Here is a 72089-nt window from a genome sequence, read left to right as displayed (position 1 = left end):
ACTAACACTACTCAAAGTGACCTATCACTGAAATGCACCTTTATCTCTCTTGCACATTAAAATCCACACAGCACATTGTAATATAGTGTTTATCTGCGATACTGTACTTTTATTTTATTTTATTGTTGTTCATATTTTGTATTTTATATTTTATCTTATTTTTAATACTTTTGATTGTTTTGTACCGCTGCTACGATGACCTCATTTCCCCTCGGGGGATAAATAAAGTTATCTATCTATCTATCTGTCTGTCTGTCTGTCTGTCTGTCTGTCTGTCTACCTATCTATCTATCTATCTATCTATCTATCTATCTATCGTATATGTTCACTCTCTTTCCCTCACCATGCTTACAAGCTGCCGTCACTGCCATCACTTCCTCTCGCTGAGCTGACGGTTTTTTCTTTCACTTCTCTTGTACTTAGTGTCTCAAACTTTCCCTGATCTTTGATAACCACTGCCCATGCTGCGCTTAGTCCTGCATTATCTTTTCTGAAACAGCAGCCGTATACATACAAGTCAATGTCTGGTCGATCCTGTGATTTTGCATGCAAGTCGGGTCTCACTATAATGGCTTGCGTTGTCAGTGGAATGCAGTCATGTGGGTTTTCGTCATCTGGAACTGCTAAACAGCTCGCTGCATTAACTCCTTTGTGTGTGTACATTATATTTGCATCGAGAGCCTGATAGAGTAAAAACGGATGAAGAGATTAACGTTATTACACTATGCCTGGTCAAAATTTTGAGTGGATGCCTGGATTACATTTTTCTCTAATTCTGATTGTGAGGTGATGTGATGAGTGATCTTGTACACCTGTCCTTCTTTAGAGTATGTGACTGCCGGGATTGTGGTTTGTTCCCAGTCCTGTAACTGAGATGTTGTTTTTGCCATGGGCCCTAAATCTTTAGCTTGACTTCCTGCTCCTAATGCTAAGCTAATATGGGGTGTTGCAGTGTCACCCATGTTGTACCACTCTGCCTGCTCTACAGTGAGCAGGACTTGTGCTACTACTCCTTTCTTTGATACATACTGTATGTACTATGAACTATGGTCACTTCTGTTTTTGCACTATTTGGTCTTATTTACTCATATTTATTCACTCCATATTATATTATTACAAAACAAACAAAACAAGAACAACTGCACCATGTCATGTGAATATGTATATATGTCTATTTCTATTTCTTACCTTTTTAAAATTTAACTTTATTGCTTATTTTTGCTATTTTTTATCTTATTTTGTAATATTCTGTTGGTGCTGTGACAAAAGAATTTCCTCCTCTGCGGGACATTAAAGGTTTTCTGATTCTGATTCTGATATATATATATATATATATATATATATACAGTCCAAAGTCAGTGTCCAAGGGGAACCCTCTACTTCCCTAACTCTTTCCTCATACACTTCTTCAGTTTGGGTACGGTCATAGAGAAGAGTACAGTGGGGAACGTCAGGGACCGGTTCATATGGGTGCACTGAGTGAATCCACGGTGTCCATTGTTGATACAGTTTCAAAACATTGGTAATTGGCGGGTCTGGGTCCTCTTTCAATTGAGTCCAGTAAACGTTGGCCGACTGTTGCTGCTGATCAGGATCTTCCCCTAGGATCCATTGTCCAATGTTACATCTTGAAGTAATTGTCTCTGAACAGTCTATTTTTACCCTATTAGGGAAATGAACTTGCACCCCCTGTGGGCCACATAGGATATGTGTGTATATACATAGCTTTGATGAAACTGGTAACCAGCTATTTTAGTGGTGAGGGGTTCTGTGAAAGGGAGTGGCATTGGCTGTCCTCCAAATCCCACAAGGTCTATGGAATATTTGGAGAGCTGTTGACCGAACTGAGGTTGTATCAGAGTTGAATGTGTTGCGCCTGTATCGACTAAAAAGTTCACTTTTCGTTCGTTCACTTCTCCCGTAGCAAGGAGTCAGCCTCTCCCCTTGCCCTTGACCCTGGGCACCCCTAGTATTGGTCTGGATACCCGGTGCCTTGGGGCGACTGGTTACCTGGGGCCAGTTGTGGTTGTGATGGCACCTGCTGTTGTTGCCGCTGTGGCAGGGGTCCCCCTCTTGGTAGACCTCTCTGGTTTTGTGGACAGTCTCGTGCCCAATGTCCATGACCTCCACACACGAAACACCCATTGTCCCTAGCCCCCGGTGATCCGCCCCTGCCCCTTCCATAACCTCCTCGAGCATTAAAGCCTCGTCCTCTTCCTCCTCTATAATTTGATTGTGGTGGGCCCCATGGTCCTGGCGGGTTCCATGGTCCCTGGGGAGGGGGTCCTGTATAAAATTGGCCTGCAACTGGGGCAACTGGAACTGGGGATTCCCATTGGTGCTGGCTCCTCCTGTTGTTGGCTCATTTGTGCTTGTGTCTCTAACTGTAATTTGGTCAGTTGTATTTTCAAATTATCTATCTCTGTTTTGCTCACAGCCTTTCTTTCATCTGCTCTACGCATGTGATGTTGAAGTGTCCTCATCCATATGTGTAATGGATCTGTGTCTGCTCTGGGGTCATCCTCCATCTTTGCCTGCACTTCCTTATCTGTTCCTTTCATAACTGCAGCTTTAAACATTGATCCCTGCAGTGGATCTGACCCTGGGTTTGTTCCTGACCTTTCCTGCCAGTCTTTCCTGCATCCAAATCTAATTGGTCTGTTGTCCCTAATCCGTATTTCTGTCCAAATAATTATTAGTTCTGTAGGAAATGCTGCTACATTTTTAACACTGTTATCACTTATCGCTCTTTACCACTTATTTAGTTTGTACTTATTTTATTTCATATGCTGCTAAACTGCACAGTGCGTATTGTTGTTTATTGTATATATCTACGTTTAACCACTATGTCAGTGCACTTTGTCACATTTAGTTATTGTTTGATTTATTTTACGTTAGCTTTATTTTATTTGATTATGTTTCTATGCTTGTTGTTACTCTGATCTTTTCCCACCTTTGTATTGAAACTGTTGCAAAATAATTTCCCTCGGGATAAATAAAATAATAAATAAAGCTTCTTGAATCTTGAATCTTAATCCTCTCACATCACCTATAATGGGATACCGTGACTCTACTAAGGAGCTTTTCATAAAATCTAATATTTTAAATTTACAGATATAGTCAAGCTAAAAATACTTGAAATCTTATTCAGAGCTGTAAAAAATCTTCCTACAGGTATTCAATCTTTATTTAAATTAAGAAACAATTGCTATAATTTAAGAGGACTGCTTCGATTTGAAACAAGAAAAGCAAGAACTAACATTAGACAAAGATGCGTGTGCGTGTGCGTGTCCGCGTCCGTTATTGGTGTAAAAATGTGGAATGACCTTAATGATAAACTGAAAGTAATTACAACACGACCGATATTTAAAAGACCTTGAAATTTGAAAATAATTAATGCATATGTATAAATGTTATAATTGGAAAAGAGCAAAATAAATAAATGAATAAGAAAAGGGAAATGTTATTCATTTTAATACATGGAATTGAGAAAAAAGTAAACCTTATTCAAGCAAATATGAATTTTGATTTTGCAGATTTTGATTTTTGTTTTGTGAGTATGTGTATGTATGTTTACATGTATAATATGTTTAAATGTATATAAGGTAAGTAAATTATTTCATTTATTTAGGTATAAATAAATATACTTTTAATCAAATATATGTTTAATCATAAGTAAATACGTTGTGTTTAAACAGTCAGAACTGTGATGTTAGGGTGGGCTAATAAAAGCAATCCTTTTTTGGTTGAAATTGTCAAAATATTATGTCATTTTATTTAACATCTGATGTAGAACCAAAAATAAAATTCATTCATTCATTCATGGTGAGCTCTGTGCCTACGGTTAGACCAGCTAATTTCTGTAACCATATTCCAGCTCCGTCACTAAGTGGTGGTAGTTGTGCATTCATGTGTTCCTTGTCTGCTAAACTAAATTGTTTATATATATCGGTGGTCCTGTCCCTAGTCTTAGTTCCTGGTCCTCTGCTTCCGCATTCTGACCATCGTATCTCCTCTTCCTCCCCCTCTGAGCCAGAACTCATCATACTGATTTTTTAGATTTACGTGTTTGTTTTTAAATCCCTCTCTCTTTCTCCCGTGTTTGTCGCTTTTCTGGCTTCTACAGTCATAGTCAGAGTGGTCTGAGTCAGTTAAGTCAGTCTCAGGTTTGAGTTTTCCTGCTTTGTGTCGCTGTCGTGTGTGTTGCTGCTCCCTCTATTTCTCCCTCTAACTCTTCTCCTAGTATTCCTGACTTCCCATGTTCCCTTTCATACTTTTTTTTTTCTCATACTGTCTCTCCGAAAGCCCCTCCTTTCTGTTGTGCCCTCTCATGCAATCTCTCTTCCTCACATTGCGCTCCTCTCTGACGCTGTCTCTCCTCCTCCCACTGTCTCTCCTCTTCTGTCTGAAGTCTCACCCTCTCAGAATCACCTGTTATTATACTATAGTCTTTCTTCCCTCTTTTTCGTATCCTCATAATCTGCGTTTCTTCTCATTCTTACCTTCATACTTCCTTCTGCCTCAATCGTAGGTAACTGTAAAGACAAATCTGGATAAATTCTACTTGCTGAAGGGGCTGATGGTGACGGGGGTGGGTGTGGATAGGGTGGGGGTACTGTTTCTGCCTCCTTCTCTTCTGCCCTATTTCTCAGCTGTCTCTACACTCTCAGCTGCCAGTCCGGCCATATGCAAATCTGCTCTTCGCTCCTCCCTCTTCTCCTATTCCTTCTCCTCCTTCTTTCTCTTATGCCACAACCTACTCAGACCATTATTTCTGTTTCCCACTACTTCTTCACGTGCTCTGTCCTCCTCTAACTCCTCCTCTAACTGAACCATATATTATACATACATATTTTACCATATTCTCTGGCTCGCTTCACCCGTCCTACTACTCGCTGCCAGTATTCATCCCAACCTAATCCTGGGCCTGTAAATTACCTTTAATATAGCACATCATATTCCCAAAATGTGTAGTTGCATTTTCATGAGAAATCTCTTACAATTTGTTTATTTTTACCGTTACTTCCTGTTTTTAGGCTTGTGCTTTTATTTTGATAGAGTGTAACCGGAAACGGAAAAAAAAGAACAACTTTACAGAAAGTTAAGTATTGCAAACGGGTCTATCAAAAGTGCAAAAACTCAAGGAAATGTAAACCGACAAGTTTGTTAAGCAGCTGGTGGATAAAGGCACAAGGTTTGTCATCATTTTGTTTCATGTGGTGCTTAATGCGTTATCAAAACGGGATGTCCTTGTGTTGCTTTGCATCGTTTTATACAAGTCTATTTTAAGCTTTTAATTTAATCAGTAACGCTGTTTTGGAGCGATTCAGAGCATCTGTCTCTCTGAAGGAGACAATTATTTCATTACACTGCTTGCTAGTTTTTAATAAATACAGCATTATTTTTGTGTGCATTAACAATCTTTGGAAGTTAAAGCTGCAAACTGATATAATAACTGTTATAATATCATTTTTTATAGTTAGATATGTTTGTTTATTGCACTCTATTCTGAGTTTGTAATTAAGATAAAATAGGTTTAAAGTATATTTCATGATTGTAAATGACAATTCATTTTCTGTAAAAGGTTAAAAACACACTATTTTGATATTGTTGAACATGATATTATATAGATGGTATTATTTATTTATTTATTACATTTTATTTTTGTTTCATTCCATAGCTCTTACTCTTATTGTTCACGTTGTGTTCACGGTGTGTTCAGAGTCTTCAATGTGTCAAAAGATTTAATGGAGCAACGGTATCATCTATTTTGCCCAAAAATAAACACTTGTGAACCATCAGTTAAAGAGTCCGACCATCAATCAGCCGGGACTCTACAGGGCCTGTCATAGTTATTTCAGCTGTTAAAGTACTATTCACAGGTATTTATTTATTCTTTATTCACACACACTCGTTATCCGGTCAGTGGATCTAGTCCCCAGTGATCCTCCCCTCACTCAAGCTTCTACTCTACCGTGATAGAGCGGAGTGAGACGATATAAATCACTACTTTTAATGACCAAAAGCCGAGTGTCACAGCCCCGTTATTTATGTACCCCCAGATAAGAGAAGACCAGTGGTGAGTTTAATCGTCAGGCTTTTCTGTGATGTCTGCAACAAGCTTCTACTGACAGTGTTTCACCATCAGCGGCTACAGACTGGGTGTATCCACCACCACAGAAACCTACTCACACTTTTATCTGTTTGTATTCTCTATTATCCTTGAAACTTCCCACACAACAATCCCACAAATAAACACAGTTTTTAAGTATTTCTTATACTTTGGTTCCCAGAACCTTTAGGTCCCAGACCTACATTTTTTTCTTTGGTTCCCAGAACCTTTAGGTCCCAGACCTATGGTGGCTTTCTAGGCTCACCTAGGGGCTATCCCCCTGTGGCGCTTTTAGTCCTTAATGCCTAATGTATATTCGAGGGTCTCTACAGCCTCCGGCCTTTCTGCGTTCCCTGAACGTCTTACTGAGCACCGTTTATGCGCCTAGGACCTGTCAGGATTTATGATCCCAACACTCCTTTACCTTTTACTTATACTGATTCCAAATCAGTTTAACAGGCCTTTTTTCAATCGTCAGTCCCCCGGCTAAATTTGGATCAAATTAACCTCTAGGAAACATACTGACATTCTCCACCAATTTAGATTATAGGCCGAATCACAGTCTTCACTTCTTAAGAAGAATAGGTGACTGCTTACCTTTTGTCAGTGATGGGCCCTTGTGGAGAAGTTCAGTCGGCCCCAGGAGGTTCCCAGTGACTCCGCGTGGTCACCGGTCCAACCTCTACAGCTCCTTTTGCCCGAGCCTCCTTGTCAGAATCACGTCCGGGGTCACCAAGTTTCTCTGTAGGAATTTTACACAATACTTTTCAGAATTTCACACCAATCAAAAGGACCTAGCAGAGTATATATTGCGTAATTCAAATTCTACAGGAGGCGTCCTGGAGTCAGCAGAGTCGTTGGTAGTTTAGTGCGCCAGCAGGCATTTATTAGCAGAAGAACATCGGATTCTACAGACGTCTGGAGAAATGTTCTATTCTCTATCTAGAGTAACTGTGAGCACACAGTACCCGTGATCAGAGTCAAGAAGTTCTGATATCTATTCTAAAAACTCCAGCATATAAACTTGTTACAAAGGCGTGGTTATGTGTGCGCTTGTGCGTGCATATGTGTATTTTAGAAGTAGCAGTTGCTCCAGCCTCCATCTTCCTCCCTGTGCGTAGGAGTAGCCTCTGTAGAGCAGGAGTCTTCTTCTTTATCTGTGAAGAAAGCACAACACGTACAGCAACTTCCCTAATCTCAACTAACTTTGCCAGGTGCATATTTGCAACATGGCTAGTTCATTGTCTTTGTGACCTTGACCGACTTACTGTTCCTGTGCTTTTGGAGAAAGCAGAAAAAGATTGAGTCAAAAGTTTGTGTGCTTTTGGAAACAGAAAAGTTTGAGCTTGGACTAATAATATCTATTATCTAACTATCACACTTTAAATGATCATACCTAATAATCACACTTATCACATTCTTATTAATCATTACTAATAAACTCGCTAACATATGATTATTAATTCTTCAATCATTGATTATCACACTCTTATTAATCATTACTAGTACACATGCTGACACATGATTATTAATTGAATTATTACTAATACACACACTAACACATTGATTTTTAATTCTTCAGACTCCAGACTCAACACCTCAGTGCCCTCATCATCATGTCGGGAGACTTTAACCACGTCACCTTGGATAGAGTTCTGCTGACCTTCCAACAGTGTGTTAGCTGACCTACCAGAGAGGAGAGGACTCTGGGCCTGATGTATGCTAACATTAAGGATGCATACATCTCCTATTCAGTTGGAGGCCCGTGTGGACCAGGCCAATGAACTAGCCCTATTTTTCGATAGGTTTGATACTGCGGCCCATCCCCCATATGACTCTGCTGCTGCCAACCCCATAACTACTGCTACTTTACCTCCCCTTCCTCCTCCTCCTTACAGACCCCTTGTCTGCCCCTCACCACCTCACTTCACACTTACCTATTCCACCCCTCCCCCCTGCTCTACATCATGTCCTCCACAACCTGATGACCTCAGCCCTCCCCCAACAGACCCCTCTACAGTGTCCTTCATGCCTGAGCTGCTGAGAAGACAGCTGATGAGACTCCACTCTGGCAAAGCTGCTGGCCCCAATGGCGTATTTCCCAGGGTGCTTAAAGCCTGTGCCCCCCAGCTGTGTGGAGCACTGAGTCAAGTCTTCAGCCTGAGCCTGCACCTCTAGAGAGTCTCTGTGTTGTGGAAGACGTCCTGCCTCGTGCCTGTGCCAAAGACGCCCAGTCCCAGTGGCCCTCAGAACTACAGACCGGTGGCCCTGACATCCCACATCATGAAGACTATGGAGAGACTAGGAGTTGAGGACTGCCTAGGAGTTGAGGACTGCATCACCTACCTGCTGAACAGAGTCTACAGTCATCTGGACAAGCCTGCGAGCACTGTGAGAGTCATGTTCTTTGACTTCTCCAGTACAACCCCATCCTTTCGGCTCTACAAAGTGAGAAGATGGCTGCGATGCAGGTGGAGGCCCCCATCGTGTCCTGGATTGTGGATTACCTGATGGGCATACCACAGTATGTACGCCCTCAGAACTGTGTGTCTGACAGGGTGGTCAGCAACAATGGGGCCCCCCAGGGGACTGTCCTCTCTCCCTTTCTCGTCACCATCTTCACCTCAGACTTCAACTATTGCCACCTTCAGAAGTTTTATGATGACTCAGCAATAGTTGGCTGCATTGGAAAGGGGGATGAAAGTGAATACAGGACTGTTGTGGGCAACTTTGTCACTTGGAGTGAGCTGAATCATCTGCAGCTCAACAAAGGAGCTCGTAGTGGATCTGAGGAGAGTGAAAACACCTGTGACACTGTGTTTACTTTAATAATAAGTTGAACTGGACTAAAAACGCTAAGGCTGTCTACAAAAAGGGCGACTCTTCTTCCTGAGGAGGCTGAGGTCCTTTAACATGTGCCGGACGATGCTGAGGATGCTTTATGAGTCTGTTGTGGCTGAACAAACTGATCAGGAGGACTGGGGATGTCGTGGGGGAGGAGCTGGACACCCTGATGACCGTGGCAGAGAGGAGGATGCTGTCCAGGCTCCGGTTTATCCTGAAAAATGTCTCCCACCCTCTCTACGACATACTGACCCAGCAGAGGAGCACCTTCAGCAGAAGACTCCTCGCACCCAGATGCATCACAGAGCGCCACAGGAAATCTTTCCTGTCTGTGGTCATTAAACACATCCCTTTGAGGGCCTGTCACCTCCTATCTGTAATTCAGACTCAACCACAGACAATCTTTGATCTTGTATATATTTCACTGCTGTAAATATTAATTTCTATAAATTTCAATTTTTGGAGTTCTTTCTGATATATATTTAGTCTGTATAATATTTGTTGTTTGTGGATTTGGATTTTTGGTTTTGTAACAAAAATAATTTCCCCCTGGGATTATTAAAGTATTTCTGATTCTGATTCTGAATTGCAAAACATTGAAACCCCATATTGAATTGAAAATAGCACAAAGATAATTATTAATATTACTATTAATTAGGGAGATCGTGGATAGTGAAGGCAGATAAACTGCATATTGGTGCAAGACAAACTAGAAAATCACCTGACTACACTTGTTTCAGTTTGTTTACCTCCACTAAGTGATCAAAATATTATTAAAAAACTCCTTGAACTGATATCTCAGATCACTCACGAATCTATTTAAAACTATATCGAGACAGTAGACCAAAGAAAACTACTTTGAGACTGAATACAAGCCTGCTTAATAACAAAACAGTCATACAAAATGTAATGATTAAGACCTTTCTTGAGTTTAATGACAATAGGGAGGTGAACCCAAACATATTATGGGATACCTTAAAGGCAATTGTCAGGGGTAAATTGATATCCCTCAGCACTGCAATCAAGAAAGCATAAGAAAAGATAGATTAAAACAGCTGGAAGACAGTTTAAAAGAACTGAAAGAAGAACACTGTGGGAACCAAGACTCCCAATTTACGTCTAACATTAAAGAAATTAAAGATCAGATATCAGACATCTATCAAGAGGAACTCGAGAAAAAACAGAAGTTTCTAAAACAGTCATAGTACAAAGTGGGCCCTAAGGCGACAAAACTACTAGCAAGGAAAATACGTAAAAAACGAATTTCCCAATAAATATACAAAATATCGGACACTAAAACCGGGCAAATATACCATAATTTAGAGGAGATTGATGATGCTTTTCAAGCATTTAATAAGAACCTCTACTCTCAACCAATGCAAGAAAGTAAAGAAGAAATAGTAACCTTTCTAGACTCCCTAGATCTATCTACAATTGGAGATCATCAAAATAAATGTTTGACATCGCAGATCACAGAAAAATAAATGGAAACGGCATTGAATAAACTTAATTATAAAATGGCAGGAAGCGACGGACTACCAGCTAAATGATACAAGATCTTTAAGCAAGAGCTGATTTGATACCTCTAAACTTTTTTAATTGGACATTGGCGATCATTTCTGTTATCCCAAAAGAGGGAAAAAATAGAATGTTATGCAGCAGATATAGGCCAACCTCAATTCTAAACCAGTACTATAAACTGTATGCATCAATCATATCCCGAAAACTAGAGTCATTCATGCCAGAATAATTCGTGACCAAACTGGTTTTATCAGTGGGTGTCAAACACATATCAGACGCTCTCTTCATATAATACAGAAGATTAAAAACACAAAAACAAGTGCTGTGTTGGCAAGTCTAGATGCGGAAAAAGCTTTTGATCGTGTTAGTTGGGAGTACTTATTTTTAGTTTTGGAAAAATTTGGTTTCAATGAAAAAGCAATTACCAATTTTACAACATCTGCCCCTACGGCCAGAATTAGGACAAACAGGAGCCTCACGGACCACATAAAACTGGAAAGGTCCACACGTCAAGGATGCTTTATCACTGACCCTTTTTGCACTGTTCTTGGAACCTTTGGCATAGGCAGTGAGACAAAACAGTAGCATACAGGGAATTTTGATTGATAATATGGAAAACAAAATGGCGATGTTCGCAGGTGATGTCTTGCTATATATTAACCCTGAACAATTCCTTCCTATCCTTTTAGATCTCCTTGATGTATTTGGCACATATTCAGGTTACAAGCTCAAAATACAAAAAACCCATATATTAGCCCCAAAAATATATATTGGTCTCAAAAAGCAATTAAATATTTCTGAGTTTGGCTGACACACTGTCCTAGTGATTTGTACAACAAAAAAAACTATGACACTGTAAACAAGAAAATTACAGAAGATTTTACTAACTGGGCTTCACTACTAAGTTTCAGCGCAAGAATTGACATTATAAAAATGTCTATTTTGCCTAAACTATTATATCTATTTTAGGGGTGACCCTGAATAATCGACTATTCGACAATTCACTCTGAGGAGCCTGATTCTACTGTCAATCTCATCGTTGCAAAATGTGCAAAATATGATTTTGAAACAATGAATTATTCCATTCTGGCTCTGGGGGTGCTGAATGTCTGATTTTACATATAGATGCTTGGTTTCTCTCAATAAACCTTCACTGCCACCAGTGCAGCAGCGCACCCAACCCCAGCGGTTCCTCCTGTGATTGGTGGGCCCACAGGATGGAGAGGGGGGAGGTGGTAAATGGTAAATTCTAAAAGACTCATTTTTCTAGTCTTCTGACTACTCAAGGCTTTCATACTACTTGTCACATTCACCCATTCACACAGACATTCACATTGATGGCAGTGGACATCTACTTACCATCTAATCTAATCTAACCATTCACACCCCCATGCACAGCATGAGGAGCAATTCGGGGTTCAGTGTCTTGCCCAAGGACACTTCGACATGCGGACCGGGGGAGCCAATCTCGCGAATGGAGGACGACCCACTCACGTCCGCTGCCACGTAACCTTTTCTGGCTGTGCCTGCCCGGGCTCCGTGGTAAACCTGGCCACCAGGCACTCACCAGCGAGCCCTCCATCTGGGCCGGGCTCCAGACGGGGGCCCCGGGCTTCCTCCGGGCAGGGTCTCTCTTCCTCTCTCGTTTGTCCATGGAGTCTATTTGAACCATTCTTAGTCCGGCCCCTTGCCTGAGACCACTTTGCCATGGGAGACCCTACCAGGAGCACCAGGCTCCAGACAACACAGCCCTCAGGTTCACAGGTTCACAGGTTCACAGAGACACACCAACCTCTCCACCACGATAACAGAGTAATAATAATTACCATTATTCCAAATTGTAGACTATACCTTTAAATATCAAATTTAAAATGTTGGTTGCAAAATGGATGCAAATCTCTCAATAAATAATAACCATTAAGTATTACGCCGTATAGCCTGAATAGTATTTTATATTTGAAAATGTATCAAATGAAATATTTGAATAGGCTTGATGCAGCTGGTACAGGAGCAGACTTTGCACAATATTACTAGTTATTTTATTTTCTTCTTTCTACATTCCGACATCTTACACATGATAACAGGTGAGATCCAGCCCTTTCCAACGAACTTTAACCAGACCAAACAAAAGGCCCTTAGAAGGACCAGTCATAGGGTTAGGGGGGTAAAACAATGGGAGGTGGTTGGCAAACCAAATCCTTCGTAGGGCCCTCAAAGGTCCGAGGCTGCCAATAATCCAATATATCAACTCATCCAAGGACAAAGAATACATTTATTTTATAACGAACATAATTTGCAGTGAAGATGGATGTTGTTGGACTATGGTGTGTGCATGTGTGTGTGTATGTGTGTGTGTGTGTGTGGGGGGGGGGGGGTCATATAAGAAATAAGAATGTGTACCATTAGAAAGTTGTTCAATCCCGAGAGAAAGGAGGGGTTATGATACTCACAGCACACAGCTGGTAAAGCCACACAGACGAAGAGAACAGTCACTGGTGAGAAACGCTCTGGACACATTTTCCACCTGGTCCTGTGCAGGAGAGCGTCACAAAGACACGCATTCAAGACGGAGTGCATGCAAGAGGATACCTGCAAGAAAAAGCACCAGTCCGCTCCACTGTGACTGATCAACGTGTTAATGGTTACCTTTTTATGGTAGACCCGCCCTGTGTACAGCACCATCTGTAAAACCTAAATGAGCATGCATCGTAGTCTAAACTTAAGTTACCTCAGTTTGCAATGTCCTCACAAACTCATTGCGTTATTTCTGTCTGCTAAGATTGAAATCTGACAAAAACGGAAAATAAATCTTACACAAACATCGTTCAAGGGATGCGTGCATGTGATATCCGGATGAAATTAGAATCCAAAGTGTAGGTTACAGCGGTGTCTTTAGGACTTTCATGTCACATGCGAGAGAACTGTGGGCGGAGTCAACACTCGTCTACCATAGACCCTGTGGAGATACTGTTGAGAGAGAGGGAGGGAGGGAGGGGGTGAGAGCGAGAGAGAGAGAGAGAGAGAGAGAGAGAGAGAGGGAGAGAGGGAGAGAGGGTGGGGGTGAGAGAGACAGAGGCAGAGAGAGAGTGAGAGAGAGAGAAAGAGAGACAGAGAGAGAGCAATAAGCCAAGCACATATGGACATGTATTTACAAAAATGAGATGTAGCCTAAACTCACAGATTCTGCACACCAAACCAAACACTCTCACACACCTGGGCACTTATCTTATCTTTTATGCAATAGCTTTATCTACCACTTAAGTGCAATAATTTAATCTTACTGCTCATTGTTGTCATATACAGTCATACATATTTTATCTTATACATTTCCTCTACATGTAACTTATCTGATTTAACTTTCTGTGAATTTTATTTGACCTGTATTCTTACATCTACTTCATATATATTTGACTAAGAGTTTATTGTTTATTTTTATTTTTTTACACTTTCTTTATTTATTTAGCTAAGAGTTTATTGGTTATCCTATACTGTATTTGTACCTCCCTTGTGTTTTTGTAAGCTGCTGTAAACTCTATTTCCTTGCGGGAGTCATCCCAAAGGATCAATAAAGAAAAGTCTAAGTCTAAGTGTCAGCTCCACAGAAACAGCATGATGAGTGCCTGTCACAGCCCGACACATAAAATCTGATTATTTATGACCACTCTTGCAGGGCTGGACCCCAGTCATATTTATTATTCATAGTTGTTGTTTATGTTTTTAATGTTGTGGTGTCATGTCTTCATGTATAATTGTATAATTGTTGGAGCTTGTGATGCAGGAAAAATTTCTGTGCAAACGGACAATAGAGTGTTATCTTATCTTATTGTCTCCTCACAGTTCCCACTGCTGTGTCATTAACTGCTCTACTGCTCTTTTTAACCTAAACAAATGAGTCACCTACCAGACTACAGGTTCTTGCTCTTTATACGGTATATACATACATATAAACAGTATATCACAGAGTTAGAAATAACCTATTAGCCTATGCATGTATACCAAATTGATGTGCTTGCCTTTTTTTCCAAATTTTTTATTGAATTTTGCAGAAAATTAAACAAGAGCAAGTATAACAGTTGTACAGTGTATCAACATGTCTGATTTAAAATAAAAAAACAGGAACAAAAACAAAAACCCCTACATAAATCCCACTATCCCTCCCAACAACCCATGTCAGACGTAGTCACAGTAAACAACTAAGTAATTAAATAACATATAACATAAGTAGATAAATAAAGTACAATGAACCCAAATAGAGTGAAATCTATTGGTAATAGCAAAAATAAATAAAGTAGTTCAAGAAAAAGAAAAGCGTCCTGTCCAGGATGTACTCCACCTCACGCCCGATGTCATCTGGGATCGGCTCCGGCTCCAGCACCCCCAAGCCCGCGCCCCCCCGCGACAAGAGGAAGGATTGATGGATGGATGGATGGAAGAAAAAGAAAAGGACAAGGGGGGGGGGGTCCTCAGCATCGTCAGGAATAACAGTGAAACTGTTCCTAATGAGAGCCAGCATCTGGTCCCAAATTTTGTGGAATGCTGTCAAAGATCCCCTCTGTAAAAAAAAACTTAACCTCTCCAACCGTAAAATTTCATGTATCCAACTATTGTCCAGCCCCAAATCCTTTTACCATGCATTTTTAGGTGAGGCAGTGGGGGCTGGGCTCAGAAGAGCAATCTTATTATAAATGACAGATATCAGTCTGTGTTGTACGTTGACAGACAGGAATTGCTCCATCTCAGTTTCAGGGAGGCTGTTCGGCAAATGTGGGAATTGCTTTTTTATAAAATGTCTCATTTGAAGGTACCAAAAAAAGTGGCTATTAGGCAGGATGTATTTGTCCGACATATGCAAGGGACGCAAAAACACCTTTGTCATTGTTGTGTTCATTTCAAGGAAAGGAGTACTTCTCCAATTTTCTCAAAAAAGTTTATTATAAAGAACAACAGTGTTAACCTCCCAAATTCAAAGTAAATAAAGAATTAAATTCATGTTGATAAAGAATAAGAGATAAATAAAATCAGTAGAGGCTTTGTTTGCCTCATCCAAAAGTCAAAAGTCTCAAAGTCTTTCTCTGTGTATGATTCATACAGAGTTTTGGGAGATCTCCAGACAAAAATAAATAAAAACAATAGAAATACAAATAAAATAAAATAGGACCATGGCCTGCTTAACATAAAAAACATTTCCCTTCTTTTTACCCGTTTTTCTTTTCTTTTTTTAAATAAATGTAGAATTTGCTGGATGCAATCAAAACCAAATTCATGACACTCTGGAGTAAATTAATGACGCTTCAATTTCGAAGCTAGTCGCATGTTATGGTTCTCTTTTTTCAACATAATTTCCATCTCTTTGACAATAACTGCAGCATGTTCTCAACACAAAAGGATAAATCCTGTAACATATATCTAAACATACCTAAAACATTAAAAAATTAAAGCAACACATAATTATGAGTCAGGGTTGAAAAAGAAATACTAAAACAAGGCATAGATTTCCCACCCTGTTACTCTTTGCTGGAATTTTGGTTAGGGTTTCGATCAGCTCAGTTTATCACCGTTTTGTTATTTCTCTCTTGCAAGCAAATGACATTTCACATTGACCGACCTTTTTTATGAGCGGGAAGACTCTCCAGAGCTTGCCCTTTTCATCTCTAACTTAAAAAAGATTTTGTCTTAGCAATAACAATTTCAAAAATAAGAATTCACTTTCTATACCTCTAAAATATAACTCACTACAAGCTCATAATCTGTTTGGTTCTTATTGAGTAATTCTTCTTTTCACTTTTAAATGATAAATGTTCCTAAGTATATGTGTGTATGTATGTATGTATTGAACTTAAATATATTGTGCATTCTATGTCAAAGGTGTCATAATATAGTAGAGATGTTTAGTACTACCTTCTGTCAAAATGTGATGACGTCACATAAATTTAATCATGAAAAAATAATACCTAAAAAATACATAACTCCCGCCCCTTTTGGGGGGGCTCCTTTCAAAATGTGCTGACATTTTGTGGTGGTTACTGGGAGCGGAGCATTGCCAAAGCATACTATGTATGAGTGGTTTGGTAATGTGGTCTGAGGTGAAAAAAGCGGGAGAAGTGGGGGTTACTGTGAGCGATGCTCTCATTGTCCGTTGTAGAGTGACAGGGTTGGAAAATGCAGAGAAAGCAATACTATGTGTGGTTTGGTAATGCATTAGGACATCTGCGGTCTGAAAAAAAAAAACTGGAAAAACTTTATGTCAAAACTCAGCTGTTAAAAATAAATGTTACCTAAGGCACAAAGGAGCATTCGGGGTCATACATAGGTGGGAGTGGTTTCCAGTGGTTTAGTTTGTATAAGTATAGGAGATGTGTGTGCATGTAAGTGTGTGAGTGTGTCTGTGTAAGGGGCAAGAGTTGGAGAGATGGAGAAACTGATGTTCCGTAGAAGGACTGTAGAACTGAATGGAGGCCGGGGGGTCATTGTCGAGTTTAGAAATGGAGTTGGGGTTCCATATGTTGACCTTTACAGTCATGAACCAGGAGTGAATTCTGTGTCACAGCTGAGAATCTATTCGACTGAATTTCAAAAGCTGAAGGAGAGTATTCAGAGTTTCATGACTAACATGTGGGTGTTGAAGGAGCAGGGCTATGTAGTTGAAATAATGCAGCAGATTGCATGTGGGAGACCCGCTAGCCCGCCTGCTGAACGGTTCTTTTATGGTGGACTGTTCAAGATCCCACATCTGGCTGCTGGTGAGATACCAGCATGGAGTGCATAACGGCAAGAGACCCCGGACTGTGATGGAGAAAGAACGTTTTTTTCCAATCCAACTGGCATTCAAAGTGTCGGACTTTCCCCAGTTAGAAAACCTGTTGAAAACAATCAAGTTGTTTTTCACTCAAGAGAAAAGGAGACAGGAGTTGTTAGAAAAACGGCTTACCATATGTGGTGAAAATTTTGCAGGGGGTAGCGTGGGTACAGCAGCGAGGCATGTCAGTATGGCTTGTCATTTTGCTGGGATGTATACAGACAATGACGTGGTGGACGGATTGGAGACAGATTCCATCCACTAGCCCCCGCCTAGTGGGCGTGACCCTGTTTTAGACCCTCCTTCGGGGCGGTAGCTTATAGTATCCGTGTTATATATTCAGAATTGCAGTATTTAGAATAGAATGTCGCAATGGACAACGCCATGCACAGCCCCATGCACAACGCCATGGACAACGCCATGGACAACGCCATGGACAACCCCCTGGACACCCCCGTGGACAACCCCCTGGACCACCCACTGACCCAGGATGCTGACTCAAGCTCTTTTCCAGCATGGGAAAACGAGGACGACGTGGGAGGAGCAAAGACATACCCCCCCTTAATTCACTACTGGAAACGGAAAACACGGCAAGGGACGGCCTCCCTACACCTGACTGTGTGGCGTGCCCTATTGGTCGGGATGGGGGGGTGGAGCAGCAGGATCTGCCACGTGGACCTCCTCCATACTGCTCTTACTGGGGTCATTATCCAACCTTCAATGACCTAGAGCCAAATAGAGTCTACACGGCCTCCATGCTCCTCACCCCGCCTGACTCACCTCAACCTCAGTCAAGAGTGGTAGAGACTGCTGATTTTCTAGATACCGTAAGAGCCTGTGTTGCCAGCGCCCTGCATACGGTGGTGGTGAAGCAGATAAAGAAGGACTGTTTCGGCTGTCAAATCGATCATCCTAGTCAACGCCACCACCCCTGTCTCAACCCTCCAGAGCCAGGGTATTTAAGGGCGTGATCACACTGTCCTTTTGGCCGCAGCCAAAACCGTTTTTTCAGCTAAAGCCTAGTACCTTTAAGCCATGTGAGTGCACCCGCTCCGCGCTCAACTGCGGCCAGCGGACCGTCCACGGCCCGCTTGAAAGAGGTGGGCTTTAGCGGAGCCGTTTGCACATGTACGAGCACGAGCGTGCGCACGTGTACGAGCACGAGCCCTACGGCAGTAGCGTTATGTCCGCCTGTTCGGACATGTAAATAGAAGGACGGACCATGCACGGACATTTAACAACAACAACAATGGCGGTGAAAGGTTCACGTTGGTGTGGTGCGGAGGTGGAGTGTTTATTGCAGATTTGGTCGGATCAAAATATTCAAAAACAGTCGACAAGACGCACAAAAACTCCGAGGTCTATGGAAAGATTTGTAAACAAAGCCACACACACGCGATCAATGCGTGTGACGTGTTACGGCTTGATGGCGTATGGACAGCAAGAAGCATTGGCCGAGGCCCAGGCAGTGTGAGTACAAACGGGGCTGGGGCGCGGGGGGAGAGGGAGGGGGGACAAGTACCCTAAAGTCCGGGTCGTGGTCCGGGAGGACAGTGTGAGCAGACCCTAAGAAGAAACTTTGAAGGGTTAATGGTCAACCTGCAGTCCTGGGAATTTCTTCCAGCCCTCAAATATGGCCTGGAAATAGCGGGGTTAGACATCGCTGAAGCCAGAATTGAATGAGCAGCGGATGCTTTTCTACATGATCTGAAGCCCGAAGAAAACATTCTGGAGAAGGTCGAAGAGATTACAGAGGCCTACAGCGCGGGGGATAAAGCAAAGGAAGATTTGCTGATGGAATTCCTGCGCTTCTGGAACAGTACTTAGTACTTAATAGAAAATGTAATGTATCAAATATAATATGTATGTCTTTGTGTATGCCCAAAAAAGACATTTTTTCTAAAGAAATTCCTATGTACGAGGTTAATTATCCTCTTTTTTACGTATGGGTTTGTAGTGATTGTGTTCAATAAAAACACTATGCATAAAACATTGTGGAATGGTCTTCTCTGCTCACTAGCAAACATGACTTCAGCCAAGACAGAACGTTTACTGAAGACTGTATATTACAACCCGGGTGGAAACGGTTCCTATGGTGGTGTACAAAGACTTCAAAAAGCTATAGAAGAGAAAAGCGGGGTAAAGGTTGACAGCGATCGAGTCAGAGAGTGGTTGTCAGCCCAGGTTGCGTACACCTTACACAAACCAGCTAGAAAAACGTATGCTAGAAATCGTGTTTTTGCCCCCCGTCCTCTCTACCAATTTCAAGCCGACCTTTGTGATATGACAGCTCTGTCTAAAGACAATAAACAGTTTAAATTCCTTCTCACAGTAATAGATGTATTCCCCAAGAAAGCTTATGCACGAGCACTGAAAAATAAGTCAGCAGCAGAAGTGGCAAAGGCTTTTGCTTCAGTTTTAGACGAGAGTGGGAAAGCGGCTAAAATTCAAACCGATGCAGGAAAGTAATTTTTTAATCGCGTCTTTGAAAAACTGATGAAGAAACACAACATTGTACACTTTGCAACAGGAAGTGAGCTGAAAGCTTCAGTTGTTGAACGTTTCAACCGCTCCTTGAAGACCAAAATGTGGCGCTATTTCACAGCGAAAAACACCCGCAGGTATATAGATGTCCTTAATGATTTGCTCAAAAGCTATAACAACAGCTATCATAGCAGTATAAAGATGAAACCATCGGAGGTGACCCCTAGTAAGACAGGTCAAGTGTTTGAAAATTTATTTTGGACACTGCCTGTAACTGCTAAAGCTGATGTTTTTAAATTCAAAGAGGGGGACACAGTACAGGTTTCAAAGTTCCGTGGAAAGTTTGAAAAAATGTATGAACAATCATTTACCGATGAGTATTTTATAGTGAACGAATGCATCCCTAGAACCCCACCTGTTTATAAATGAAGAGATATTAGGGGTGAAATTCTGAGTGGAACATTCTATGAGGCTGCACTACAAAAAGTGAGAATCACACCAGACAGTGTTTTCCGCATAGAAAAAATTTTAGACAGGAAAATTCAAAATGGTCAGAAGATGGTTTTAGTCCACTGGCGGGGCTGGCCTAGTCAGTTTGACTCTTGGCTGCCTGCTAAGCAGAGGAAGAGGAAAAGCGCAAAAGACAAGAGAAGGTGATCAAACGATGGAGGCAAAACTCTTTCTATGTAACACTACCATCAGACGCCTGTCATGACACTTTCCCAGACAATGCGACCAATAATATTTTTTCCACACGCGATAGTTTCGATGTCATCGATCACTCAAAACCATCAGATCCCCCTATATTTCTGAAAATTCCCACCGGGAATTATGAGGCTGTTGATCTGATAGTGAGGGAGATGAATGGTTTATTTAAGCAAGTAAGAATTGATCTCGTTTTTCATTATAGTGCGATAAACAAAAGAGTTACTATACTTGGGAGTGATAGATATTCTCTCAGGTTCAGAGCATCACTAGCTTACATGCTAGGATTTGAACCAGACGAATGGGTGAAATCAGGTGGCAACCCGCAAAGCAAGTATCCTTGTGACATATTTGGCGGGCGATATAACTTTTACGTCTATACCAACATTGTCGAAACCCAACTTGTGGGCGACTACTCCGTCCCCCTTTTAAGAATCTTTAAAAAAGAAGGGTCTTATGGAGACTTGATCACTCACTCCTACAACCGCTTACACTACGTTCCTGTCAATAAACAGCGCATACAGGATATCCAGATTGAATTAAAAACAGATTTAAATACCCCAATTCAATTTACATACGGGAAAACAATCTGCAAGCTCCACTTTAGGCCTGTGTCAGAGTCTTTCATCTGACTCAGTCTACACATTCAAGATGGATTCACAAAGATTTGTGAATTATTATGTGACCCAAGCCGGCAGGGGTGGATCATTGAGTGGGTTTGCAGGGGTGCCTGTAATGTATGGACGTGGAATTGGATCCATCCTGAGTAGGGCGTTCAGATTCGTCTTGCCTTTTCTTAAACATGGAGCTAGTATTGCTAAGCCGCATTTGAAATCAGCTGCGAAGGGGATCGCATCGGACGTCATAGGAGCTGTAACCAGTCATATTGCCAAGCGTGCCACACAGCAGCAGGATGGCCAGCAAGGATCAGGACTGACGAGAATAGCACGGGGAAAAAGAAAAAGACTTCTGCACCCGCTATCACATAACGTCGCCAGAAAAAAACGTAAAACCCAGAAAAAAACTCAATTGGGTGGCGGTGATATATTTTAATCATGTCTCTCAGTCATAGACTCTCCTCCGAATGTGTCAAATCAGGGCTAGACCTCTTTGCACCCCCGATGACACAACTATCTATTGATCAGACCAGCTATGTTGAAATCCAACCCATCAACTCAATTGTGGATCAAGAAGTGCTGGAATTTCTGATACCAGGAGCGGGGAGTTTATATCTCGATCTCAACTCTACTTTTCTGTATTCACGTCTTAAGATTACAAAAGCCGACGGGACGGATCTGGGACGAGATGAGGAATGCGGCCTCATTAATTTTCCCGGGATGACTATTTTTTCTCAAGTGGATGTTTTTTTGAACCAGGTGCTAGTTAGCTCGTTGGCCGCCACACACCCTTATAGATGTATGATTGAAACCCTGCTAAACTTTTCGCAAGAAACATTGGAGTCAGTTTTCAGCTGGGCTATGGTACAAAGATGTTGGGGAGGATTTGGATGCGATTGGCTTAGGAGATGATGGTCCTAACACAGGCCTTATTAAATGGGCTGGCTTTACTCTTGCATCACGTGCATTTGAGTTAATAGCCCCTGTGCATGCTGACATTTTTTTTTCTGAAAGACTTTTGCTGAACAATGTTGACGTCCGTCTTAAATTTGTTAAAGCTAAAAATGCTTTTACATTAATGCATGAAGCTGACAAGGACTTGAATTTGAAAATACTGGCGGCCAGCCTTTTTGTGAAAAAGGTGGAAGTCTCTCCGGATGTCATGCTCAGACATTCAGCCGCTTTGATGAAACCAACACCATCTATCCTATAAGCCATGTAGAGGTTAAGAATTATACTATTCCCGCCCAGACACGCGTGTGTTCCCAGGACAACTTATTTTTAGGAAAACTGCCTAAATATATAGTTGTAGGAATTGTTGACCATCGGGCATTTGTTGGAACAAAGCAACTGAATCCTTTCAAATTTCAACACGCTAATCTTGAATACCTAGCGCTCAGTGTGAATTCGCATTTAATCCCCTCAAAACCTTACCAACCCCGCTTCGACACGCATCAATCCATGCGAGAATTTTACAACCTGTATCTGGGTACAAATAGACATATCAGAGACTCCCCACTCTGCATTGACCGTGAAAACTTTGAAAATGGTTACACCCTCTTTCTATTCAATCTGTCAAGGGATGACGAATTGGACAACGGTGCTGTCTCACCCTTAGTACATGGCAGTTGTCGTCTGGATTTAAGATTCAGAGTCGCCTTACCTGAAACAGTTTCGCTCATGCTTTGCTGTGTTTATGATGCAAATATTGAAATAAGTTCACAGAGACAGGTTATGATCGAATATTAAAAAATAACCGGATAACACTATGAACAACCATCAATTAAAAAACAACCATCAATTGGAATGCATGCTGCGACCGATCTTAGGTGACTCATTTGGAGGGGTCTGGCCTAGCGATTTACTACCGAAAAAGATTGATAAACGCCCTTGCTATTTGATTGCCAACACGCATCATCACGGACTTCCAGGGGAGCACTGGATAGCGCTGGTCCTTGAAGCTGAAGATGGAAAATCGAGTTTCTTTGACAGTTATGGCCACCCACCCGATTACGAATTCTACCCTAAAAGTTTTTTAACCTTCCTAACAAGGAACTCTGATGAAATACGCTACAACAAACTTCAAGTTCAAGACGAGGATTCATTAACTTGCGGGCTGCATGTTTTATTCTTCCTCTACCAACGGTTTAAAGGACTCTCTTTTGAAGAAGTGATGCGACTGTACTCGCCTGATTTGAAAAAAAAGAATGATGTTCTTGTCACCAAGTTTGTCAGGAATTATGCAAAATCTAGTACAACAGGCAAGCCTGATAAAATGTATAAACAGAATGCATGCTCTTTAAAAGTATTTAACAAGTGTTGTTCTAAATGAATACTCACACATGTATCATTTTTTAATAAAAAACATTTATTGATTAAAAAACATATGGTGTACATGAACTCATTTGCTTGATCTGAAATCTAGCCATTTGGAGGGGATGGGTGTTGACAGTTGCCATTCAAACGAGGGTGATGTATGGTCGTTTAGGATATTACGGGTTGATTTAGATGGAGGGGAGGTGACTGTGGGAGTCTTGAAATCCATGTCTAGAAGCGAGGATGACAGTTGGGATTTTTTACCCTGTCTTCTCTTACTTCGGCGTATGGGGGGATTCATATCACTCCCTATTTTAGGAGGTTTAACTCTTAGTTGTTCACGTGCATGTTGGTTTGCATTTGTTGTAATGGGGATATTGATTTGAGAAATTGTTTTCAAAAATATATCCCATGCGTAAGGAACAGTCTGTCCATGGAAGTGCTGGTTTGACAGAGTTTTCATTAAATCGAAAATATGAGAGCCTTTGACCGGTCTATCCCAGACGATTATCTCCCCGGATCGATTCCATTTGAGAAGGTCTGATTGACGTATCTTCTGTAAAATATAGGCAGCATTTTTCTGACTCCGAGAGGGTAAATTCTCTAAGATCTCACGTTCAACAGTGTCTGAAGAATCGGCATCCTCATCGTCTTCTACCGGCACAATAGCACCCTCTGGAGATTTCTCTGTGTCCGCGGTGGGTAGTGTTGAGATCAACCTGCAGTCACCTCCCCGGGTCTGTTGATCGGAGGATAGAAGGAGAGATCTTGAGACGATGGCTTGAGATCACACCAATATCTTTATTGGAGCACTTTGCAAAGCGGAGACAAGTTCTGAAACAACTCAAACCAGGTCATACATCAGGAGAGTCTATTGTTGTCTAGGGGTGGCGGCTTTAAATACCCTTCTGTCGATGGTAACGCCTTAAAGGTAAAAAAGGCGGCAATGGGCGTTAATCTGCCTGGCAACACATTATAACACTAAAAGCTGAGTGAAGGAAATAAGTGCATGTCCCCATATGGCTATCTAGAGAGAACAGATGTGTCTGTGTTTGCACCACACGAAATTGTTAGTTAATGAGTATGTGTGTGTGTGCCTAAAATGAGGAAATGAGCATTCCTCTGTTCTTTAGGATCATAACGAGGTGATGTGTGAGAGAGCACGAGATCTCTATCTTCCTCTCTTTTCTGTGAGGCTCTGTGATGCAAGTTATTATCTGTTCAACCAGCCAGGACTAGTCTCATTCCAGGGGTTTATGTACCATGACCCCACTGTGCACCAACTTCAGTTTAGCCATTTCAAAAGCCACATGACCGAGCAGCTCATTTCTCTTATCTTCCACAGTAGTTTTAACACTACCTCACGGGGGCGACTCTCCTCTTTTCTGAGTAAATTCAGATATTTCTCAAGCAGATCATTATACCGGACACTCTTGGTGTATGTGGAGCCGGGTTGTTTTAACACATGATCCATTTTCTCCTCCAAAAGATGCTGAGCCCTCTCACTCATGTTTTCACTCGAGGTTTTCTTCTGCTTTAAACTCTCAAGTTGTTGTGGAGAAATCATGTACATTTTATTAAACGACCCCATGGCAGGAGAGAATCGCTCTGTATCTATTTCCGACCAGTAAACACTAGTTAAGAATGGGATGGCAGCTCCTAATAATGGGAGAAGGAACCCACCACCAGTCTGTGCGAGCAGCTCACGCTTGTGTTTTAGTGTCGTTTTCCGATCAGCAAAGAGTTCGATCAGCTTCTTTTGTTTTTTGAGCACCGCGTACTGTTGAGCCGTAAGCGGTATATGACCTTTCAAAACAATCAAAGCTATCTCACAAATGGTTAGAAGAAGTTCCGCTGATCCGTGACATAAAAAGCTTCTTCTCTCAGATGGTTTTAGAGCATGTAAGGCTTTTAAAATGGGGAGGTTTCTCTTTATCCGTTTTGACATTTTAAAATTTTGAATTACTTTCTTTTATATTGATAAACAGGGGGCCACTCGTGAGGCAGTATTCCAGTCCTCAGACGGAGGTCTTCTGGACATTGAGGTCTGGCCTCCACAATTAAATATGAATAGGGCTCTTTAGTTGCATCATTAAAACTCTCTAGAAAAAATCCTCTTTGTCCCGGAAACATTTGCTGGGCTAAAACTCTTATCTGCATTTTATCACGCGGAGATTTGAAGAGCACAAAATAATTTGTGTTTAAACTGATGGTTCTACTATACTTTCCTTGATGAAACAAGTTTTGAACTAAAAAAATTACAGATAGCTTTCGATGGTGTCTGTATTCAGTAAAGGCTAGTGAAAATTCTTGATTATGCATGGCTGATTGAAGCAGGTCGTCTACGATTAAAAGGGTGTGTTGTTTTGATGGAAAAATATTTTCATCCGTCAAAGACTCTGGAATCCCTTCAATAAATTTCATCTTTGCATCAGGTATTGTAGAAAGAGTATGCTCCATATTTTCTATCAACTGTTTCACAAAGAATGATTTACCACTACCACTAGTCCCCACAAGAAGTGCAGTGAAAGGGAGTTGAAAGCGTGGGTCAAAATTCACTTCTTCCATCATCACTGTCTGCTGCACACCGTTTTACACTTTACAGATATGACACGAGTCAATAAATGAAGACGTATTTATTCTTGACATGACAACAGGTTAGGATTTTAAACATTTAAAACATTTAAAAAGTTTGATACACATTATTTTGAAACAAAAAAAAGTGCTTCATAAATGGTTAATGCAGAAAACAATATGTTGAAACAAAAAAGATACACCATTTAAAAAGTTTCATACACATTATGTTGAAACAAACAAAAAAGATACAGCATTTAAAAAGTTTGATACACATTATTTTGAAACAAACAAAAAAATGTACTTCATAAATGGTTAATGCAAAAAACACAATATGTGTTGAAACAAACAAATGTATTTATAAAGTACAACACAATAACATAAACACTGCATGTTCTCTCTGTCCCCCGTTTAATAGCCAAATGGCTGTGTGCGCCCGTCTGGAAGAAGGCGTCTCTTATCATACACAACTGCAAAATTGATCACATGTTGTTTATTAGTGAGTTCAATTGTTTTCATATTGTGTGAATTGTGTAGCAGCTGTCCTGATCTTTGATGTGAGCCTCTACCATGTGTGTGAGACTGTCAAAGTTTAGTTTTTTAGCATTCTCATAATTTTGTGTAATCCCTTTAGCACGCAAAGTCACCTTTCCCTGGTGTGTAAGATATGCATATGATTTTGGACCTGCAGCTGTCCAGTTACAAATATAATCACCTGGGTCTAATTCAGAGGTTAGATCTCCCAGATAATTACCGAGTGGTGGTGAATATTGATCACTGGGTGTGGATGTGTAAACAATCGAATCGGCATCACAATACAAAACCCGCTCTTGGAGTAAATCCAGCTGTTTGTAAAGAACCCCTCGGGCATGCGACATTGTAAATGCGGCCAGGAATATATTTGTATCGCCTGGTGGAAGGACACAGTTGGACGCCATTGGTGACGCCATTGAACGAGTGCAACATCATTGTTTATGAAATGAAACTCAGAAATGTCATACTTGCTTGAAAAAAGAAATTCAAAAAAGCGCTCAGGCTTTTTCACCAGTGTGGTGGTGAGCTGGATTGATCTCTGTACCAGCTTCCCCCAGAGTGAATTGAGAAGGAGCTTGGCAATCTCCCTCTTTGCAGAGTTGTAGACTATTTTCTGAGGATCAAGTTCAACACCCTGTTTCTCTTTATAATCTTGGATGTATGCAGATTCATCAGCGTCGTCTACAATGCCAGGTGTGTAGCTTGAGGCCTCCTGCTTCTGTTTAAGGAATGTGTAGATGTAATCTTTAAACAGTTTGTCTGATTTCTCTTGAAAGTCCCAAATTTCATAAATTTCCCCTAATTGGTATCCTTGTTTAACCGCCTCATTTAGCTCCACTGATACCCAGACCCCTCAAAGTGCCCTGTCTTCATCACAATGAGTGCATGCAGAAGTTTGATTGTTTATGTTTGCACATGTTTGACACAGTGTGAAAATCAGTTTCCCTTTGTTATTTCTCATAGGGAGCACCGGGAAAAACAGTTCACGTGGAGGGTAAACTTTAGCATGTATCAATCCAAAGTAGTTTTCAACATTATCAAAATAATTTCTAATGATCCGCGGGTGTGACAATGGGAAGAAGAAGCCTCCAGACAGTACATAAGGGTATAAAGAGCAAAAATCTACATAATGTATACGCTCATCAGACCATTGCGTAGTCGGAAAGCCGAAGTGCGCCCCCCATATAAGGTCTGTCTAGGCTCTAGTGGGATGGGGTATTGAAAATTCTCTAAGAAAGATTGAGCACCTTGATCAGTTTTCTTCAGCCGATTCCATTCATGCTCCCACATCACCATGACAGACTCCACGTTAAAGGCTTGTTTTAAGTGGTCTATTCTCCTCATGGTGTCTGAGTAAAGCTGGTTAAAACAGACCCCTGCAAGAGGAGAAATGTCGTGAGGGTTGAAACATGAGTCACAGCCGTGCCAGACACACCCCATATATTCAAATGCGTATTTGACACCGCTCACCTCTGCAAATCCATCCACCGAAAAGCGACCAAATTTAACCTCCCCTCCATTCAAAGCATGTCTGATTGAAAAGTTGCGTTTGGACGCCTCCCATTCGAGCCATTGTATAGAATCTTGAGAAAAGGCCTTGCTGCTTGATTTGTAATTATCAGGACAGGGAATTGCAATTGTGTTAGGTTCTAAGAAATTGGTTTTAAAAACTGATAGGGGTGCTGAAGCAATGGTCACACTATCAAACGGATCACACCCAGTTGTCTCAATGAATTCATTGCGGAAACTGGTTGCTCCTTCTGCAAGGATCTGAACATCATTTTTACAATAAGCTTCAAGTTCAGCCCTGCAGTCAAATTCCTGATCTTTCACTGTGTGATACCAGGTGAAGAAATCCTCTCTCTGTTTAGAACCCATCTGATCAACTGATATGCACCCTTATATCTGATTTTTGAATAATCTGTGAATTTGTGTGGGAAGTAGCCCTTTTTTAATTCTGTTTTACAATTCAGAGATTTGCTGAAATCTCTCAGTGGGATCGGAATGAAAGAGAATGAGTCAATAAATTTAAGTTGATAGTCTTCATCAACGATCAGAATTATTTTACTTCCCTGTGCTATGATCAGTGACGTGCAGTGGTGGTGAGGGTTGGGGAGGGAAGTCCAGCTTTGAAAAATGTCTTAGTTTAGAAATCAAATCCTCTATTTTCAGGGTAAGAAATGACAGCTTGTCGCTAAGCTCTACAGCGTCGCACAGCACACTTCTTGTGTTTACTTTTTGCACACAGGTTAGAGTTCACCGTGACCAGGCTATCCGGCTGCTCACTATCGCCGCCTTTCTTGAGGCAGAGGCACTGCCTGCCTCAGGGCAGCATTTTCCCTGTGGATTTATGTCATATCAATAAGATGTAAATATTACACACATACGTAAAATACATCACTGAACACCATGGAAAAGAAGACGTATGCTTTTATTACATAAAAGTGTCCTCAACCATCATATTGGAATCATACACAGAAATGGGAACAAGCACGCGCCCTCTGCACGCGCTCAATACAGTTTGTGAGTGATTGCGCAATCTGGAGGGAGGCTCGGCTGTCCGTGCCTCACCTCTCGTCTCCGATGAGACTCCGTTTATTTTAGCAGGAAATACAGAATTTTCTGCAATTTTTACTATAAAAATGGTCAAAATATATTAAGAACCACACTAAAATCATAGTCCAGAGAACAAATATCAATACTTGTGTTGTTTTATTATTTCATTTCTTTTTCCTCTCATGATGACAGGGGAGGCACAGCCTCACCTGCCTCCCCTGACTGCACGTCACTGGCTATGATATGGGGTGTCAAGCCTTGAGACACAAAAGCATTCAAAATAATGTGATGATCAAAACCTTTCCCATAGTGTGATATGAAAGTGGTGTTTCTATGCCGATTCTTCCGGTGATGGAGGAGGAAATTTACAGCGCATGAAGGACCCTCCTAGACGCATTCCTCCCCTTTGTGTGATCGAGCTGCTACAAACACTGGAAGATGAGTTCCTCCAGTTTGACTAGTCTCAAAAACAAAAAACACCATTTTTTTGCTGCTCATTTTCTCTTTAGCTGAGATTTCTTTTTTACTGATATAGCATGCATGAGTTTTGAAGAATTAAAAATCATTGCGTGAAGTATCATAATCATGTGTTAGTATGTGTATTAGTAATGATTAATAAGAGTGTGATAATCAATGATTGAAGAATTAATAATCATATGTTAGCGTTTGTATTAGTAATGATTAATAAGAATGTGATAAGTGTGATTATTAGGTATGATCATTTAAAAGTGTGATAGTGATTATAAGTTCAAGCTCAAACTGCTTCCAGCAAAGCACACAAACTTTTGACTCAAGCTTTTCTGCTTTCTCCAAAAGCACACGAACATTGGCAGTCAGTCAAGGTCACAAAGACAATGAACTAGCCATGTTGCAAATATGCACCTGGCAAGGTTAGTTGAGATTAGGGAAATTGCTGTACGTGTTGTGCTTTCTTCACAGATAAAGAAGAAGACTCCTGCTATACAGAGGCTACTCCTACGCGAAGGGAGGAAGATGGAGGCTGGAGAACTGCTACTTCTGAAATACACATATGCACGCACAAGCAGACACATAACCACGCCTTTGTAACAAGTTTATATGCTGGAGTTTTTAGAATAGATATCAGAACTTCTTGCCTCTGATCACGGGTACTGTGTGTTCACAGTTACTCTAGATAGAGACTAGAACATTTCTCCAGACGTCTGTAGAATCCGATGTCATCCTGCTAATAAATGCCTGCTGGCGCACTAAACTACCAACGACTCTGCTGACTCCAGAAAGCCTCCTGTAGAATTTGAATTACGCAATATATAACTCTGTGAGGTCCTTCTGAATTTACTAAAGTTTTGTGTGTAAAATTCCTACAGAGAAACTACAGAGAAATTCCTAACAAGGAGGCTCGGGTAAAAGGAGCTGCAGAGGTTGGACCGGTGACCAAGCGGAGTCACTGGGAACCTCCTGGGGCCAACTGAATTTCTCCACAAGGGCTCCCACTACTAAAAAAGGTAAGTGACTGCTTACTCTTTTTAAGAAGTATCTCTGCTATTCTTCTTAAGAAGTAAAGACTGTGATTCGGCCCATAATCTAAATTGGTGGAGAAAGTCAGTATGTTTCCTAGAGGTTAATTTGATCCATATTTAGCCGGGGGACTGACGATTGAAAAAAGGCCTGGTAAACTGATTTGGAATCAGTATAAGAGTAAAAGGTAAAGGAGTGTTGGGATCATAAATCCCGACAGGTCCTAGGCGCATAAACGGTGCTCAGTAAGACGTTAAGGGAACGCAGAAAGGCCGGAGATTGTAGAGACCCTTGAATATACATTAGGCATTAAGGACTAAAAGCGCCACAGGGGGATAGCCCCTAGGTGAGCCTAGAAAGCCACCATAGGTCTGGGACCTAAAGGTTCTGGGAACCAAAGAAAAATTGTAGGTCTGGGACCTAAAGGTTCTGGGAACCAAAGTATAAGAAATACTTAAAAGTTGTGTTTGTTTGTGAGATTGTTGTGTGGGAGGTTTCGAGGATAATAGAGAACACAAACAGATAAAAGTGTGAGTAGGTTTCTGTGATGGTGGATACACCTTGTCTGGAGCAGCTGATGGTGAAACACTGTCAGTAGAAGCTTGTTGCAGACATCACAGAAAAGCCTGACGATTAATCTCACCACTGGTCTTCTCTTATCTGGGGGTACATAAATAACAGGGCTGTGATACTCGGCTTTTGGTCATTAACACTGGTGATTTATATCGTCTCACTCCGCTCTATCACGGTAGAGTAGAAGCTTGAGTGAGGGGAGGATCACTAGGGACTAGATCCACTGACCAGATAACGAGTGTGTGTGAATAAAGAATAAATAAATACCTGTGAATAATACTTTAACAGCTGAAATAACTATGACAGGCCCTGTAGCGTCCCCGGCTGATTGATGGTCGGACGCTTTAACTGATGGTTCACAAGTGTTTATTTTTGGGCAAAATAGATGATACCGTTGCTCCATTAAATCTTTTGACACCTTGAAGACTCTGAACACACCGTGAACACACCGTGAACAATAAGAGTAAAAGCTATAGAATAAAACAAAAATAATATGTAATAAATAAATAAATAATACCATCTATGTAATATCATGTTCAACAATATCAAAATAGTGTGTTTTTAACCTTTTACAGAAAATGAATTGTCATTTACAATCATGAAATATCCCTTTTAACCATTTTATCATAATTACAAACTCAGAATAGAGTGCAATAAACAAACATATTTAATTTAAAAAATGATATCATAACTGTCAGTTTGCAGCTTTAACTTCCAAAGATTGTTAATGCATACAAAATAATGCTGTATTTATTAAATACTAGCAAGCAGTGTAATGAAATAATTGTCTCCTTCAGAAAAGCTCTGAATACTGAAAGCTTAAAAAAGACTTGTATAAAACGATGCAAAACAACACAAGGACATCCCGTTTTGATAAAGCATTAAGCACCACATGAAACAAAATGATGACAAACCCTGTGCTCTTATCAGCCAGGTGCTAAACAAACTTGTCAGTTTACATTTCCTTAAGTTTTTGCACTTTTGATAGACCCGTTTGCAAAACACTTTATTTCCTGTAAAGTTGTCTTTTTTTCTCATTTCCGGTTACTCTCTATCAAAATAAAAGCACAAGCCTAAAAACAGGATGTAACGGTAAAAATAAACACATTTTAAGAGATTTCTCATGAAAATGCAACTACACCTTTTGGGAATATGATGTGCTATATTAAAGGTAATTTATAGGCCCAGGATTAGGTTGGGATGAATAATGGCAGCGAGTAGTAGGACAGGCCATTTCCGGAAGGCCTACTCATAGTTGGGATAAAAAGAAACATAAGACTCGATTGACAGATTGGAAGGAATATTTAAAGATGTGTAATGGAAGCAAGCCAGAGAATATGGTTAAAATTATCCAGTTAGAGGAGGACTATAGTACAATAACAGGGGAATCTGAGAGGGTGAGACTTCAGACAGAAGCGGAGAGACAGTGGGAGGAGGAAAAACAGTAGGAGAAGGAGAGACAGCGTCAGAGAGGAGCGCGATACGAGGAAGAGAGATTGCATGAGAGGGCACAACAGAAAGGAGGGGCTTTCGGAGAGACAGTATGAGAAAAAAAAACAAAGTATGAAAGGGAACATGGGAAGTCAGGAATACTAAGAGAAGAGTTAGAGGGAGAAATAGAGGGAGCAGCAACACACACGACAGCGACACAAAGCAGGAAAATCGTAACCTGAGACTGACTTAACTGACTCAGACCACTCTGACTATGACTGTAGAAGCCAGAAAAGCGACAAACACGGGAGAAAGAGAGAGGGATTTAAAAACAAACACGTAAATCTAAAAATCAGTATGATGAGTTCTGGCTCAGAGGGGGAGGAAGAGGAGATACTATGGTCAGAATGCGGAAGTGAAGGACCAGGAACTAAGACTAGGGAAAGGACCACCGATATACAAACCATTTAGTTTAGCAGACAAGGAACACATGAATGCACAACTACCACCACTTAGTGACGGAGCTGGAATATGGTTACAGAAATTAGCTGGTCTAACCGTAGGCACAGAGCTCACCATGAATGAATGAATTAATTTTATTTCTGGTTATACATCAGATGTTAAATAAAATAACATAATATTTTGACAATTTCAACCAAAAAAGGATTTGGCTGAAGCAACTTGCTTTTATTAGCCCACCCTAACATCACAGTTCTGACTGTTTAAACGCAACATATTTTATGATTTGACATATATTTGATTAAAAGTATATTTACTTATACCTAAATAAATGAAATCATTTACTTACTTTATGTACATTTAAACATATTATACATGTAAACACACACACACATACTCACACACACACACTCACAAAGCAAAAATCTAAATCTGCAAAATCAAAATACATATTTGCTTAAATAAGGTTTACTTTTTCTCATTTCCATGTATTCAATAATCAAAATGAATAACATTTCCCTTTTTTATTTATTTATTTTTCTCTTTTCCAATTATAACATTTATACATATGCATTAATTATTTCAAATTTCAAGGTCTTTTGAATATCGGTCGTGTTGCAATTACTTTCAGTTTGTCGTTAAGGTCATCTTTGTCTAATGTTAGTTCTTGCTTTTCTTGTTTTCAATCGAAGCAGTCCTCTTAAATTATAGCAATTGCTTCTTAATTTAAATATAGATTGAATACCTGTAGGAAGATCTTTTTTACAGCTCTGAATAAGATTTCAAGTATTTTTAGCTTGACTATATCCGTAAATTTTAAAACATTAGATTTTATGAGAAGCTCCTTAGTAGAGTCACAGTATCCCACCATAGGTGATGTGAGAGGATTAAGATTCAAGATTCAAGAAGCTTTATTTATTATTTTATTTATCCAGAGGGAAATTATTGTGCAACAGTTTCAATACAAAGGTGGGAAAGGATCAGAGTAACAATAAGCATTAAAACATAAATAAAATAAAATAAAGCTAACATCAAATAAATCAAACAATAACTAAGTGTGACAGAGTGCAACAGACATTGTGGTTAAACGCAGGTTTATACAATATACAACAATACGCACTGTGCAATTTAGCAGCATATTAAAATAAAATAAGTACAAACTAAATAAGTGATAAAGAGCGATAAGTGATAACAGTGTTAAAAAATGTAGCAGCATTTCCTACAGAACTAAGAATAAATTGGACAGAAATACGGATTAGGGACAACAGACCAATTAGAAATAGATGCAGGAAAGACTGGCAGGAAAAGGTCAGGAACAAACCCAGGGTCAGATCCACTGTAGGGATCAATGTTTAAAGCTGCAGTTATGAAAGCAACAGATAAGGAAGTGCAGGCAAAGATGGAGGATGACCCCAGAGCAGACATAGATCCATTACACATATGGATGAGGACACTTCAACATCACATGCATAGAGCAGATGAAAGAAAGGCTATGAGCAAAACAGAGATAGAGAATTTGAAAATACAACTGACCAAATTACAGTTAGAGACACAAGCACAAATGAGCCAACAGCAGGCGGAGCCAGCGCCAATGGGAATCCCCAGTTCCAGTTGCCCCAGTTGCAGGCCAATTTTATACAGGACCCCCTCCCCAGGGACCATGGAACCCGCCAGGACCATGGGGCCCACCACAATCACATTATAGAGGAGGAAGAGGACGAGGCTTTAATCTTCGAGGAGGTTATGGAAGGGGCAGGGGCGGATCACCGGGGGCTAGGGACAATGGGTGTTTCGTGTGTGGAGGTCATGGACATTGGGCACGAGACTGTCCACAAAACCAGAGAGGGCCACCAAGAGGGGGACCCCCTCCACAGCAGCAACGACAGCATGTGCCACCGCAACCACAACTGGCCCCAGGTAACCAGTTGCCCCGGGGTCAAGGGCAAGGGGAGAGGCTGACCCCTTGCTACGGGGAGAAGTGAACGAACGAAAAGTGAACTTTTTAGTCGATACAGGAGCAACACATTCGACTCTGATACAACCTCGGTTCGGTCAACAGCTCTCCAAATATTCCATAGACCTTGTGGGATTTGGAGAACAGCCAATGCCACTCCCTTTCACAGAACCCCTCCCCACGAAAATAGTTGGTTACCAGTTTCATCAAAGCTATGTATATTCGCCACAATGCCCAATCTTACTGCTAGGAAGAGACGTCCTAGTTAGATTAAAAGCATCTATCCTATGTGGCTCACAGGGGGTGCAAGTTCATTTCCCTAATAGGGTAAAAATAGACTGTTCAGAGACAATTACTTCAAGATGTAACAATGGACAATGGATCCTAGGGGAAGATCCTGATCAGCAGCAACAATCGGCCAACGTTTACTGGGCTCAATTGAAAGAAGACCCAGACCCGCCAATTACCAATGTTTTGAACCTGTATCAACAATGGAAACCGTGGATTCACTCAGTGCACCCATATGAACCGGCCCCTGACGTTCCCCACTGTACTCTTCTCTATGACCGCACCCAAACTGAAGAAGTCAATGAGGAAAGATTGAGGGGAAGTGGAGGGTTCCCCTTGGACACTGACTTCGGACTGTATCAGAATCAGAATCAGAAAACCTTTAATGTCTTGCAGATGGGGAAATTCTTTTGTCACAGCAGCAACAGAATATTACAAAATAAGATTAAAAATAGCAAAAATAAGCAATAAAGTTAAATTTTAAAAAGGGAAGAAATAGAAATAGACATATATACATATTCACATGATATAGTGCAGTTGTTCTTGTTTTGTTTGTTTTGTAATAATATAATATGGAGTGAATATATATAAGTAAATAAGACCAAATAGTGCAAAAACAGAAGTGACCATAGTACATAGTACATATGTATCAAAGAAAGGAGTAGTAGCACAAGTCCTGCTCACTGCAGAACAGGCAGAGTGGTACAACACGGGTGACACTGCAACACCCCATATTAGCTTAGCATTAGGAGAAGGAAGTCAAGCTAAAGATTTAGGGCCCATGGTAAAAACAACATCTCAGTTACAGGACTGGGAACAAACCATAATCCCGGCAGTCACATACTCTAAAGAAGGACAGGTGTACAAGATCACTCATCACACCACCTCACAATCAGAATTAAAGAAAAAGGTAATCCAGACATCCACTCAACATTTTGATCAGGCATAGTGTAATATGGTTAATCTCATCATCCGTTTTTACTCTATCAGGCTCTTGACTGAGAAAAGTAGAGGATGGCTTAAATGCGCCAAACATAACGTACACACACAAAGGAGTTAATGCAGCGAGCTGTTTAGCAGTTCCAGATGACAAAAACCCACATGACTGCATTCCATTGTCAACGAAGCCATTAAAGTGAGACCTGACTTGCATGCAAGACCATCGGACCAACCAGACATGGATTTGTATGTAGACGACTGCTGTTTCAGAAAAGATAATGGAGGACTAAGCGCAGCATGGTCAGTGGTTATCAAAGATCAGGGAAAGTTTGAGACACTAAGTACAGGAGAAGTGACAGAAAAACCGTCAGCTCAGCTAGCGGAAGTGATGGCAGTGACAGCAGCTAACCATGGTGAGGGAAAGAGAGTGAACATATATGATAGATAGATAGATAGATAAATAGATAGATAGATAGATAGATAGATAGATAGATAGATAGATAGATAGATAGATAGATAGATAGATAGATAGATAGATAGATAACTTTATTTATCCAAGAGGGGAAATTAGGTCATCGTCGCAGCCACAAAGCAATCAGAAGTACTGAAAATAAGATAAAATATAAAATACAAAATATGAACAACAATAAAATAAAATAAAAGTACAGTATCGCAGATAAACACTATATTACAATGTGCTATGTGGATTTTAATGTGCAAGAGAGATAAAGGTGCATTTCAGTGATAGGTCACTTTGAGTAGTGTGAGTTTATTCCCTGAGCGTTGCTCAGCGTTGTTGTACAGTCTGATGGCAGGCATATGCAGACTCTGCATAGGCCAGTGCAGCAGTGCATTGTCAGTTGAAAGAGTGAGAGAGAGCAGGTTTTGTGACAGCTTCAGGTCTGCCTATTAAGCATGAGGAGGAAATGAGGAAAGAGAAAATAGCTAAAATGATGGCAACTATAGGTTTATCATGATTAGACTGTTTGCCTATGGCATTATACTCTAAGAGGGCTAGTGTGAACAGAGAAAAGAAATTTACCCCTTATGAGTTATTTACAGGTCGCACCATCCCCGGACCAAGACAACAGGAACCGCTGCAGCCAGGGGCCACACCAGGACTGGCATGGTCCTACGTGACTCAACTCCAAGGCTGGGTAAAAACATTGGCAGGAAGCCAGGGGGGGTCAGGACCAGTACCGGCCCCACTGACTCTGCTAGGAGAACCTTGGGTATATGTATAGATATTGAAAAGAAAGTGGACACACTCTAGGTGGACAGGACCCCATAAGGTGGTGGAGCGAACCTCCACAGTAGTAAAAATACAGGGCAATGACAAGTGGATTCACCTTTCAAGGTGTAGACAGGGAGAGGAGCCCAAAAGGTCCTTAGATCAAGTCAGAACAGATCTAACCGAACTGGGTTAAGGGACTTCTGTAAATACATATATTTGATGATTGACCCACATACACCATTAGTAAAAACACCACAGTATATAGAGTTGATAAATAGGGTTAAAAAAAAAAGGAGCAGAAAAACAAACAGTGTGTGTTTGGACACTTAGTGTGTCATTTAAAAGTGTGATAGTGATTATAAGTTCAAGCTCAAACTGCTTCCAGCAAATTCAATTCAATTTTCAATTTTATTTATAGTGTCGAATCATAACAAAAGTTATCTCAGGACACTTTACAGAGTAGGTAAAGACCACACTCAATGACTTATTTATGATTTACATAGACCCAACAATTCCTCTGTAGAGTACGGTGGCAACGAAAACCTTCCCTATAACAGGCAGGAACGTCAGACAGACCCAGCTCTGTAGAGGACGGCCATCTGTCTTGACCGGTTGGGGAGGAAGAAAAGGAGAGAGAAAGAGAGAAAAGACACACAGATGGACAGAGAGAGACAGACACACTTCCAGAGATGCAAGCAAAGCCTAACAGTAACTATAATAATATTTATAGTAATGTGAATATAACGTATATGTTAAGACAGTTAATACAACAAAATAGTAGAAACAAGCACAGCTAAGGTGACAGAATATGAAAATGATAATAATTATGGTGGCAAACATGATCAATGATGAGTAGTGGCAATAGCAGCTACGATACAGCTACAAATTTTATAGTTTATTAAACTAGTGATAGTATATATGAGTAACAGTGATAATAGCAGCAGGAAGCGTCATGTAGGACCACGGCAGCAGGCACCACCACGATCAGCAGAGACCTGCAAGACGACAAAGCACAAACAGCTCCGGGGAAGAAGCTGAATTAGTAACGTGCATTGATGAGACATGAATGATACAGACAGAGAGGAGAGAAGCTCAGAGTATCAGGAAAAGTATTATCCCCCGGCAGACTAGGCCTATAGCAGCATAATCAAGCAGAATAAAGTCTTAACGTAAGCCCTAGCTGTAAGCTTTATCAAAAAGGAAAGTTTTAAGTTTACTTTTAAATAAGGGGACAGTGTCTGCCTCCCGAATAACATTTGGGAGTTTGTTCCACAGGAGAGGAGCTTGGTAGCTGAAGGCTCTGCCTCCACTTCTACTTTTGGAGACTCTAGGAACGACGAGTAGCCCTGCATTCTCAGAGCGCAGAGATCTAGTTGGGTGATGCGGTACTATGAGCTCTTTAAGATACGACGGAGCCTGACCAATAAGAGCTTTGTACGTAAGGAGAAGGATTTTAAATTCTATTCTAGATTTTACAGGTAGCCAGTGCAGAGAAGCTAATACAGGAGAAATATGTTCTCTTCGATTTGTTTTAGTTAGTACATGAGGCTGCAGCATTTTGGACCAACTGGAGACTCTTAACAGACTTATGGGAGCAGCCTGATAATAAGGAGTTGCAATAGTCCAGCCTAGAAGTAACAAATGCATGGACAAGTTTCTCTGCATCTTTCTGAGACACAATGTTCCTAATTTTTGCAATATTACGCAGGTGATATGCAGTCCTTGTTGTTAGTTTTATGTGAGAATCGAAGGACATATCCTGATCAAAAATAACACCCAGATTCCTTACTGTGGTGCTGGAGGACAACACAACATCATCCAGAGTAACAATGTCTTTAGCTATTGAGTTTCGGAGGCCTTTGGGGCCAAGTACAATAACTTCAGTTTTGTCTGAGTTTAACATCAGAAAATTGCAGGTCATCCAGCTTTTTAATTCCTTAATGCACATTTGAAGTTTATCTAACTGATGGGTTTCTTCTGGTTTGATCGACAAATATAATTGTGTATCATCAGCATAACAATGAAAATTTATGGAGTGCTTCCTTATAATATTTCCTAAGGGAAGCATATATAAGGTGAAAAGAATCGGTCCAAGGACAGAACCCTGTGGGACTCCGTGACTAACTTTAGTGTGCATGGAGGATTTGTCACTAACATGTACAAACTGAGATCTATCTGATAAATATGACTTAAACCAGCTCAGTGCGGTTCCTTTAATGCCAATTAAATGCTCCAGTCTCTGTAGCAGGATGTGATGGTCAATAGTGTCGAAGGCAGCACTAAGATCTAGTAAAACAAGTACAGAGACAAGTCCTTTGTCTGAAGCTATTAGAAGGTCGTTAGTCATTTTCACCAGTGCTGTCTCAGTGCTATGATTTGCTCTAAATCCTGACTGGAAATCCTCAAATATCTCATTATTATGTAAAAACATCAGCAAAGCACACAAACTTTTGACTCAAGCTTTTCTGCTTTCTCCAAAAGCACACGAACAGTCAGTCAAGGTCACAAACAATGAACTAGCCATGTTGCAAATATGCACCTGGCAAAGTTAGTTGAGATTAGGGAAATTGCTGTACGTGTTGTGCTTTCTTCACAGATAAAGAAGAAGACTCCTGCTATACAGAGGCTACTCCTACGCGAAGGGAGGAAGATGGAGGCTGGAGAACTGCTACTTCTGAAATACACATATGCACGCACAAGCAGACACATAACCACGCCTTTGTAACAAGTTTATATGCTGGAGTTTTTAGAATAGATATCAGAACTTCTTGCCTCTGATCACGGGTACTGTGTGTTCACAGTTACTCTAGATAGAGACTAGAACATTTCTCCAGACGTCTGTAGAATCCGATGTCATCCTGCTAATAAATGCCTGCTGGCGCACTAAACTACCAACGACTCTGCTGACTCCAGAAAGCCTCCTGTAGAATTTGAATTACGCAATATATAACTCTGTGAGGTCCTTCTGAATTTACTAAAGTTTTGTGTGTAAAATTCCTACAGTTTCAGAACTTGCGCTGCGTAGAGTGACTGGTCTGTGCGTTTGTGTCTGCTTCGCTGCCAGCTGTTGATGGAGTACTTTTAGGTTGTTTACAAATAGGACATACCTTGGTGGAACACTTGTGTGGTTTAGGATTGGAAATTGATAAGGTGTAGAGCGACCTACAATCAATCTTTCTCGAAACTGGATGCCATTTCAACTCTCGGTGACATTCGTAGCAGAAGGTGTTTGAGCAATATCGATTGCAATCAATACAGTAGGTATTTTGCGACGCTGACTGTTTACAGTCTGTGTTGCAAACATTGCAGCTTTTTTCACAGTAGTGTCTGTACTGATTTTGATACCCTTTGTGACAATGAATGCAGAAATAGCGCACACCCAGAATCCTTTTACATTTTTAATCCCATAAAAATGATTATCATGTAAAAAGAGGTAGTGGGTTGTTTCACTAGACGGTCTCTGTGTTAGAAATGTAGCCATTTTCTTTCTTTTATCAACATCTGAGGACTGGTAAAAGACGATGATTTTACAACCCAATAAATCTTCAAATTTAACAATGTCATCAAATGTGACCATTGTATCCAGGCTCAACCCTACCAGGGTGTGGATGTTGCAGCCTAAATCGTAGGCTGCCATCATTGACAACTTGGGGTTTGCCAGCATGGCGAGATTAACAGCAAAACATGTCTGATTGTGGGTGGGAAATACAAATAGATGCTTAGCTTTTTTTTTTATAATTTCACTCGCAAAGCATGTTTCAATATGTCTCTTACCACCCCCCACGTGGTGGTCTCACCAGATTGACAATAAGCTCAAGAGACCCATCAGAGAAAATAGAGAAGTTACTCAGAACTAGCCGGTCTAAAAGCTGTTGAAATTCAGACACTGAACCACTTCCATACCGCTGAATCATTGAAACATCGTTTTGTAATCGCTCAGCTCGCAGTGATACCTGGATAACATCATTTGGTTGGAGGTTTGCTCTCTGGATTACTGCTGAAATTCTGTCCTCAAAACCGTTTGTAACATTCAGATAAAATTCATGAAAATTGGGAACAGTGGCAGGTGGTGGAAAGCGAAGAAAAGAACGTATCTCTTGATTGTTAAATCTCCCTCGATCGATAATCTCCATGTCATCCTCAACATTGCGGTCATCATTTGGTGGAGATGGAGCTGGAGATGTATCAGACCCCATGCCCTCCACTCCTCCCCCGCTGGGACCACCCCCCATATCTTCTACGATATCAAGGCTGTCACAACATTCTGAATCAGTAGGGCTCCAAGGCTCCAGCAACACAGTCTCCCCCCACCCATCTCCCTCCTCTACATCGGCGAGGCTCTGAATACACACAGAGTCTGGGGGACTCCAGGCTTCAGCTTCATTCATTTCAACTCTTGCCCCTTACACAGACACACTCACACACTTACACGCACATACATCCCCTATACTTATACAAACTAAACCACTGGAAACCACGCCCACCTATGTATGACCCCGAATGCTCCTTTGTGCGTTAGGTAACATTTATTTTTAACAGTTGGGTTTTGACATAAAGTTTTTCCAGTTTTTTTTCAGACCGCAGATGTCCTTATGCATAACCAAACCACACATACATAGTATTGCTTTCTTAGCATTTTCCAACCCTGTCACTCTACAACGGACAATGAGAGCATTGCTCACAGTAACCCCCACTTCTCCCGCTTTCTTTCCCCTCAGACCACAGATGACCTATTGCATTACCATACCTTACATACATAGTATTGCTTTCTCAGCATTTTGACATATAGTTTGCTTTCTCAGCATTTTGACATATAGTTTTTCCCGCTTTTTTCAGACCGCAGATGACCTAATGCATTACCAAACCACACATAGTATTGCTTTGGCAATGCTCCGCTCCCAGTAACCACCACAAAATTATATGTCAGCACATTTTGTATTTTTTAGGTCTTATTTTTTCATGATTAAATTTATGTGACGTCATCACATTTTGACAGAAGGTAGTACTAAACATCTCTTATAGTGTTTATGCATCATTATTAGTTGATAATGTTGTCTATTGTGCTTCTCAAATCGCTCTGTCCCTGCTCCACTGTGTCTTCATAGCCTCAGGAGTCATGTGAGCCTCAGGCAGACTCCTCCATCTTCTTCTTTAGTCCGTGTGAGAAATTAGCAACATTTGTCCATATCTCTCCCAAGTTCAGGACCTTATTGGACCCATTCTCCTGCTTCTGCTGTTGTTCTGGAAAGACTGTGATCATTGTCCAAAGGTTCTGTGTTTCTGCTGCTGGTCGCTTTGCTGATGAATTGTCTTAATCCAACTGCTGTGTTGGATTACACATGGACAATTAGCTTTTGCAATGTTATGCGTCATTTCTCACCTAAAGTCTTTTTTGGCCTGGAGACGGCAGGGGATGCCTCTGAAGTTCCCTCCTTTTCCCTGCATTAAATTATTTGCCTTTTGTCACACATGCATCATTTTATACCTTCTTAACTATATATGTAACTCAGGGCGCACTCACACTGTCCATCCGTACCGTGCCCAAGCACGGCTAAAGTCTAGTTCGTTTGACCAGTGTGTGTGCAACCGTACCGTGCACGGTACGCCTGCCAACCACAGCCCGTTTTGGAGAGGTGGGCTTAAAAGTACGCTATAAAGTACGTTTACACATGTACAAGCAAGAGCGTGCGCACGTGTACGGGCACAAGGCCTACAGCGGTTCTGACGTCATTTTATGTGCGCCTGTTCGGATATCGAAAAAGAAGGACAGACCATGTGCAGACATTTAAAACAATGGCGGCGAAAGGTTCACTGTGTTTACCGCAGCTTTGGTCAGAAAAACCACAAAGCCAAAAACGTATTTTGTACCAGGTTTTCTGCGCTGCTTTCCATTATGTGGCCAAAAGACCACAAGCTTTTGTAAACAAAGCGACGCATCGCGATGACGTCAATCAATGCGTGTGACGTGTTACGGTGTGATGATGTATAGGCAGGCAAGAAGCATTCGCGCGAGGCCCAGGTAGTGTGAGTACAAACGGGCCTGGGTCGCGGGGGGGAGAGGGAGGGGGGACAAGTACCCTCAAGCACGAGGCACGGTACAGATGGACAGTGTGAGTGCGCCCTAATATTGGCCTATTTATGGAAAGGAAAAAACTCCTCATTCTAAAAATGTCGAAGTGGAAGTTTTTTTCCATTTATCTGCTGTAAGATTAGGAGGACCTGCATTAATTTATTTCCCCGTTTGTAACCCTATTTAATTATTGACTCACTGCAATATGCATTAATTTTCAATGGGCCTATGTATCACAGAATCTTTTCAACACACTCTGATCCTCCCATACTGTTGTTGATTGTTGGTGGAAGCTTTGAACATTGCCCACTCCGGTTCAATGCCCCCAACCTCCACAGGGATGCCAGAAAAGCTCCGCCAGAGGTGTGAGTTGAAGATTTCTCGGACAGGGGCCTCCTCCAGACGTTCCTAGTTCACCAGCACTACTCATTTGGGCTTACCTGGTCTGTCCAGAATCTTCCCCCATCCTCTGACCCAACTCATCACCAGATGGTGATCAGAAGACAGCTCTGCAAGCGTGATCCAACATGGCGGCGAGCACGTAGGACGCGTTAGAAGGAGCTCTCTTAGCAAACAGCCCAAATCCTGTATTTAACTCCTCAAACTCATACACAAATTGCATAAACAATATACAGAGCCGAAAGACGGTGTGAATGGAGAGAAGAAAATAAATACCCGTTCAACTACGACGGAAAAAATGCCTAATAGTCAAGAAGAGTCTGGAGAAGCTAACGTGTTGCAGCCGATGGCAGCCACAGCAAATGCTAACGCTGAAGACCGAGGAGATGAGGTGATAAAAGCTATCTCAGACTTGAAAAGTATGTTCGAGTCGAAATTCGACGGAATGTTGTCCGCTATCCATGACATCAAGAGGGACTTCCACGAGTTTGGAGGTAGGCTATCGGAAGCTGAGCAACACATAAGCACGGCAGAGGATAATGTGGATGCGCTGCAAAAGACAGTGCAAACACACGTGAACCAAATAGAATTGCTCAGCTCCAAAATAGACGACATGGAAAACCGCCACAGAAGAAACAATCTACGACTGGTTAACTTGCCTGAAAGAGCAGAAGGGGCAGATGCGGTGAGATTTTTGGAAAAATGGCTACATGAGGTGTTTGGAGCATCACTGCCGAGCCCAGTGGTAATTGAACGGGCACACCGCATCGGCAGACCCCCGGCGACGGAGCAGAGATACCCCCGTGTGATGATCATGAAGTTCCTGAACTTTTGTGACCGGCAAAGAGTAATAGAGGCGGCCAGAAAGATGAAGACAGTGTCATACCAACAACACAAAGTTATGTTTTTCCCGGACTTCTCCATGGATGTGCGCAAGCAGCGGAGACAGTTCGACGGAGTGAAGAAACGTTTACAGGCACTGAACATTGACTACAGGCTCAGATACCCAGCTAAGCTGACTGTCATACTTGAAGGCCAGACGAAGACCTGCGATTCTCCCAAGGATGTGGAGAAACTACTTTCATCCATCGAGTCAAACGGATAAAACGGTGACATGATAATACAGTAGTAAGATTTAACTAAATAATTTTAATGAGAATCCCTGTTAATTAACGGAAAAAAATTTAAGATCAGCAATTATATTTCAAGTTAGCCAGGAAATGTTTTGGCTTTAACATAACACTGACAGATCTCTCTGGAAAAGCTTTATGTTTTGCTATATATGCCTATATAACTGGAATATCTTACAAGGTTGTATGTAAGAAAATCACTGAGGGAATTAGTCCAACTTTTATTTTGAAGGGCTGTGATGCGAGGAGAGCGCAGTTAGGTTAGTTGGCGCACTCGCAAGGGACAGGCTCCTCTCGGTAGGATCAGTCGAGCCCATGGTTGGGATCTTTACGTTAAAGGGAGGGGGAGTTAAACGCCGTTTTGTTCGGGTTAACGGCGTCCAAGAGCCTCAGTACGAAAAAATGTTTTTAATCGAAAATATATTTTTGGTTAAGTATGTTTGGTATGGTCTTACATTTGAGGAAATGCACCTTAATATTACAAGATGAATGAGTCTCAAATAACATTCTTATCATGGAATGTAAGGGGGTTAGGTAAATTATCAAAACTGAAACAGGTTATGCATAGAATTAAGCAACTTAAATCATCTATTGTGTTTCTACAAGAAACACACCTATTGAATGATGACCTATTGAAAATTCGAAGAAGATGGCCAGGTCAAGTTTATGCCTCATCATATGCATCTAACGCAAGAGGGGTGCTAATATTAATTCACAAATCTGTCCCATTCAAAGTTTCAAAGGTTTCACCTGATAAGGCAGGCAGATATTTAATACTGCAAGGAACGCTTTTTGATGCAAATATAAATCTCGTAAACTTGTATGGACCAAACTCTGATAACCCCAAATTCTTTGAGGAGCTATTTTTACTTCTAGCTCAGATGTCGGGCCATCTTCTTATTGGAGGGGACTTCAACACAACCCTGACGACACGAATCACAGGAAATGTTCAAAATGCCATCAGGATTATCACCATTTGCGCCTATCTGGGGCAATTCATTATTTACACCAGGTAAATCGGATCGTGGATTCAGACTCTGGGCACAGTTGGGCCTAAAGAAGATCATAAATCTTTATTCAGATAACACCCTCATGTCCTTCGACAATCTTAAAGAAAAATATGGGATCCCTCAAACTCATATGTTTAAATACTTTCAAATACGAAGTTTTATTCGCTCAAGGTTACAATCATATCAACGTCCTCCCCTAAGTATCATTGAAAAATTGGTAACATCAGACCCATATGCTAAAGGTAAGATCTCAACTCTATATAAGATAGTATCAGAGACTTCTTTGGAATCTTCGGATCACGAAAGAAGGGCATGGATAGAGGATCTTCAAAGAGATATCACTGAAGACGAGTGGGAAAAAGCTTGTTATCAAGCACAAACACTATCCATTAATAGCAGATTGAAATTGATCCAATACAATTGGCTTATGAGAACAAATATAACTCCTGAAAAACTAAATAAATTTAATTCTAATATCCCTGATAATTGTATAAAATGCAGAACAGAGAAGGGAACCCTATTTCACTGTATTTGGAAGTGCAAACACTTACAAGAATTTTGGGGAAAAATAACTGACACAATCTCCATTATAATACATAAAAAAATCCCTGCATGCCCGGAGATCTGTATCCTCGGCCTGAGACCCAAAACACTGGCCCTGAAAACACACGAGTATAAGCTGTTGAATCTTTGTTTATTACATGCGAAACGTCTTATAGCCAGACACTGGAAAAGTGTTCATTGTCCTTCTCTGAATATGTGGATTAATGAACTTTCTTCTTGCTTAGCGATGGAAAGACTCACATATATAATCAAACAAAAAAGCCACATTTTTCATGACATATGGAACTCATTTATCGTATTTTTGGAATCAAGACCTGACTTGCTAACTCCTTAAGGTGTACTCCTTTCAAATAAGACGATACCCTTTTAATTTTTAGTTTATTTTATATATGTCGGTTATGTATCATTATACACTTGTGTTGTCTTTTTAATGTTACATACAGAAATACTATCTTTTTTCAAAAATAAAAAAAACAAACAGGTATAGGTATATTTCGAATACACTGCATGTATGTTTCTCTCTATTTTTGTTATTATTTATTTATGTATTTTATTTTATTTTATTAGTATATTATTATTATTATTATTATTTATTTATTTATTTTTTAAATTTTTTTTTCATTTCTCCATCTTTTTCTCTCACTATTCGCCTATTTACTTCAATTGATTATGTAGAAACTTTAACTAGAAGACAGGGAGAGGTACGGTATATTGTTTTTGTATTTTTGTCTTTCAATTTTCAAAGGAAATGTCATTTTTCTTGCTGTTTAACTGTTGGCTCCAGTTCAGGGTTGGGGGGAGGGAGGGAAATTGTGTAAAAACTGAAAAATCAATAGATATGTGTTAAAAAAAAAAAAAGAAGACAGCTCTGCCCCTCTCTTCACTCGAGTGTCCAAAACATACGGCCTCAGATCAGATGATATGATCACAAAATCAATCATCGACCTTTGGCCTAGGGTGCTCTGGTACCACGTACACTTATGAGCATCCTTGTGTTCAAACATGGTGTTAGTTATAGACAATCCGTGACTAGCACAGAAGTCTAATAACTGAATAACTAAATCACTCGGATTTAGATCAGGGAGGCGGTTCCTCCAAATCACGCCTCTCCAGGTGTCTCCATCCTTGCCCACGTGGGTGTTGAAGTCTTCCAGCAGAACTAGGGAGTCCCCTACTGTAGCCCCATGCAGAACTTCATCCAGGGTCTCCAAGAAGGCAGAATACTCTGAACTGCTGTTCATGTCACGGACCAGACAGATGAGGACCACAAGTGCGTCACGTTTTAAGAGTTTTATTGAGGGTTCCAGAGAGGGAAAGGGAGTGCGATGTCGTGAGCCTGTGTGTGTGTGTTCCCCAGAGACGTCTCGTGCAGGTGGTGGTGGAGCGTCCAAGCTGGCCTGCAGAGGAGCTGGGATTCCGGGGCAGAAGATCATACAGGTCCAGAGGAGAAGGCAGGTCGGGTTTTCCAGGGCAGACGATCAGGCAGGTTTCAGGGGCGAAGACAGGTCGGGTTTACCAGGGCAGAAGATCAGGCAGGTTCAGGGGCGAAGACAGGTCGGGTTTACCAGGGCAGAAGATCAGGCAGGTTCAGGGGCGAAGACAGGTCGGGTTTACCAGGGCAGAAGATCAGGCAGGTTCAGGGGCGAAGGCAGGTTGGGTTTTCCGGGGCAGAAGATCAGGCAGGTTCAGGGGCGAAGGCAGGTCGGGTTTTCCGGGGCAGAAGATCAGGCAGGTTTACAGGCAGGTCCGGGTTGTACAGGAGTCAGGGAGTAAAGCCAGTGAAGCACGATACAGAAGCAACTTCGCAGACGGTCTGACAAGGCCGAGCTGAAAAGCAGGACTCTTTATGCTGGAGGTGGTGAGTGGGAAATGCACTGCAGCTGGCAGGTAAACGGGAGCAGAGCAGAGACAGGTGAAGCTGATGAGTACAATTAGTGAGTTGCCAGGCAGAGAGAGAGAGCTCATGACAGAACCCCCCCCCCCCCTAAGGGACGGCCCCAGAAGTCCCCAAGAAGCATCACCAAGCCGGGCGGGCGGAAGGGGGAGCCGGAGGAGGGTCAGAATTCCTCTGATTGGTCAGAATCCAGGTCAGGTGCCGGGTCCGGCCCAGCGTCAGGTGTCGGGCAGGTAACATGTTGGGGGCCCCTTGGGCGGCCATGCCGGACAGAGGGTTGGTCAGGATGCTGACGATTGAACTCGGAGATGAGAGTCCGATCCACAATCCGTCTGGCAGGCACCCAGGTCCTCTCCTCTGGGCCGTAACCTGCCCAGTCCACCAGGTACTGAATTCCTCTGCCCCGTCGCCTGGACCGAAGCAGTCGCCGGACGGAGTAGACCAGACCTCCGTCTACGAGACGCGGAGGAGGAGGAGGGGGTGCAGCCGGAACCAGCGGGCTCTCGTGAACTGGCTTTATCTTGGAGACATGAAATGTGGGGTGCACTCTCATGGACCTGGGTAGTTGGAGCCGGACAGCAGTTGCACTGATGATCCTCTGGATGGGGAATGGACCAAGGAACCGTGGAGCCAGCTTTCGTGACTCAACTCTGAGTGGCAGGTCCTTGGCCGACAACCACACCTTCTGGCCCACCTGGTAGGTCGGTGCCGGAGTCCTCCGACGGTTGGCCCCGATGGCGTAGCTGGTGGCAGATCTGAGGAGTGTGGCGCGGGCCTGAGACCAGGTACGGCGACATTGTCGAGCATAGGCCAGGGCTGATGGACAGGTGACCTCCCCCTCCTGGCTGGCGAAGAGAGGAGGTTGGTAGCCATACACACACTGGAAGGGTGACATGCCAGTTGCCGAGCATGGAATTCACACTTCTCTGCCTTGACATATAGGGAGTTCTCCAGGAGGCGATTGAGGACTAGCTGGACATGGCGGGTGTGTTCGGACAGGGTACGGGAGAAGATCAAGATGTCGTCCAGGTACACAAAGACGAACTTGTTCAGCATGTCCCGTAAGACATCATTGACCAGAGTCTGGAACACTGCTGGGGCGTTGGAGAGGCCGAATGGCATCACCAGGTACTCGTAATGGCCAGTGGGGGTGTTAAATGCCGTCTTCCACTCATCTCCCTCCCTTATCCGCACGAGGTGGTAAGCATTCCTCAGGTCAAGCTTGGTGAAGACCGTGGCTCCCTGGAGCAACTCGAAGGCAGAGGTGAGCAGGGGAAGAGGATACCGGTTCTTGATGGTGATGTCGTTTAAGCCCCGGTAGTCGATGCAGGGATGGAGGGACCCATCTTTCTTCCCCACAAAGAAGAAGCCAGCACCAGCAGGGGAAGAAGACGGACGGATGATTCCGGCTGCCAGGGAGTTGTTGATGTAGTCCTCCATGGCTCTTCTTTCGGGGGCAGAAAGAGAGTAGAGGCCACCTTTGGGTGGAGCGGTTCCTGGACGGAGGTCTATGGCACAGTCGTAGGGCTGATGTGGGGGCAGAGAAGTGGCCTTGGCCTTGTTGAATACCTCCCGGAGTCCGTGATAGCATGTGGGGACGTTAGAGAGGTCAGGGACAGAATCGGTGGGTACCGAACAGGAGGGTAGCATGGCAGAGCGCAAACAGGTCCGGTGGCAGTCCTTTCCCCACTCAGTGATTGTCCCAGTCGTCCAGTCAAGGTGGGGGTTATGCTGGCGAAGCCATGGGTAACCCAGGATGAGGGGTTGGCCTGGGGAGCGGAGCAGGTGAAAACGGATAGTTTCATGGTGGTTACCTGAGAGCAACATTGAGATGGGGGCAGTGACGCTGGTGACTGTGCCAAGGAGATGGCCATCCAGAGCTCGGGCTGGGACAGGACAGGGCAGATGTTGACTCTCCAGCCCCAACTGATGGGCCAGCTCAATATCCATGATGTTAGCCTCGGCACCGGAGTCCACCAGGGCTGCTAAAGTATGGGTGGTTTCCGAGAGGACAAGTCGAACTTGAAACAGGGGCTTACGGCTGGTGGAGGGTTGGGTGATCATCGAGCTCAACCGGATCCCTCCTACATCCGATGAGCTCCGGCTTTTACTGGACAGGTGGCGACACGATGACCATTGGCCCCACAGTACAGGCAGAGGTTGGACGAGAGGCGATGCTGGCGCTCTGCAGGAGTGAGAGAGGCACGGCCAATCTCATCTCGGCCAATGGGTTCTGGCGGGTCGAGCTGGCTCTGGGGAGTGACTGAAGAGGGTGGCCGAGCAGCCGAATTACTCAGAGTGCGGACAGACGGCTGGGTGGAGCGTCCCTTCTCCCGTCGACGTGTCTGGATCCGACGGTCGATACGAACGGCAAGAGCGATGGCCTCATCGAGTGTTGAGGGTTGGTCATGCGAGACGAGTTCATCCTTCACATAATCCGCCAGGCTGTGAAGGAAGGCATCCACTAGTGCAGCCCCGTTCCATGAGCTGCGCCTTGCCAGGGTTCGGAAATCAATGGAGTAGTCCGCCACAGTCCGGTCCCCTTGGCGGATGGTCATCAGTTCCCTGGACGCCTCCGCTGTTGATGAGCCCAGGTCGAACACCATTAACATCTCCTCGACGAAGGCATCGAAGGAAGCACAAGCTGGGGTCTGCCGGTCAAACTCAGCGGTTCCCCACAGTCGAGCCCGGCCTGTCAGGTGTGTAATGACGTACCCCACTTTGGCCCCCTCTGTGGCGAAGGTCCTGGGCTGTAGCGAAAACTGGACCCGGCAGCTGGTTAAGAATGCCCGTACATGAGCCGGGGTGCCATCGAAACGTTCTGGGTTGCCGATCCTTGGCTCAGGCGCACAGGGAGCTGGAGCGTTGGGGTCTGGAACAATTGAATGCTGAAGAGGTGCTGGGGCAGAGAGGAGAGAAGGCGCAGACAGAGCAGGTGCAGTTGCAGGTGTAGCTGGGGAGGGGTCATGAGCAGACGGAGAGGTCAGGTTTGTGAGCATTTGCAGGACCTGGGCTAGCTGTTGTTGCTGCTGTTGGATATGCTGTTGTTGTTGGTGACCGAGCTGAATCAACGATGAGATGTCTCCAGCCATCCGTTGCATCGCTCCCTCTGCATGTTCGAGGCGCTGCATGGCAGTCGGTGGTTCAGAGTCGGTGGGTTCCATGCTGGGTGTGTCGTGCGCTGGGTCCATGCTGGTCAGACCGTACTGTCACGGACCAGACGGATGAGGACCACAAGTGGGTCACGTTTTAAGAGTTTTATTGAGGGTTCCAGAGAGGGAAAGGGAGTGCGATGTCGTGAGCCTGTGTGTGTGTGTTCCCCAGAGACGTCTCGTGCAGGTGGTGGTGGAGCGTCCAAGCTGGCCTGCAGAGGAGCTGGGATTCTGGGGCAGAAGATCATACAGGTCCAGACTAGAAGGCAGGTCGGGTTTTCCAGGGCAGAAGATCAGGCAGGTTTCAGGGGCGAAGACAGGTCGGGTTTACCAGGGCAGAAGATCAGGCAGGTTCAGGGGCGAAGACAGGTCGGGTTTACCAGGTCAGAAGATCAGGCAGGTTCAGGGGCGAAGACAGGTCGGGTTTACCAGGGCAGAAGATCAGGCAGGTTCAGGGGCGAAGGCAGGTCGGGTTTTCCGGGGCAGAAGATCAGGCAGGTTCAGGGGCGAAGGCAGGTCGGGTTTTCCGGGGCAGAAGATCAGGCAGGTTTACAGGCAGGTCCGGGTTGTACAGGAGTCAGGGAGTAAAGCCAGTGAAGCACGATACAGAAGCAACTTCGCAGACGGTCTGACAAGGCCGAGCTGAAAAGCAGGACTCTTTATGCTGGAGGTGGTGAGTGGGAAATGCACTGCAGCTGGCAGGTAAACGGGTGCAGAGCAGAGACAGGTGAAGCTGATGAGTACAATTAGTGAGTTGCCAGGCAGAGAGAGAGAGCTCATGACAGTTCAGTGCAAACAACAGTCAGAGTTTTCCCCCCTACCACCCGCAGGCGTAAGGAGGAGACCCTCTTGTCCACCGGGGTGAACTCCAACACCGCGGCACTCAGCCGGGGGTTTGTGAGTATCCCCACACCTGCCCGGCGCCTCACACCCTGGGCAACTCCAGAGAAGAATAGTGTCCAACTCCTTCCAGAACCGAGACTGTGTGTGGAGGTAAGCCCCACCAGACCTAACTGGTAGCGCTCCACCTCCCGCACAAGCTCCGGCTCCTTCCCCGACAGAGAGGTGACATTCCACGTCCCAAGAGCCAGCTTCGCACCCAACCCAAGTGGTTCCTCCTGCGAGTGGTGTGCCCACAGGATGAAGAGCAGGGAGGCGGCACCTCACTTTTTCTGGGCCTGGCTCCAGACGGGGGCCCCAGGCTTCCTCCGGGCAGGGTCTCTCTTCCTCTTCCTTGTTTATCCATTGAGTCTTTGTGAACCATTCTTAGTCCGGCCCATCGCCTGAGACCACTGTGCCATGGGAGACCCTACCAGGAGACCTAGGCTCCAGACAACACAGCCCTCAGGTTCACATGGACACTCAAACATCTCCACCACAATAAGGTGATGGTTCCCGGAGAGGAATCAATTATCCAATCAAATTACTCAAATGTACCAAACATCCAATTAAATTATTCAGATGTACCAAACATCCAATGAAATGATTCAGATTTTTTTTTGCCATATTCAAACATTTATTTGTATCCAAAATGTAATTACCTTCCCCTTTTCTCCTCCACACTCATAGACTAAACACACTATTCTACCTATGCAGAATGTGGTTATTATAACAAGGCTCTGCTCACCTTTTCGGTTGGGCCCAAAATGAGTGTGCGGAGATCCAGTCCAGGCCCAAGTCCAATTCTCTACCGCTTTTCCTTCAAATCACGTGCGGTCACCAAATTTGTTGTGTTCTTCTCAAGGAAAGGCAGAGTACTTCTCAAAGTTTAAAACATTTATTATAAAAACAACAGCAAAGAACCTTCAGCCTGGCCAGGGACTCTCTCTGGGTTCAGAAGCTGCAGACACCCTGGCTTTTAGCCAAGTGCCACTGCAGCCACAGAGGTAGAAAGAGCACTGAGCCCCTCCTTCACAAAGAATTTATAGCGCAATAAAGTCATTGAGTTGTTGTGATTTGTTCAGAATGTTGCTGAGGCAGTTCCTGGTTCCTGGTTCCTTCACTACCAGACTGGCTCTCATTCATTCACGAGTTGAATCCTCCGCACCCTGGTCCCACAGAACCCCCAATGATTCACCAGCTCCTGAAGAAAGAACACTCCCTACTCTGAAGCATCCAGCCTGACCCCCTCATTTTACTGCACCTAGTTTTAAACTGAAGCTTATCTGCAACACCCTTTAATTATGCCATCTGTGTTAAGTTGATAATAATGTGAAAGCATGCTAAACCATTGACTATCATCAATCATTTTATTTAACTTCTATACGTACACAGTCAGTAATAACAAAACTTCAATTATATTGTGACAAAAATCAATCGCCCACATCATACAGGTCATTAAACGTGTTGAGGCCCTTATCTGTTCACATGCGGAATGCAGGGTCGGTGCAGGAAGGGAGAATTGATTTGATTTATGTTTATGCTTATTGTTACTCTGATCCTTTTCCGCCTTTGTATCGAAACTGTTGCACAATAATTTCCCTCGGGATAAATAAAGCTTCTTGAATCTTGAATCTTGAATCTTGAAACACACTTTGGAAGCCCTTTGCAAGCCGTACTGCTTCCTGAACTGCATCCCAATTTTAATGGTATTGGTGACAACCGTTATGGGGAGCTGTAAGTAAATCGTAGAGTGAAAAGAGCAGGAAGAAGATGCCTAGGGCAGGCAGACATCTGTAAGTCCACCGCGGAGCAGATATAAAAGATTTATTAATGTTGAAGGCCCAGAAGTAGTGGCGGAAATTAGGGAGTTCTAGTCCCCCTTCAGATTTAGGGAGTTGAAGAATATGTCCCTTGATACGGACTGGTTTATTCTGCCAAATGGAAGTGTTGAAAGTGAAACTATTTATTTAGACAAATTGGGAGGTGTTGTTAAAGGGGGAGGCCCGCCCATCTAGACAAGTCCGACTTGCGTTTATCTTATAGAGGCTGGAAGTTTTTTTGAAAAAGATCCCTGAAGGAGCTGGTGATAAGCACCCCAAAATACTTAAACCCCTTGTCAGCTGTTTTAAAGGGGAATATGGATTGTGGGAATGATCTCGCCGAGTTGTTGTAAAAAATAACTAACTTTTCTGAATATTCAGCTTATACCCCGATAGGTGCCCAAACTGATCCAGAATTGATAAAACTGGGGGGAGGGAGGATGTGCAGTTTGAAATAAATAAGAGACGGTCATCAGCATATAAGGAAAGTTTGTGGACTAGACCAAAACGAGTGATGCCTTCAAACTAAGCCAGATAGCTAACGGCTCGATGGCTATGTTGAACAACAAGGGCGGTGATGACATTACACTTTGGAGGCGGAGTGTGAGGACCTTAGCAAGGATCTTACAATCTACATTTAAAAGTGAGACTGGTCTCTTTAGCTGCCACATGAGGTAGAATCCCTGTCTTTCTTCAGGAGCAATGAATAAGATGCCTCATACAAGGTCGCAGGCAGTCTGCCTTCAGTAAAGGAGTCATTGAACATTCTCACATGGATGGGGGCTAATACTACTGCTGAGGTCCAAAAATAAACTCCAGCCAGTCCGGGGCTGGTTAAAGCACAGCTATAAAGCTGGCATCCCATAAACTCACAGTTATTCAGATTGCGTGACAGCGTCTTGTCCGCGGTGAAATCAATAGCCCCCCATGGTCATCAGGTCTCTTCCGCACGGGCGAATGTTATGAAGCCTTTAGCCTCAGTGACCGAAGAAAGCCTCTTCCTCCCTCCATCCTTCATAACGATGACAAGCCTGGCAGGGAATAGCAACGTGAGTTTGAATCCCAGGTTGTAAAGCTCCAACATCCCCCCTTCGTATTTCTGGCGTTGTTCCACCACCTCCGGCGTGTAGTCCTTGTAGATGGCAATGGAGGGGGTCTCTATACTGTAGCTTGCCTCTCCTGGCGTGGGCTTTGCATAGGATTTTCTCCTTCACCTGTACCTGTGCAGCCTGATAATGACTGGCCGTGCTCTCTTCCCTGGCTTTGGCATGCCGTGAGCCCTGTCACATTCTGGCGGTAATTCCAGGAAGTCTTCACCGAAAACCTCGATGAGCAGCTCTCCATGAAGAAGGCTGTCGGCTGTGGCCCCTCCACTGATTCAGGTAGGCCCATGACCCGGATATTATTCCACTGGCTCCTGGACTACAGGTCGCTTACTTTAGCCAGCAGCTTAGCGTTGCTCTCTGCTAGCGTGGAAAAGGAGGCCTCCAGTGTCGACAAATGCTCGTCTTGTAAATTTCCATTTACCTCAAGGGAGCGTGGTCGGACACTGTGGCATGGGTGTGGTCCAGCTTTGCTTCGAGGGTTGAAATGGAGGCTTTAAGATCGACGGAGAGGGCTTTGAACTTGCCGGATGGGGCTGTACGGTGCTCCTCCAAGAGGTTAGCAATAGCTGCCATGCAGCCACCTGCCTGCGGTGCTAACTGTCGCCCCCTGTCTTTTACAGTCTGTCTGGTCACATACGTTTACATATTTCAGTGGTGTATCCGTCAAACGAGACGAATATTAGTATTTGTTGTGACTTTCAGGGTCCTGAAACGTGAAATTTTTAAAAGTTGCAGGAATGAGACTCGACCTGTGTCTACTCCATCTCAGCCAAACCGGAAGTCGTGCTTGCCTTTTATGTATGTTTTGAAGCCACCTGGTGAGTTAAATGCGCAACTGCATAGTAAAGATTCAGATTAAAGAGTTCAAATCCAAGATGGCCACCATTCTCTCAGCTTTAATGTTCAAACGCTCATAATTTTGGAACCATATACTTCAGAAAAACTATTTAAGTGTAATGGCCTACTAAATTCTATATGCACATTATTTTGGTGTACATTTGAGGTCATCAGTTAAATTATTTTATGTCAAAGTCACAGTGAAAATTAGCAAAAAACGAAACAATGCTGTTGGAGTTATCGAGTTCAAAAGGCACTTCCAACTTATCAAGGATCTGCTTGTCGGTCATTGTCATAGTAACAACTCCTGACACCCAACTGCTGTCAACCATTATGCATAAAATCAAGTCATACTTCTGTGACGGCATGCTTAAAAAGGAAACTGTACCATATTTTAAGTTTTAAATGATAATCAAATTTTATTTTCAAATCAATATCAGACAACCCAATATGAAAGAAGTTTGGAGGATTGGCCAAACCAAACAAAAAGTGGAAGAAGTCTGCACCAGCCACCCAATGGGCCGTTGGATCCATACCTTCCTACCCTAAACTAACAAGCCCCAAATTAAACTAATTCAGAAAACCCCCACAAAAAAAACAGAATTGCCAGGCCTCCATTCCCCAGTGATGCCACCAGTGAGGAAGCTGCCATGTCTGAGGGAGAGAGTGAGACCAGACCACGGACTGCCCCGTGAAATCAGAATCAGAATCAGAATCAGAATACTTTATTGATCCCCGGGGGGAAATTCTTTCGTTCCAATGCTCCGTGCACAGTAGAAACAAGCCATAAAGATGAATAAAGTAGAAATAAAATAAAGTAAAGATTCAAATAAAATACAATTAAAATAAATCTAAAGTAGCTAATAAATAGCCAATAAAATACAGTACAAATAAATAATAAACAATCAAGTAAACAATCTGAAGTGAGTGTGAAAATACAATCTGAGATATATACACTGTACAATTAGGTTGTTATGGAAAATGAAATGAAATGAGAACAGATATTTATATTTTGTTTTGTTTTGTTTTTAAGTAGTCAAGAGTCCGATAATTAAAGAGATGAGTTGTACAGTTTAATGGCCACAGGTAAGAATGACCTCCTGTGGCGCTCAGTGGTGCATTTAGGAGCAATCAGTCTCTGGCTGAAGGTGCTCCTCTGTTCAGCCAGAGTGTTGTGGAGAGGTTGAGAGCCATGCTGCAGTATCGCCCGCACCTTCGACAGCATCCTCCTGTCTGACACTGCAGCCAAGGTGTCCAGCTCCACCCCCACAATGTCACTGGCCTTTCTGATCAGTTTATTGAGTCTGTTGGCATCTGCAACCTTCAGTCTGCTGCCCCAGCACACTACAGCAAACATAAAAGCACTAGCCACCACAGACTCATAAAACATCCTCAGCATGGTCCGACAGATGTTGAAGGAGCGGAGCCTCCTCAGAAAATAGAGGCGGCTCTGTCCCTTCTTGTAAAGGACTTCAGTGTTCTTAGTCCAGTCCAGTTTATTGTCAATGAACACCCCCAGATATTTGTAGTGTTCTACAATGTCCACGTTATGCCCCCGGATGGAAACTGGGGTCACTGGTGTCTTTGTCCTCCTCAGATCCACCACCAGCTCTTTGGTTTTTGCTGTGTTGAGCTGCAGGTGGTTCAGCTCACACCATGTGACAAAGTTGTCAACCACAGCCCTGTATTCAGCCTCCTCACCCTTACTGATACATCCCACTACAGCAGGGTCATCAGAAAACTTCTGAAGATGGCAAGACTCTGTCTGGTAGCTGAAGTCCGTGGTGTAAAGGGTGAAGAGGAAAGGAGAGAGAACAGTCCCTTGTGGTGCGCCAGTGCTGCTAACCACTGTATCTGACACACAGTGACGCAGGCGCACGTACTGTGGTCGACCAGTGAGGTAGTCCACAATCCAGGAAACAAGGGGGGGATCCACCAGCATCGCCGTCATCTTGTCACCCAGTAGAGCAGGCCTGATGGTGTTGAATGAGCTGGAGAAGTCAAAGAAAGTGACCCTCACAGTGCTCCTCGGCTTGTCCAGGTGGGTGTAGGCACGGTTTAGCAGGTAGATGATGGCATCCTCAACTCAATCCGGGGCTGATAGGCGAACTGCAGGGGGTCCAGGTGTGGCCTGACCATAGGCCTGAGCTGCTCCAGGACGAGTCTCTCCAGGGTCTTCATGATATGAGACGTCAGTGCCACCGGTCGGTAGTCAGAGAGACCGCTGGGCTGCGGCGTCTTTGGCACTGGAACGAGGCAGGACGTCTTCCATATCACAGGGACCCTCTGGAGGCTCAGGCTCATCTCGAAGACGCGGTGTAGAACTCCACATAGCTGTTCGGCGCAGGCTCTGAGAACCCGTGGACTGACACCATCAGGGCCTGCAGCCTTACCGGCGTGGAGTTTGCTCAGTTGTCTCCGTACCTGAAGCGGTGTAAACTGTGCAGGTTGAGCAGGGGGAGGTTCGAAGTCCAGAGTGAGAGGAGGGCAGGTAGCAGGGGAGCCAGGAGAGGTGTGAAGAGAGGGGGATGGGTGTGAGGGTCTCATGGCGTTGAATGAGGTGCTATCAGGAGGAGGAGGGGGGGTCAGAAGCAGTGATGGCTGTAGACAGTCAGCAGGAGAGACAGCAGGGGCCTGGGCTGCAGTGTCAAACCTGTTGAAGAACAGATTCAACTCATTAGCCCCAGCCACACTGCCATCAGATCCACCGCTAGCTGGTCTGAAGCCTGTGATGGTCTTCATGCCACTCCAGACCTCCCTCATGTTGTTTTGCTGGAGTTTCATCTCCAGCTTTCTCCTGTAGCTGTCCTTAGCCTCTCTGATCTTGTTGTTAAGCTCCCTCTGAACGTCCCGAAGCTCCTCCCTGTTGCCACCTCTGAAGGCCCTCTTCTTCTGGTTCAGAGTGGCTTTGATGTCTTTGGTTACCCAGGGCTTGTTGTTTGGGTAACAACGCACAGTCCGAGCTGGGACAATGCCGTCCACACAGAAATTTATGTAGTCTGTGATGCATTCAGTAAGCCCATCAATGTCCTCTCCATGCGGCTCACAGATTGCATTCCAGTCTGTCACCTCAAAACAGCCCTGCAGTGCCTCATAGCAGTCCTCTGACCATGTCCTCACTGTCTTTGTGGTCACAGGCAGCCTCTTCACTAGAGGCACATAGCAGGGGGTGAGAAGCACCAGGTTGTGATCTGATCTCCCCAGGGGGGGAAGGGACGTGGAGGTGTATGCGTCCTTCACATTAGCATACAACAGGTCCAGGGTCCTTTCCTCTCTTGTTGTACAGGTCACATACTGGGTGAATTTCGGCAGTGTCTTTTTAATGCAGACATGGTTGAAGTCACCCGAGATTATAATCAGAGCAGTCGGGTGTGCGGTCTGTAGTCTGGCTATTGTGGAGTGGATGACGTCACATGCCGACGTTGGGTTAGCGGACGGGGGAATGTAAACAGCCACAACGATAGCATGTGAGAATTCACGGGGTAAATAGTACGGATGATATGAAATGAAAGCTGGACGCCTTCCACTAATCAGGTTCACCTGAGAGAAGTAGAGGAAGAAACTGGATGGAAAGGAAACACAAACGAGGGAGCGTGTAACATATAAGAATAAATAAATAATAATACTGATGATAAATTAACAATAAAATAATAATGATAACAATGAATTAAGCTTCGACCCTGTATGTGTTGTACATGTATACTAGTTACTAGTGAAACTTTGCTTTCATATTGACATAAAAAATAATTATGATGCCTGTTATAAGGTAAGGTTTTCGTTGCCACCGTACTCTACGGGGGAATTGTTGGGTCTATGTAAATCATAAATAAGTCATAGAATGTGGTCTATACCTAGTCTGTAAAGTGTCCTGAGATAACTTTTGTTATGATTTGGCACTATAAATAAAATTGAATTGAAATGAATTGATGATAGTGACACTTAATTGAGCTTCAACACAGGGTGGGATATATGCAAAAGTTATACCTGGCTTTCATTTTGACATTTAAAATAAATGAACAGTATTCACATTCATGAAGTTGATCATTTAACAGTCTCCAGAACAGAAGCACAGCGCCGTGCACTTGAGTGCAGCTGTGGCACACCTGCATCGTCCATTGCATCCTTTCTTGCACTCGCAGTTGATCAATTCATAGCACGGATGGATGCTTCAGGAAGCATAGTCCAAAGTTGCTACCACATACCTGTCTCATTTCTCCAGCCCCAGTCAGATGGATCTGGCATCTCAGGATCTAGGACTAATGGCTGGTTCCAAAAGTTGGCCTGGTAGCGGGCTGGTTTTATGTGCTGCTTGAGTGCTGCTTAAGTTGGAGGGATATTATCTAGAGTTCTAAACTTATATGTGAAGAGGCGTTTACTAGCTTCATTGACTTCACTGCACTCACTTGTCCGATCATACATTAGCGCTACAAATCGTTCAAGACGTTTCATTGATTCCTGACTAACCTCAGTCGGCATACACATGAGTTCCTTGAAAGCACTGCTCACCTCTGGGAAAGACCTTCAGGTTCCCCAGGCAGTCTTCTTTCCTCTTCCAGCAAATGTAGAAACAGTGTCAAATCCAGTGAGAGCGTGGAAGATCAGGAGAGTCAGATACTATGTTGGAGTCATTGTGAAAACCATTTCATGGACAGCTATGTATCGAAAGCTTGACCCGACACCAAGGGCAACCCACAGCTCAACAGGCACTATCTTGCCAAATGAAGCAATAGCCAGTACCACCACATCTGTATCTACGGTGCGAATGGTCACTATTTTACACCCCTTTTTAACAGCATCTGCCACATACAGAAGTAGACGGGTGTCTGGCTCCTCTTGTGCACACGGGGCTAGGCAGGCAAAGTCTGACTCAGAAGGAGAGCAGAGGACTCCACTTCCATCTGAACATCTCTAGATGTTCCATGATTTAACATTTGGACAACCACCGCACCATCAAGAATTGTTGCAACTGCAATAGGTATGGCTTTTTGTGAAAGCATACCTGATTTCAGGCAGCAAATTAAATCAGCTTTAACTCTAATGCAAAATCTTCCTGTAGTTGATAGAGATGGTGGGGCTGCCTAATTTTCTTGGGAGAAGAAATTATTGGTGTCTCCATCTCGTGTTTGACAGGAAATGTACAGCCTCGGAAAAAAAGACCACAATTACTCCTCAGTGCTGCATGCTGTGCCTTCTGTTTTGAATTTACCTTGACTGCAGGTCTACTGAACAGTCGCAGCTTGTTACTTGAAATTGTGTGTGTAACATGGATTGTACATTGTTCTCAACATTCTGTAACAAACTTTTTGTACTGCTCCTCACCAATGGTTTCAATCCTTCATACAGTTTCAGTTACCTGGGGGTCCATGTTATCCCTCGTGTAGGTCTTCTCCGTGTTCTAAAAATGGAATTCCTATCTCTTCGAGCACAGTGCCAAGTGCCTTAATTTCCCTCAGAAATCCAACTTTCACTCCAAGTGTCTGCTCATGGTGATGGTGTCCAGTGCTATAAGCACCATTATGTTGCTTTACTGTCTGTCTCTCAAACTCTAAAATGATCCTGGCAATTTCTGTCTCGGCTACCATCCAATGTCGTAGTTCTCATGGATATCCAGTCAGTCCAATAGCCCCACTAGAACCTTTTACCATTACATTGTTTTGCTCATGACACTGGTCAAGTGCCATGCCAGAGAACTTGTTGCAAGTTTTGTGTACCACAAAATTTCCAGACTTGAATTTTGCTAGGATATCCGGGGTCCTCATATACTAAGACTTGCGTGGATTTCTTACTGAAACATGGCGTACGCTAGAATTCAGAAACTGTCGTAAGCACAAAAAAAATCAGATGTCTCAACTTGTGCGTACGCATGGATCCAAGCACTTTTCCTTTGTACATGCCAATCAACGTGGAATTGAGCGCACATGTAAAAGTGCTAAACTCCTCCTTGTCCACGCCCCCATTTAAATATGCAAATCAATTTAATTAGGGCCTGCACCAGGGATTTCCTCTCTGTACCATCAGATTTAAACGATGAGTAAAGGTAAGAAACGCAACTTCAACGAGTCTGAGCTCGAGATTTTATTAAATGAAGTGGAGACCGAAGAGCTGTTTTATTTGGTAGCCTCTATTCAGGGATAAACACAAAGAAAAAGAAATTTGAGTAGGAGTGTGTGTGTGTGAGGCAGTGAACGCTGTGGGGTCGGAGCAGCGCACACCCACTGAAATGTTTTAAAAAATGGTCCGACGTGAAGGTGGAGGTGAAGCGGAGGATTTCGGCCCATCGCCAAAGTATCACCGCAATGGGCGGGGGACAGGAGGGGAGGAACTGACCCCCTTTGATCAGAGAGTGACGGCTATTGTGGGGGACACAGCTCTAAGCGGAGTTGTGGGGGCCCATGAAAGCGACACAGATCATCCTCAAGGTAAATGTGTTAAACTCAGAGATGTCATTATACTGGTCGTACAATAGGCTATTCACATTACACATGCTCGTGCGTTAAGTTGCCAGGATATAAACACACTGACTCATGTTTGACTTAATTTTTTTATTATTATTTCTCAATAGACGATGAACCAGGAGAGGGCTCCTCCCTCTGCACCATGCGCCCTGGCGTCTCCACCGGCACCTCCAGCACCACGCCCCGGCGACTCAACCGGCACCTCCAGCACTACGCGCCCCGGCGACTCCACGCCAGCTGCTGACGTACGCCCGACTGGCCGAGTCCTTTCACAAGCTGTGCTGGAATCAAAGGAGGAAATAGTGAGAGCAATCCGTGGCGTCAGTGATCGTCTAGATCAAATTGTCAATGCACTGGGAGATATAGTCATGCATAAAATGCACTTAAAAAGTAAATTGTGTCCTTGCCTCTTTACATTGTTGAAATCAGATGCTGCCGTATCGCTTTGCGGGGTGGATCGAGGTTGACGGGTCCGGCATCCGGTTCCTCTGGTGGGGGGATGTGCTCTGGCCGTGGTATGCCATGGCGCTGTGCCAAGTTGTGCAGGACACCACAGGCCAGCACAATACGGCACACCTTCTCGGGTGTGTACAGCAGCGACCCGCCAGACCTGTCTAGACAGCGCCAGCGCCCCTTCAATTGGCCAGTTGCCCTCTCCACCACTGCCCGAGTTCGGGAATGGCGGTCGTTGTACCTCCCCTCTTGGTCGGTGCCGGGGTTAGTGAGAGGGGTCAACAGCCATGTTCTCAGGGGGTAACCACTGTCCCCTGGAGTCAAATAAAGGAAGAATACAACATGTGAAATAGATTTAATTTCCTTTGTTCATGCACCACTTGATTAAATCACTACTTTTCTAAAGATATATATGTGTATATATATATATATATATATATATATATATAATCACACTACTGTTCGTAAAACAAACAGGACAAAACAACTTCATTACAAGGATTGACAAGACTGATCACACTTATATTAATGACTGCAGAGGTGCGTCGTGGCTACTGCAGTGTGACATCTCCAACTTTACGCACGCGTTTATTGAGACAAATACTGAACACAAAGAGACAAAAAAGGCTTACTAGATAGCTCTGGCACTCTTTTTTCACCAGGGAAAAAACAAATACACATATTTGAATGCACGTGCCCAAACGGGCATTGTGCTGGTTTAAATTCGGGGCGCAATTAAACGGATACATTATTTACTCACCGAGAAGCCACCAATCGCACACCCTGCCAGCCTCCAACCTGTTACCAACCATGCTATTGGTTAGAATGAACAAGTCATGCGTTGCCAGAAACCCCAGAGTGGTCAGCACCTGTGTGGGAACAGATAACCCCTGGCTCCTGGCTGTGTGTCGTTCTAGGGCTGGCCGCAGCTCTGCGCACAGCTCCAGAAACACTGGCCTCGGCAACCTGAAACGACTCATGAGCCAGTTGTCGTCATTTGCCAACAGGGGTCCGTTTCACAAAGCAGGTTCAAAAAACTCTGAGTCTAACCCTGAACTCTGAGTTGATCTACTCTGAGATACGAAACTCTGAGTTTTCAGTTCCAGAACAGCAGATTTGCGTTAGGTTGATCAACTCAGAGTAGTTTGACCTGGAGTTAAGCGCGTGCACCACAAGTAAAAAAAGACAGCATCAATGGAGCCCTGATTCGACGAGTCACTATGGCAACGGGGAAGCGGAGGGCTACGCTACAACTGGAACTGTAAATATTAATCCGCTCATACGCTGAGTAGCTAAAGAGAGGGAGACGGCGTGGGAGAACATTGCTGCTCGGGTCAGTGCGTCAGTTTAAATGTAGTCCTTTGCAATCACAATAATATCACAGGGGAAACTGCTTGAGTGGTAGTCTATTCATTTATTTAATTTAGGTGCATTCCCACGGGGGAGAAGCACACTTGGCAGCAGCTTAAGATGAAACATAAAAACATTGTTCAAACAGGTAAAACATCGGCACACTCTCATGGTGACGCCTCATTTTGAGCATGTTTTACATTGTAAAGTAAATATTACCGTAAGTGGCTGTTTTATATGTTGTATAAAAAAACTCCCATTTGCAAAAAACGCAGCGCAACACACAATATCTGCTGGGATGTGAGAGCATGACTTTGGTTGTTAATGTTGGAAATGTGAGGATGGATGAGTTTGTGAATGTAAATGATGGACTATGACATGAAACGGTGTTGTGCAGTATTCAGCACCCCTGCCGTGAAATGCACCCCCTCGCATTATAGATGATATTCTGGATCAGAAGGCTATATAGGAGTAGTTTATATACCGGTAACCCAATTAAAAAAACACACTTTTGAACCTATGTATTGCAAGAAAAGCTGGGATTATATTTAGGAAATGCTAAGTCAAATACATTCAACTGGCTCAAAAGATCCATTTCATTCATTTTGTAATTATGGCTGCAGTATATTTACACAGAACATACAAAAAGGTGTTGTTTTGTGTTCGCTATTATCCAAGTTTGTGACTTTAAACTCTAAAATAGTTTAAAGACTGTAAGTAACCAATGTTCTGACCGTTGTGGGTTACCAGGATATATATATATATATATATATATATATATATATATATAAAAACTACTCCTATAGGTCGAAACAACAGCCTTGTGATCCAGCATATCACCTATAATGCGGGGGGGGGGGTGCATTTCCCAGCAGGGGTGCTGAATACGGCACAACAACTTAGGTACCGCTGGAAATGCAAGAACATCTATGCGCGGTCTGATAATCATCTCCCGACGAATATTTAATTCTCTGCGCAGTAATGCTGCACCTTCATCCACGGGATCATTATCAAAAGGACACGCCATGGTAGTGGAAATAGTCGCCACCTAATATAACTTATAATGTCTGATTTTTGTAATGATTTTCTGAAAAAACTGACGACAGAACTATACTACGCCAAAACTCGCCCGCTGACTGAATGAATGAGGAAATCAAACACCGTGTGTGGCTGAAAGAGGGCGGAAACAGAGAGAAACTCAAGGTTTTCTGAGAAAAACCTGGTCCCGACCAGGTTAGTTTCAGAGAGCATGTTACCATGGTAACTGACCAAGAGGTTAAGTTACCTCTCTTTGTGATACGGAAAACTCAGAGTTTCCCCTCATTTCAGGGTTAACAGACTCAGAGTTTTCACTAAACCTGCTTTGTGAAACGGACCCCAGATCTTCCCGTTCTCTAAACACCCTCTCACGTCTGATATAACCATTTGCGATGTTTTCTAACAAGGCCAAGGCTGCCATTGTTAATGCCATTTTTTCATCACTTTGCGCATGCTTTTATATCCATCCATATGATTGCAAACACTTGTGTGTTAATTGTCCATTAATGTGTCTCTGATGTTCAAATTACACTGTGAATTGTTTTCACATAATTAACAGTTTCCTATCATCACCTCTAAGTGTCGCCAAAGAAACAATAGCTGTAGAAACGTGCGTACGCCAGCCATGAAGCTTGCGTGGCGCACCGCACATTTCCACGGTCATTTCACTTTTGATACATCTGAACGTTGGCGTGGAAAATGGCGTACGCCACGTTTTTGTGCGTACGCAACAATGATACATGAGGCCTCAGGTGTTTTGTGGCAAGAGGCATCGTGTCACGAATGTGTCAGACAGCCACTTGGAGTAATTTGTATGATCTAGGAAAAAACATCCATGGCATGATCTGCTTCAAGGACTCAACATACAGCTGGTAGTTAACATAAGTGACCTGATGTATTGCAGCAATAGAAGCTCCAACAACAGGGTCTTAAGCCAGTAGTCAAAGTGGACAATGGCCTTTGCTTGCTGTTTACACAACTCCTCAAAAGGCAGACTCACACAGGTGTGCAGTCTTCAGTGTATGCTTGTTTTTTTTTTTGTGATCAAATTTTTATTTTCTTTTTTATACTGAAAAACTTAGAAAGGTACAAGTCAATAATACAACAATAAATCATAAGCCATGTATTCATATATACCCATACCTATAAACGTACTGTATAGATACATGAAAGTGAACAATAAAACTAAAATAATAATACAAATAAAATAATAAAATAATAATAAATTACATGTGCATGTAGTAAGGTCAAAGAAAAATAAATAAATAAATAAATAACCAAAAAAAAAAAAAAATATATATATATATATAACAAAAATACATAAATAAAATGACTACCCCAACATAAACCACCCACCCCCTGAATCCAGATTCCAATAGTCTTAATCACACACTACAGTTGAAGCGCACGGAGGACAGTTAGGAGCGAGTTCCAAGCCTCTATTGCGGATTCTTTGGCTCCGTGTACTCGAGCTGTTGACAACTCTAAATAGACAATGTCCAGGTACGTTAAAATCCATGCTCTGAAGGAAAGTGAGTGAGGAGGTTTCCAGCGTGTGGCAATTCGTTTTTTTGCAGCTGTGATTCCCGCCAGCAAAGCTCTCCTCTCGTCCAGTGTCAGACCCAGCCCTGACAAGTCATTTAAAATTAATGTGGCAGGCAAACAAGGCAAACTGATCTTGAACAACTGAGACAGATTCAAGGCAACCATTTTCCAAAATTCCGCCACTGGTGTGCACTCCCAGAACATGTGAAAATAACTGCCGATCACTTTTGAAGAACATAACGTACATGTAGGATCATTTATAACTTTCATCAAATGAAGCTTCCTAGGAGTAAAGTATACTCTATGTATATAATTATAGTGTATTTGTTGATGGTCAGGATTTCTGGATGCTAAACTTACATCAACCCATACTCTATCCCAATTAAATGTAGCTTTCAAATTTGGGATATCTTTCCTCCATGTTTTATCTAATGCCAGAGGTCTGTAAGAGTGTCGCAACACGAACCAATAAAGTCTTGAAACAAAACCACTTGTATTTCCAGCAGATTCAAACAATTTGCGGATTGGGTGTGTAACAAGAGGGCTCTGTAATGAAATACCATTGCTTTTTAAGGTGGATCTCAGTTGCAAATAAAAGAAAAAGGAGGTACGCGTTATACCATATTTAATACAAATGTCCTGAAAAGTAAGTAACCCCTTTTCCCCAAAGATATCGTTAAGTGTACAAATGTTTTTTCTTTCCCAGTCAGGAAAATGAATGTGTTGACCTCCGTTCAACAATCTATCATTGTTAAATATTGGAGAATGTGGGCCCCATCCAGAAGAGCAACCAACTAACTTCTCCACCCTCCTCCATACAAGTAATAAATATGAAATCATGGATCCAAATCTTAAACGACATTGGTGGACTGAGATGTTAGAATGCAAAAAGCTAGCATACGAATATGGGGCTAGTATCTGCTCCTCTAGGGCACGCCATGATACCTGAGCATTAGGTTGAAACCAGGTTAATAAAGGCCTAAGTGTAAAGGCCCACTTATACATTTTAAAGTTTGGGAGAGACAAACCGCCAGCTTGTCTTTCTCGCTGCATTGTGGTGAGATTAATGCGGGGTCGTTTACCACGCCAAATAAATTTTGTTATAGCTGATTGTAATTTGCACCAATATTGAGGGGGCGGAGGAAGGGGAAGCATTGAGCTTACAAAATTGACTCTGGGCAGAATATTCATTTTAATTATAGCTACCCTGCCACGGAGTGAATTTGGCAGGTTAAGACCACCTGTCTAGATCTGCAATGATTTTATTAAGTGTATTACCAAAATTGTTTTTAGCTATTGTCTGTACAGAAGAGTAAATATCAATCCCGAGATAAATAAAGTTTTTACAAACTGGAATGGATGCAGGGATAGGTACATCATACATGGCCAGATTCAAAGGGAGCAAGGCTGATTTCTGCCAATTTATTTTAAAACCGGAAAGCTTGCCATAATCTTCAAAGGTTGACAAAACATGTGGTATACATTGCACTGGGTTGTTTAAATACAATAAAACATCATCGGCATAAAGCGAAATGTGATGGTGTGTTCCTCTAATGGTAATTGGAGAAATTGTGGGAGACATACGGATGGCCTGCGCCAGTGGTTCAAGAGAAAGGGCGAATAACAGAGGGCTGAGAGGACAGCCCTGCCTTGACCCTCTCGATATAGCAAAGGGAGGAGAGCTAGTTTTGCCTGTTAGCACCACGGCTGTTGGGTTTTTATACAGCACCTTAATCATATTAATGAACGGCATGCCAAATCCCATAGACTCTAGCACTGACCATAGAAAGGGCCACTCCAGGCGGTCGAAGGCCTTCATCGCATCTAGTGAAAGAACAGCAGCAGGGGAACTCAAGGTTTGAACACCATCTATAACATGCAATAATCGTCTAACGTTATCCGTTGCCAATCTAGACTTTATAAACCCTGTTTGGTCACTGTGAACCAATACTGTCATATAGCCTTGAAGCCGCCGGGCCAGTAATTTAGCAAAAACCTTTAAATCTGCATTTAAAAGTGAAAGAGGCCTGTAACTGGAGCACTCGACCGGATCCTTTCCCTTTTTAAGAAGGAGTGAGATTAAAGCCGAATTAACATCTCTCGAAAATGAACCCACTTCTATTGAATATTGGATCATGTCCACTAGCAGTGGACCAATCAAAGGCCAGAAAGTAAGATAGAATTCGGGTGGGATTCCGTCCGGCCCTGGTGATCTACCTTTACGCATTTCTCTGACTGCTGCTTCACACTCCTGTAAAGTAACAGAGGCATCTAGTTTTACAGAGTCATCTTCGCTAAGGCGAGATAATTTAATGTCATTTAAGAAATTATTGCAGGCATGTTTATCAAAATGATTGTCCGAACTATACAGCTCCTGATAAAAGGAGGCAAGAGAAGCATTTACTTTTTTTGGGTCAGATTGTATGATGTCATCTTTATCTTTAATGCAAAAAATATCAGCAAAGTGCTCATCATTTCGAAGCTTCATTGCTAAGAGGTGACTGGGTTTAGAGGAGTTAAAATAGTAAGTTTGCCTCATTTTGTGCATGAGGAATTCTGAACGGCGTTTCAAAAGAGAATTTATCTCTTTTTTAATCATTTCCTTCTGTAGGGCTGTGTGGTCATTAAAATGATGTTGCAAGATGGCATCAAGAGTTGCATATTTTAATTCTAAATCCTCCAATTTGGCCGAGCGCTCCTTATTTCGTGTTGAAGCATATAAGGTGGTATAGCTTCTTATAAAGCCCTTCACTGCCTCCCAAAGTATTCTAGGATCAGAAACAGAGCCGACATTAAACTCCAGAAATTCGCTAAAATTGCTTTCAAACTGAGTTTTAAATTTTTCATCTCGAAGTAAGGATGAGTTAAAGCGCCACCTAGGGGCTTTAGTAGAAGATGGACGAACAGTAACCGAACAATGTATTGGTTTGTGGTCAGACCAGGTAACTGGAATATAATGCGCATTTTGAATATTTTGAAATAAATCTTGGGAGGCGAAGATAAAATCTAACCTCGAAAAGGATTTATGCCTTCCTGAGTAAAATGAAAAGTCTTTTAGAGAAGGGTTTAACATACGCCAAATATCAACCATGCCCGTATCAGCTGCCCACTGGCGCAGCGCCTCGGATGCAAGACGTTGGTCTCTGGTCTCAATGCCGCCCGTTTTGTCCATACTGCTGTCCCACACCGCATTGAAATCTGCCCCTAGAACTAAATGAAATCCTGTGAGATCAAGCAAAGCTTTAGTTAATAGTCCATAAAAAGCGGCATCAAATGCGTTAGGGGCATAAGCAGAAATAAGTGCAATGTTTTTCCCATCCATACGGATTTTAGCAATGGCCATCCGACCCGCATCGTCTGCCCAAGAGTCAATCATATCAAATTTCAGTTTTCGTTTACACAGTACCATTACTCCTCTACATTTAGTAGATGCAGAAGAAGTTGCAATGGGGTGATAAAACTTATTAGCTAAGCGACCCGCATCTTTGGATAATAGATGTGATTCCTGAATCATAGCAAAATCTATATTTTTCTTACGGAGAAAATCTAGTACAGTAGTTCTTTTATGTGGAATGTTAAGACCCCTGGCATTGACTGAAATGAGATTAAGAGCAGTCATACGATAAAAGAAGTTCTGCCTCCATAGTGGTAAGAGAGAAGTCTGGATCCAAAAAAGAAAAGCACCCCAAAACAAGAAAGGACAAAAAACATCAAAAACACCAAAAAGAACAAAGGAAGGTGAAGAAGAAAAGTACTTTCAAACCTTCCTGATAAATCCACAACCGGACAACTAACTCAAAGAACTATGAGTTTCTGGCCACCCAAGTAAGGCAGCAACACCACCAATTATCAAATATCAAAAATAGCAACAGTATGAACATTTTTTTTCTTTTTCTTTTTTTCCATTCCCCCCCCCCTCTTCTAGCAATAAAACATCTGGTTTGTAACAGTTATGTGACACCTTTAGCAGTCTGTGACATCTTTGGACAAGCTCCCCATCCCACACACACACCCCGTGGATCCACATCACTTGCAGCCTAGGCACAGATACAGTATGAATGCACACCTACTGATAGTGCACATATGGCCTATAGATTATAATACAATGTATGCCAATAAAAACAATAGTAATGACGCCGGGATGAAAGAGCAAAACAAAACATTCCCATCTTCAATATAATGAAACTAAAAATGTTCATCAAAATGTCCATCAGAGAGGGGGCTGAAGATATGAAGATAAACATAAATCACGTTGTCTCACCCAGGTCACTCTGACGGTCTGGGGGGGGGGGGGGGGGGGGGGGGTCATTTGAGGTCAGTGTCACTTACAGGTTTTTGATGCATTTCAGAGCCTTCTTAGGGTCATCAAAACGATGCTTTACCCCGCTTGCCGTTGTGAATGAAAGCACAGCTGGATACCCGATGCCAAACGGGATTTTAGCTGAGTGAAGCAGACGTTTACACTCCAGAAAGGAGTGTCGTCGCTCCTGCGTGGCCTTGGAGAAATCTTGATAGAAGCTTATTTTGTGATTCTGCCAACGGACGTCTCCGATTTCTCTCGCCAGTTGTCTCACCCGCTCCTTCTGTTGAAACCTCAGGAAGCACACGATGAAAGGCCTTGGGGGGGCTCCGGGCTTAGCTGGCAATAGCAACCGATGGGCACGCTCCAAATCCAGACCCCCTTGGAAGTCATCTCGGAGGATTTCAGGGAGGGTAGCTCTCAAAAACGATATAGCATCTTTATCTTCAACCCGTTCTGGGAATCCATAAATGCGTAGATTAACTCGCCTTTCCCGGTCCTCATACTCAGTTAGCTTGGCGCTCAGCCTTTCAACCTCAGAAGCCGCAGCCGGGGGCGAGTCGCACCGCTGCCTCTCTGCTTCTTCTAGCATGTCCAAACGAGCCTCGGCGCTAGTCATCCTGGTTAGCACGTCACCTAATTTAGCTTTG

The sequence above is a fragment of the Echiichthys vipera genome (genome assembly GCF_963691815.1).
Source record: "Echiichthys vipera genome assembly, chromosome: 10".
In the NCBI taxonomy this organism is placed as follows: domain Eukaryota; kingdom Metazoa; phylum Chordata; class Actinopteri; order Perciformes; family Trachinidae; genus Echiichthys; species Echiichthys vipera.
The sequence above is the reverse complement of the archived record's forward strand: the minus strand, read 5'-3'. Positions refer to the sequence as shown.